At 37.3% G+C, this 72,089-nt stretch overlaps 1 protein-coding gene across 3 annotated transcripts; it reads right to left on the reverse strand.

Annotated features, from left to right (window-relative positions):
- Nucleotides 1–14,096: 14,096 nt before the first annotated feature.
- On the reverse strand, nt 14,097–51,884 carry LOC122042134 (DNA annealing helicase and endonuclease ZRANB3-like). 3 transcript variants are annotated; one of them, XM_042602087.1, is made up of 26 exons: nt 51,446–51,884; nt 50,105–50,461; nt 47,625–47,757; nt 36,078–36,253; nt 35,632–35,705; nt 32,759–32,794; nt 32,540–32,630; nt 32,039–32,098; nt 27,741–27,969; nt 27,269–27,465; nt 26,353–26,454; nt 25,869–25,979; nt 22,872–22,937; nt 22,647–22,745; nt 22,460–22,544; nt 22,318–22,364; nt 22,026–22,202; nt 21,809–21,913; nt 17,642–17,953; nt 16,930–17,114; nt 16,745–16,847; nt 16,465–16,610; nt 15,604–15,683; nt 15,364–15,530; nt 14,707–14,846; nt 14,097–14,384 (listed from the first exon to the last, which is right to left on the reverse strand). In XM_042602087.1, exons 1-25 carry the CDS (start codon nt 51,740–51,742, stop codon nt 14,727–14,729), a joined length of 3,555 nt encoding a protein of 1,184 aa, XP_042458021.1. In that variant the 5' UTR covers nt 51,743–51,884; the 3' UTR covers nt 14,097–14,384; nt 14,707–14,726. The 3 variants fall into 3 exon arrangements, with proteins under 3 accessions (XP_042458021.1, XP_042458022.1, XP_042458023.1); XM_042602088.1 differs by lacking the exon at nt 17,642–17,953; XM_042602089.1 differs by lacking the exons at nt 14,097–14,384; nt 14,707–14,846; nt 15,364–15,530; nt 15,604–15,683 and adding an exon at nt 15,697–16,369.
- Between the last annotated feature and the right edge of the window lie 20,205 nt (nt 51,885–72,089).

A 72,089-nucleotide genomic window follows, 5' to 3' on the forward strand; every position in this document is an offset into this window, starting at 1 on the left:
CCTTTTCCTAGCTACCATGTGTTCTTTTAAATTAAATTTTGGATCGCCTGCGGAACTTAACACGTTTGATCCAAAACTTAATCTATTCGTTCTTTTAGGTTTTGACTTGGGTCTCTTGCGGAACTTAACACGTTCGACCCAAATCGCCTTAAGTTATTAATTCCATTAAATATTAATTTCCATAATTGGTTCCCAGTACTGACGTGGCGAGGCACATGGCCTTCTTGGATATGGGAGCAACCACCACCGACTAGACAAAACCTTTTATAGAAAGCTAATATTTAATTTCCTAAAATAACTTTAGGTTAACCGAAAAGAACAATCAAATCACAAGGAAAAAATAAAACAAAAGAACACAACTTCGAAAAACATATTCGAAATACTAGAACGTAAGCCTCTTGTATTTGGCATTATCTCCAAAAATAACTAGTATGATGCGGAAAGAAAAATTACTAGTTATACCTTTTAAGAGAGATATTTTAATTTTAATTCTCTCCAATAAATTATATCTTCCACATAAGAAAAATTAAAATTCAAATTCTTTTTTATTTTATTATGGCTGGCCCCCTTTAGCTTGGGTTCAAGCTTAGGGCCGGCCACCTCATTAACCATGCTTAGACCGGCCCTAGCTTGATCCAAGCTAGCTTGGCCGACCCCCTTTAGGTGGGTACAGAAGGTGGGTATAGGTGGGTATAGTACTCTATAATTAAGAGGCTATGATAGGGACCGAGAGGAGGAATTGGTTTTGGTCTCCCGATAAAATTAAGCATCCCGTGTTCGCCCCGAACACACAACTTAATTTTATCAATAATAATTCATTCCACTAAAGAACTATTATTGAACTACCGCATCAATCCCAAATTACATTTTTGGGCTCCTTCTTATTATGAGTGTGTTAGTCTCCCTGTGTTTAAGATATCGAATGTCCACTAATTAAGTGAGTTACTGACAACTCATTTAATTAATATCTTAGTCCAAGAGTAGTACCACTCAACCTTATCGTCATGTCGGACTAAGTCCACCTGCAGGGTTTAACATGACAATCCTTATGAGCTCCTCTTGAGGACATTATCAACCTAGTATCTCTAGGACACAGTTTCCTTCTACAATCAACAACACACACTATAAGTGATATCATTTCCCAACTTATCGGGCTTATTGATTCATCGAACTAAATCTCACCCATTGATAAATTAAAGAAATAAATATCAAATATATGTGCTTGTTATTATATTAGGATTAAGAGCACACACTTCCATAATAACTGAGGTCTTTGTTCATTTATAAAGTCAGTATAAAAGAAACGACCTCAAATGGTCCTACTCAATACACTCTAAGTGTACTAGTGTAATTATATAGTTAAGATAAACTAATACCTAATTACACTACGATCTTCCAATGGTTTGTTCCTTTCCATCTTGGTCGTGAGCTACTGTTTATAATTTATAAGGAACCGATAACATGATCTTCTGTGTGTGACACCACACACCATGTTATCTACAATATAAATTAATTGAACAGCTACATTTATCATAAATGTAGACATTTGACCAATGTGATTCTTATTTCTAAATAAATGTTTATACCAAAAGCTAGGCTTTTAGTATACATCCCAATAATCTCCCACTTATACTAAAAGACTAAGCTGCTATATCTGCTGCCATACATCTGATTCCTAACCCTTCAACATGCCCATCAAAAGCTCTTGCCTTAATGACCTCAGTGGAAGGATCTATAGGTCATCACCTGATGCAATCTAGGCGGCAATAACTTCTCCTCGTTTATACGATTTCTCGTATTGGGTGGTACTTGCGCTCTATTGTGTTTACTTGCCTTATAGACTTATGATTTCTTCGAGTTTGTTACTGCACCAACATTATTACAATAAATTGTAATAATCTTTGGACAAGCCAGAAATCATATCTAAGTCTATCTTGAGGTTATTGAGTCATACAACTTTTAATGGCTACCTCAGAGGTTTGCCATATACTAAGCTTATATGGTGGAGTCCAGAAAAAACACCTATGCTTATCACTCTTCCATAGTTATGACTTTACCTCCTAAAATAAACACAAAACCCCCAGGTTGACTTATTATTGTCCCTATCCGATTGGAAATCAAAATCCATGCAACCCACAAGAACCAAATTAACTGCCTTGTAAGCTAGCATATAATCTCTAGTGCCTCTAAGATACTTCAATAAATGCTTTACTGCAATCCACTGTCCTTGTCCAGGGTTACTTTGATATCTGCTAACTATGCCCTTGGCAAAACAAATTTCTGATCTCGTGCATAGCATACATTAGGCTTCCGACAGCCGAAGCATAAAGAACTGCCTTTTTTTCCTTTATCTCCTTTGATGTCTACAGAGACATATCTTTAGATAAAGTTACTCCATCCTGAAAAGGTAAGTAACCTTTCTTGGAGTTTTGCATGCTTAAAACGAGCAAGAATTTTTCTGATATATGAAGCTTGGGATAAGTAAAATATTCTTTTCTTGCGATCACTTATTACTTTGATCTCAAGAATATATAATTTTTCCCAAGTTCTTTATATCGAATTGTTTGGACAACCATACTCTTACTTCTGACAACATTTTGATATTGTTTCCAACTACCAAAAAAAATGTTATCTACGTATAGTACAAGAAATACCACCACGCTTCCATCACACCTTTTGTATACACAAGACTTATCCGGTTACTAAATCCATAGATCTGGATTACTTTGATAAATCGGATGTTCCAAGACCTTGAAGCTTTGCCTCAGTCCATAGACTGATTGAGCTTGCACACAAGATGCTCGTAGCCCTTTGCAATGAACCCTTCTGGTTGCTTTATATGGATGCTTTTTTCAAGACTTCCATTAAGGAATGCTGTCTTGACATCCACTTGCCAAATAGATAAAAGAATCTGGATAGACTTAAGCATGGCTACCAGTGAAAAAGTTTCCTTTTTCATCAAGCCTTGCTTTGAAAGTTACCACCTTCCTGTCTATCCCTCTTTTCCTATTATAGACCTTTTTACACCCAACGGCTTTTACACCATTTGGTGATTCTACAAGCTTCCAGATTTTATTAGAATACATATATTCTAATTCTGTTATTTATTACTCTTTGCCAAGATGCCGCATCTTTATCTTGGAGTGCTTCATCATATGACCAGAGATCAGGTTCATGTCCTCCAGGGATCGAGTCCAAAAACTCTCCCAAAACATGAACCTATTTAGGTTGCCTAACAACCCTCCCACTACGACAAGGCACTTTCTGCAATTGTATATCATTTGTGATACGTGTTGCAGTTTTCTTGGGGTATCTCATCTTGTACAGTTGGTACTAGGTTAGACATGTCCTTTATTATTTCCTTAAGAACAAATTTACTTATGAGCACGTGGTTCATTATATAGTCCTTTTCTAAAAATCGGTCATTGATGCTAAAGACCTTCTGATTTTTAAGACTATAAATCTACTTTCATTTCTCTAGGATAACCCACAAACAAGTGAATTCCTATCCAACTTATCATTGTCTCTCTTCAGCATATGTGCTGGACTACCCGAATCCGAATATGCTTCAAAATAGGCTTACGCCTATTCAGCAATTCTATATGAGTAGAGAGTTCTGACTTTAGAAGGTACTATGTTCACTTCCGTTTCCAGAGTATATCCTTAAAATTAATTTGGTAAAATAACTCATCATCAATCTACTTATTTCCATAAGAGTCCTATACCTTCTTTCTACTACACCATTCTGTAGAGGTGTACCAGGTGCAGTTAGTTTGGATTGAATCCCTACTTCTGATAAGTGACTCCTAAATTCTCCCAAGAAGTACTTGCCACTATGATCTCACCATAGTGTCTTTTTACTTTATCGTTTCTCCATATCAGCCTAGTACTTTTTGAACTAATCAAAGTACTTAGTCTTGCGGTACATTAAGTAAATTTATTTGTATCTTGAATAGTTGTCTAAAAAATAGACGAAATATTCAATACTACCTCTTGTCTGGATAGTCATAGGATCACACAAATCAGAATGAACCAATTTCAACATATCTTTGACTCCATACCCCTTAGACTTGAAAGCTTCTTGGTTATTTTTCCTTCCAAGTAAGACTCACAGGTTGGAAAGATTTCCACTACTAATGAACCCAAAAGTTCATCAGCTACCAATGAATCATACTCAAGTTAATATAACCTAGCCTTAGATGCCAAAGATATAATTGGTTCATTTCCGAAGGTTACTTTCTCTTAAAGTTAGAAGATGTGTTACTAATTTCCATTTGTTGCATCATGAGAGTTATTGGATTTATAAATTGCCAACCAACGTACCAGAACAGATAACTTCCCTCTTTTTCTTAATAACAATTTTATTATTAAAAGAGGCAAAATATCAAGTTCTTTGAATAGTTTAGAAACTGAAAAACTAGTTCTTTCTAAACTTGGTGCGTAAAGACAATCACTCAAAAATCCATGTTTTATTCTTATCAAAAGATAAACATCTCCCACTGCAACAGCTACCATTTTTACAGTAGTTCCCATGTGGACGGTGTTTTCATTTTCATTTAGTTGCCGGGTTTCCTAGAACCCTGCAATGAATTACGGACATGATTGATGGCATCTGTATCTACACTCCAGGTTCTGGTAGATAACACCACTAAACATGATTCAACTAATTAATTAAATACACCTATATTGTTCTTAGTTCTAAGAAGACAGTCTACCTTAATGTCCAATTCCTATTTCCAATCATTACAATTGGGACTACTAAGTCTTTTCTATAGTATGACTACTAGGGATCGACAAACATTTTCAATCCTAAGAATCACAAAAATATTTGGTCAAGATCAACTCCTTAAAATCTCCATGAATTTTGTGTATACAAAATCGAAGAGGAGATTTTATTCCTTAATTTTATTATCTTGTCAACTTTACTTTATGACGAATAAAATTAATAGTTGATCTGTCTTTGATCAAATATTTGGTCAAAAACTTTTTGAATTTAAAATAACATTGATTTCTCAAACAATATTATTTAAATTCACCAACACCTCAAACACCGTAAATTTTGCATGCCACGTTAGTGTAGACGTATACAAATTCAACATTTGTAAAAGGAGGGTTTTAACCCATTAATTTTATTATCTTGTCAACCTAACTTTTTGACAAATAAAATTAATAGTTGGTATCATTTGGTCACACAAATAATAGCAGTGACTCCGATGGGGAGGATACTATTAGATGTGTCTAAGTGTATACCATTACTTGACACTAAGTCCATTAATAAGATTATGCACCTTCCGTTGGGGAAGATCACACGCTCTTAATTAACTTCCTATAGTCATCCAAAAATAGAAGTTTGTTCTAGTGATTCACAAACAAGCTCATCCGTTATGGAGGAAGGCACTCAGAGCCAACGCGCAAGCTTGTTTGCATCACTTACAAACCAGTAATGGAGACCATGGGATTTACTTAAAAATCCCTCTCTCACTTAGTTATTTATAAATGAGGAATTTTAACTATGCTAGCCTACTAAATATGTAAACCAACATGCACACACAGCACAATATAAAAGCAATAAATAGAAAAACTAATTTTCAACTATTATGGCTTTTATCTCTAGTTGTCCTCTGTGTGTTGTCATCCCAAGCTGCTGCCATATTTGACCACCGCCACCGGGTCTAGCTGTCGCATCCATCTTGCTCCTAGTTCCGCTGCGCCTCTGATCCTTAGAAGGTTCCACGCTTTGCAAGATTCGATCCGCGACATAAATAGAATTTTACATTTTTGATCCTATATTCCATAAAAGGAATGTACATGTATCTAGATCAAAAATAAAATCTTAATAAATACAGCTCCTGCTGTATTTTATAATACAATCATGCACACACATATAAATGCCCTTGACATGTCCAAGGGTCCAATCACACACATAATAACTATAAGCCATAATAGTTGGATCCTGCATCCACAAAGTTAGCACATCCTACTATTTTCCTGCCTAAATTATGTATGACATGTGCATAATTAAACTAATACCAAATACACAGAGGCAAAACCCTAGCTCTGATACCAATTGTTGGTTGCTACTCGGAAAACCTAGAGGTTCCACTGTTCAAAAATTTTGTACAAAGGTCTGAACCTTTTCCTAGCTACCATGTGTTCTTTAGAAATTAAATTTTGGATCGCCTGCGGAACTTAACACGTTTGATCCAAAACTTAATCTATTCGTTCTTTTAGGTTTTGACTTGGGTCTCCTGCGGAACTTAACACGTTCGACCCAAATCGCCTTAAGTTATTAATTCCATTAAATATTAATTTCCATAATTGGTTCCCAGTACTGACGTGGTGAGGCACATGGCCTTCTTGGATATGGGAGCAACCACCACCGACTAGACAAAACCTTTTATAGAAAGCTAATATTTAATTTCCTAAAATAACTTTAGGTTAACCGAAAAGAACAATCAAATCACAAGGAAAAAATAAAACAAAAGAACACAACTTCGAAAAACATATTCGAAATACTAGAACGTAAGCCTCTTGTATTTGGCATTATCTCCAAAAATAACTAGTATGATGCGGAAAGAAAAATTACTAGTTATACCTTTTAAGAGAGATATTTTAATTTTAATTCTCTCCAATAAATTATATCTTCCACATAAGAAAAATTAAAATTCAAATTCTTTTTTATTTTATTATGGCTGGCCCCCTTTAGCTTGGGTTCAAGCTTAGGGCCGGCCACCTCATTAACCATGCTTAGACCGGCCCTAGCTTGATCCAAGCTAGCTTGGCCGGCCCCCTTTAGGTGGGTATAGAAGGTGGGTATAGTACTCTATAATTAAGAGGCTACGATAGGGACCGAGAGGAGGAATTGGTTTTGGTCTCCCGATAAAATTAAGCATCCCGTGTTCGCCCCGAACACACAACTTAAGTTTATCAATAATAATTCATTCCACTAAAGAACTATTATTGAACTACCGCATCAATCCCAAATTACATTTTTGGGCTCCTTCTTATTATGAGTGTGTTAGTCTCCCTGTGTTTAAGATATCGAATGTCCACTAATTAAGTGAGTTACTGACAACTCATTTAATTAATATCTTAGTCCAAGAGTAGTACCACTCAACCTTATCGTTATGTCGGACTAAGTCCACCTGCAGGGTTTAACATGACAATCCTTATGAGCTCCTCTTGAGGACATTATCAACCTAGTATCTCTAGGACACAGTTTCCTTCTACAATCAACAACACACACTATAAGTGATATCATTTCCCAACTTATCGGGCTTATTGATTCATCGAACTAAATCTCACCCATTGATAAATTAAAGAAATAAATATCAAATATATGTGCTTGTTATTATATTAGGATTAAGAGCACACACTTCCATAATAACTGAGGTCTTTGTTCATTTATAAAGTCAGTATAAAAGAAACGACCTCAAATGGTCCTACTCAATACACTCTAAGTGTACTAGTGTAATTATATAGTTAAGATAAACTAATACCTAATTACACTACGATCTTCCAATGGTTTGTTCCTTTCCATCTTGGTCGTGAGCTACTGTTTATAATTTATAAGGAACCGATAACATGATCTTCTGTGTGTGACACCACACATCATGTTATCTACAATATAAATTAATTGAACAGCTACATTTATCATAAATGTAGACATTTGACCAATGTGATTCTTATTTCTAAATAAATATTTATACCAAAAGCTAGGCTTTTAGTATACATCCCAACACAATAAGCATCGGGGCGGCCTCCGCATCAGAAGTCCGGGGTTCCGAAGGTTGTGAACCGGCGGCAGCGGCGGGATCAAAAGATAGGCCTTGTGTTAGCTCTTCGTTCAGAGCTTGCAGAACGGCCACCGAAGGTATCTCCTGACTGGCAAAAGAACGGAGGATGGCAGCCACTACAAAAATAAGAGGAAAAAGCACTTCAGTTAGCGAAGAGCGGTATATAAAAAATAACAACTTACCAAAAGGAGCTCTGATTTCCGTGGAAACAGGACTAAGACCAAAAGCGTGCAGAATGCCTTCTAGCATCAGCACAGACAAGCGAACAACAACACCGCTCAGCTTGTCCGCAGCTGTGGAGCAGGCAGGTTCATGAACATGCGAAGGGAAGTCCGAAGCGAGGAGGGAACACCATTGAGAAGGCCTGGTTAAGGGGGCAGGGGGCTTAAGGAAGAAAAAGCGAGATCTCCAACCTTTATTGGAAGAAGGTAAGTCATCAAAAAACTTATGGCCCGGCTTGGCTTGAACGTTGAATACCCCCGCTTCGGCCCGCCGGAAGGAATAAAAGTGATGGAATAGTCTAGCGGTCAAGGGAATTTGATAAATGCGGCACAAGATGATGGTTCCGCAAATAGCTCGGAACACATTGGGGGCAAATTGAGAGACACCAATACCGCAATACTGACTCAACTCGGAGAAAAAAGGATGTAAAGAAAAGCGAAGACCGCCTAAGATTTGATCCCTAAAGACAGTCTTCGGGAGGAGAAGAAGGATGTTCATCTGGCGAGGGAAGACGAAACTCATATGCGACGCCTAGCCCCAAGTTGGATTGCAGTGAAGACAGGTCGTGATGGTCTAAATCAGAGATGTAACATGAATACCAGAAGAGTTCCTTACCATCCATGAGTATGAGGAGTAAGCAAGTGAGGGGGATGAAGACAAGAGGGGTCATAGGACGGGCGCAAGCAGGAAGACGAGGAGTTGCACTGCCAGAAACGGCCGCGAACGAAGGGAGGAGGATAGCTAAGCGTCAAAGTAAGGAAGGCAGACTGCCTTTAGGGTTTATAAAGCTCATTCATTCCTACGAAACATCGAGAGTCGAGCTGAATATCTTTTTGGGTAACGCACCCCAGCGCCGTCTGATAGGAAGTAAGCGCCGAAGGGTGCAAAAAAGGGTCAGAAGCTGGCGTCAGGAGGCGTGTGCAGTAAAGGCGTCGGACAGGTGTCATCGCGAGAAGAAACGCATTAAAGATCGACAAGGCAAGGCAATCATGAAGGGGCGTGGCCTCAAAAAAGAAGCATTCTTCGCGAAAGGCTCAAGGCTAGGCGGGAAGTTTCATAAAGCTGCAGAATCCAGGCAACTCAAAAGGGTCGCAAATAAGACAGGGCAGGTCAGCGGGAGTGATTGCCAGATCAGAAAAGTAGTGAGCAGGCCTGTGGGGGTGTTGCTTGCTCGGACCATCCGGGCGAGTAGCTCTGCATAGACAGCCCCTGATCCGATCAGCTAACCAAGCGCATCGCGAGAACCGCGGGTCATCATAAGCTGCGAGGGCACTGTGGCCCAAGGGTTGAGTAAGGTTTTTACGCTCCCTCCTCTATTTTTAATTCTATACCATACGTGATGCAATTGCAGGAAGAAACGCGACGCGAATGAGTAAGCCCAAAGCTAGCAATAACGACCAGATCAACCAAAGCAATGATGTCGGCGTAGGCGAGACGGATGAAGGCGGAGAAGAGCGATGCATCTATGCCCTCGTCGTTTGGAGTATCATTACTGGTCTCAGACCAGCACCATCGCCACCGGTCTCGGACCGGAGTATCATTACTGGTCTCAGACCAGCACCATCGCCATCGGTCTCGGACCGGAGTATTATTACTGGTCCATCGCCACCGGTCTCGGACCGAGTATTACTACTGGTCTCGGACCAATAAAGACTCTCGCTCACGACCAACGACCTTCCGGTCGGCTCCCATGCGAGAATTAAAGTGAGCCTTGTGCTCACGCCCAATGACCTTTTAGGTCGAGTGCCGAGTCACTCGCCTCAGTTATAAGTGAGCTCTGCTCACGACCAACGACCTTCGGTCGGCTCCCATGCGAGAATTAAAGTGAGCCTTGTGCTCACGCCCAACCACCTTTTAGGTCGGGCCTCAGTGCGAGTTATAAGTGAGCTCTGCTCTCACGACCAACGACCTTTCAGGTCGGCTCCCATGCGAGAATTAAAAGTGAGCCTTGTGCTCACGCCCAACGACCTTTTAGGTCGGTAGTCCCAGACTCTTGCCTCAGTGCGAGTTATAAGTGAGCTCTGCTCTCACGACCAACGACCTTTCAGGTCGACTCCCATGCGAGAATTAAAAGTGAGCCTTGTGCTCACGCCCAACGACCTTTTAGGTCGGTAGTCCTAGACTCTCGCCTCAGTGCGAGTTATAAGTGAGCTCTGCTCTCACGACCAACGACCTTTCAGGTCGGCTCCCATGCGAGAATCAAAATTGAGCTCTGTCCTCACGCCCAACGACCTTTCAGGTCGGCCCCCATGCGGGAATCAAAAATCAACTCCCCTGTGAAAATCATAAGTGAACTCGCCGCCCACACCTAACTACCTTTCAGAGGGATACGCCTCACATTGAGCGGAGCATTTTCAAATAATCAGGTCAACTACATCTGGCTTTATTTTAGCTCCTTTATGCAAATTATAAATATGCAAGGCACGAGATGCGGGAGGCCATCTACCCTACCCCTAAAGCATCAATATTAACTGCGAAATCAGGTTTTGCACATTCATTGCAGTTTTAAATCTCAAGCACTATGTTGGTTTTATTATCCAAAATTCATACATGAAAAGGAATCATGAGGCAACTCTTGGCTCTTACATACGGGCCAGTTTCTAAAAATGCTTGCTAGATGAAATTTGAGCAGGAAAGACTACGCCGGAAAAGGACAAATATACAGGTATAGCAGCACAGTTCAATAAGCAGGCGATACAGCTAAGGCTACAAGAGGGAACGTTTTACGGTGAAGGAGCCACTGAGACAACTATGGCCCGAACTAGTCTTAACTCGGGGAAAGGATTGGTCATGGAGAATGAGCACTGCCGTGTGAAGAAATGCCTGGGGACTCAGGAGCCTCTGGGGCGTTCAAGGCTCAAGACAGCTGCGCGTGTAAGGAGTCGATGACTGTTTGCTGCTGAGCGATCGTGTGTTGCTTATCGTCGAGACACGCACGGAGGAGAGATAGCTCCGCTTCATGCTCTTGCTGCAAGCGTTCCTGAAGACTAAGTTGGCGCTGCAGGCTAGCCTGGCATTCCTCCTTCCTTGCCTTCTCAGCATGCACGCAAGACTTCGCGACACGATACTGGGCTTCCATGGAGCGCAGGGCAGCTAGCTGACGAGCTTGATCCTTGGATACGCGCTACAGTTCACATTCTTTCTCAGCAAGTTGTAAGGTGAGCTGATCTATCCGCGTTTGGAAAGGTGGTTGATCAACCTCCTCAGAAAAAGGAGAATGCATCGCGTGGGGAAGAAGCTGGTGTAACGCGGGTTAGCAAAAGAAGGTAGCAAGGCGTGAAAGAGGAAGGATAGAATAAAGAAGTGACTGTGGGGCTCTTTATAAAGAGGATGGGGGGCCAAGTCAAAGCAACTACGTGGACACGGTACCCCAAGCGACTGGCGAAGCAATTAAGGAGGCATGGTATCCCAGGCGACACGACACAAAGGTTGATGCGTGAGGCGGGAATCAGAGCGCGCAGGGATATGCTGAGGTAGAGACACAGAGATAGGCTGAGGTCACAGAGATATGCTGAGATCTTAGAGATGTGCTGAGGTCTAGTCAGTCAGACTGTCGTCCTCCTTCGACTAGACTTGTGAGGGAGGCATGTGATACGGTTGGCAATGGAGGGGCCCAAGAGGAAAGGGTGAAAAAGGTCAAGGCCATGTAGCGGTCAAAAGTCAAGAGGATGTGGCGGTCAATAGTCAGGGTGATTCGGCAGTCAAGGGTCGAGCTGACTAGGCAGGCAGAGGCAAGCATGTGGGGTAGTCAGAGGTCAGGCAGACTTGTCGAGCAAGGGGGCAAAGTAGTTGAAAGACAAGGGGAGACGACAGGCGGAACACCGGGCACAGGTCGGGATCGGCTGAGCTGGTTAGGGGCAGCTCGGTCTGCAGGTCTGCAATTCAAAGGCCCGGGAGTGCAAGTCACAAATCACAGGTCGGACGCGGCAGAGCTGTATAGAGACGGCTTGGTCTGCAGGTCTGCAACTCAAAGGCCCGGGAGTGCAAGTCACAAATCATAGGTCGGACGCGGCAGAGCTGTATAGAGACGGCTTGGTCTGCAGGTCTGCAATTCAAAGGCCCGGGAGTGCAAGTCACAAATCACAGTTCGGACGCGGCAGAGCTGTATAGAGACGGCTTGGTCTGCAGGTCTGCGATTCGAAGGTCCGGAGGTGAAAGTCACGAGGGGTCTACAGGACTGCGATTCGAAGGTCCGGAAGCGCAAGTCATGAGTACAGATCGGGATCGGCAGAGCTGTTCAGAGATGGCTCGATCTACAGGCCTGAGGGCGAGGGACAGGAAGTACAAAGCGCAGGGTACGGACCGGGATTGGCAAAGCTGTTCAGAGTCAGCCCGACTGGTAGGTGATGCTTAGAGGTTGGATCTGAGCGGAGGATGCGAGGCAGATGCGGACCACAATAGATCGGATGAGCCAGGCCGTGCGGAAGGCGGGGAATCACAATTGTCCGCCATGGGGTAATAACTACATACCAGCGATATGTGCGAAGGCGGAGGTTTCTAAAGGAGAAGATGCTTTCACAACCAATAGCAGCCTAACAGATGGCCTTCATTACAAGACAAAAACCCATGTGTAAAGGCGGAGGTTTCGAAAACAAGAAGATGCTTTCACGATCAATAGCAGCACGACAGGTGTCCGGGACTACACGACAAAGCCTAGCGTCTAACGCTTTCGGACAGGATGGCAGGTTCTAGAAGCGAGGGGGGCATAAAAAGGAGGGGCTTCTTCGTACGCGGGTACGCGCTCTCTCGTCACTTTCTTTCCACAACTTTTCACTTGCAGTCGTTCCTTTTCCTTCTTTTTGCATTTTCTGGGGAAAAAGTACCTGACTTGAGCGTCGGAGGGCCTGATCCGGGGACTTTTTCCCTGGGTTTCGGTCTCTAACGTGAGAAGGAGGATTGTCTGAGTGTGCGCAGGGTCCTGCAGCAGCATCAGCCACCCGTGGGAGCCGGATCACCTACGACTTTCCGTCAACAACTAAGCCACCACGACCAGCCTCCGCCCGACTCAGCCTTCGGACGGGATCACATACTATAATAATTTCAGTTTCATAACTACTACAATGAAGATTCAACCTTATTTATTTACCATTCAAGTTGTAACAGTTATAAAACTATGACATGCTCACTTGACATTCAACATTTGTAACAACTACAACTTCACGGCTAAAATGATACATCCTATCAATAGGAGTTTGAGGACAACAATGGGTGGTGCATCCTTTTAGGTAAAAAATCTAACAGAAATGTCAATTATTTATTCCAAAATTTTTACCCAAAATGAAAAATGAAAAGGTATTTTGATGACTGGTATAAAGATCATTTACCTTCAAAATCTGATCCTCTCAAATGGGTCTAGTGACTAGCGCATGAAATATTATCATCATAAGATCTGAAATTCGAATCTCGGTTAATTACTATTCCAAAGACTAGTAACCATTCCTCCGTATTAACTCTGGGACAGATTAACGGGAACGCTGGGAGCGAGCGTATTTACCTTTTGTCATCATTTACCTTCAAAATCTGTCCCCAAGGTATAACCGAACAAGTCGCCATAGGGTAGATTTGAAAAAATGAACAAGATCGATGCTCATGGTTAGTGAATGACGTTTTTACAAAATATACCTTCAATATTAATATGATGAAATCTGGGGAAAAAAACGAATAACAATAACAACCATAACAAACAAATTTCTACAGAAAATTTTCAGTAGCAAAAATACATTTGTCGACTGTTATATTTTGGAGCCTTGCGTTTGTCATTGACCAGCATAGCGTCCCATAAATTCCGGACCCTTGTGCATGCGAGCCCCTCATGATTCATGCATGTGTTTGCACTGCAATGTATTAAGTGAGCATCAATGGCAATAGACAGATGCACCCTATTAATTTTCCATATCCATTAATGACCGAGCACAAATTTGCAGCTGTAAATTTTCTATTACATGAATTTCTGGAGCAAAAAAAGCAGAGTTTATGTAGCACACTGCCATAATTTTTTATTCTTCATATAGGGTTAGACAAGTATCACATTAAGTAGAAAAAATTATGGGGAGAAACCAATTCGAGAGCACTTTCAGGTACAATTAATTCATACGACTTTTTGCTAAATACTGTGCTTTTCAGTAAAATGATCGGGCCCGCTCAAGTTTAAGTTATCCATCTCTCTTGGCGAAATACAAGTGCTGCAGAGTTTGATTGCTTATTATTCTATAGGCAAAAATGGAAAATTAAAATTTTATCTTCTTCTTGGTCTTCTCCGAGGTCTTCGTAATTGAAGGACACTATGTGAGCACAAAAGCTATAGATGCCAGAACAAATGCTCATCGAAGGCATCACAAAATCAATCTGTATCCTCTGCAAGAGTACCTGAAACATAATGCAAAGGTTGAAGTCGAACAATTCTAAACATTTTAAGATTCAAGTACCTACACCTTTTTCATTGTTTACATAATTTGTATAGCAGGATGAATGAGATTTCCTATATGATTATCTTGATGTGAATCAATAAGCACAGCTGCAAGATCAAACAAGAAAAATAAAACAATGGAACTGATCTGTGAGACTGTGATGACTTCGAATCAAACAGAAGGGAAGTTCTTTTCACTAGGACGTGTTTTGAGCTCCAAAATTGTTGTTACTCGGAATCAGTCAAAAACATAGATTGCTGAAAAAATGGTAGATTAGTTACCAGATGTGAGATTCAGGCGTTTAGCAGCCTATAGAAGTATCATTTTCAAGGTTCCCAGAAATGCCGTCATCGATTGAATAAACACTACCAGGTACCTTGATAAACAGTCTCTCTTCAGCATCTTGTGTTTTGCCATCTTCCTAAAATAAAAATAAGGCAAACGAGTAAATTATGCTACCAAATAATGTGATAATTGACTTGAAAATGTTAGCCAAAAGAAAAATCTATAATATTGCAAGGAAAATATTATCCATTACAGGGTAGAACAAGATGATAATGGACTGACTTCCTCAAAAAAAGATAATAATGGACTGAATGTTATAGAGACTGGTCAAGCTAACCAATTAATAAAATTAGAAAATGCACAATGCGGGTATGTTAACCAACTTGTAGTTAACAGCAAATGGGTGTTTGTAAATCATCATGATTACCTAACTTAAATTACCTACACAACAAGTCTGTTAATTTTCTTTAAAAAAACAATTGTAACATATCCATCAAAATGAAACGACCAATTGGACGCTCTAGAAGATACAGGTTCCAGGAACTGAAATTAAATAAATCCATTACCTTTTAGTAAAATCTTATATTTAAGAAAATCAAAGACAGAATAGATCGATCAAGCTTAGCCAAATCAAATACAATAATAAAACATACGTCATAACCGGATGTCAAAAATTTAGCAGTTTCCAGTTGCTTCATGATGATTTTTAGTTGTTCTTTAGCCATCTTCCTAACCATTCGACGTTCAAGCTGCTGAGCTTTGGTGACCTCTAAATGACAAGCCACACACAAAGTCCTCATATTTTCAAGCTGACACTCACCTGCCAATAATTTCCACCCATTATTTTTGCTCTCTGATATATAGGAGCAGCACAAAAAATATTTAAATCCTACCGCCTCCCTTGAATACTGGAATTATGTGGTCTGCATGCCAGGCATTTCCTTCCTTTGGGTCATGGACAAGCTTATCAAGCCTGGAATGATAATGTACAGAAGATTCTCAAAATCAAAACAAACTCGCCAATCTTTAAAAAGGGAAATATAGTTTGAGATTTTAGTGTATGTGAAGAATTTACATCTTAGATTCCCTAACCATGTTTTCTTCATTTCTACTCAAGATTTACATTTAGAGAAAAAGAACAAATATGCCAGGAAAATAAAGTGATATTATTTATACTGTTTAACCATGTAACAGACAGTCCCATGCGAAAGGTGAATATATCCACTGCCACGCTGCATAGTTTTGATGACCACTGCAACAGCCAAGGCATCCTTGACACCGCCATGAGCTTCAGCTAGGCGACCCATGGTGAGGTTAGGCTATCTGTTCTTTCTTTCTCCTCCGATCCCATTTCTACTTTGGTTAGTGTCTTTCACTACTGTGCATTACCATTGTTGGCACAACACTAAAACATCTTGTTCCAACTGAGAACGAAAACCTTAGATAGCTCATACTCTAATTAAGATGAAACAAGCATCCAACACTCACTTGAGAAAAATTTATCTTATATAAAATCAATTAAGCAAATGTTATTTAAGGCTTGGAGCTATGCTAAATGCACAACTACTTGTTGCTAGATGTCCCTTGAGTTTTCTTCCATGGTACCTACTTCATCTATATCTGCTATAGGAAGACAATCAAATGGTTGGCCAACGCAAACTGCGAAAATCAAATGCTATATGCTAAACAATGAGCTAAAACTGATTGCAGAAGTAATTGAAGTAGCTGAAGATGTCTTCTAATAGAGGGCATACAGCTTCTTTTTCTGAGCCAACTTTGGAGCAACCCTCTCGATGTATTCCTTTCGGTAAGCTTTGGATAAAGGTCTTATACATCTGACTAGATTGTGACAATCTAGCTTGCAATTAGTGCATACCCCTTGTTCAATTCTGAAAAGTGCCTGGAAAAACATGAATTTCAGTAAAACTTTTCCAAGATGTAAAAATTAACATCGGCAGTAAATGTGTGCCACATAAGCGGCACTAGCACCTATTCCCTAAATATAGCTTATTCTAAGTAGCTCTTGCCACCAACCTCTCTGAGGGCTCTTTGGCTAGTTCTTATGCGGTACTCATGAAAGCAGCTCAGGTTACAAAATAGGTCCTCAAAATATTGAGGTGCTTTTGCGAACTTTTCACTGGATCCAAATAACCAGTTAACACCTGATAACACCATCACTAATTTCACTTTTTAAAAAAACACAGCAAACTTGACCTTACTTGCAAGGTTGTTGGCAGAGTTTACACAGAGGAACATCATCGGTAGTCCATGCCTGAGTGTATTCTCTTTCCTTGGCAGCCCCGCGTTGCAATATAATCTTCTTCCAAGCAGAGTTCTCAGGTAAAGGGCGGCAAATATCACTTAAAGGAGTAACCCGTCTCGTACTTCCACCTCGCAGCAATCCCTGCACAAAATTATTACACATATCCAAGGCAAGAAAGGAAGGACGGTCACCGAAGCTCAGTAATCACACTACCCATATTTACATCAGTGCCAAATCCATTACTTAGTGATAGAAAAATAATCCTATTAGCATACATTGTTAACCACAATACTGTGATAGAAATTTAAAGCGACAAAATGGAAGGCAACACAAACAATTATTTCACAGTTGAAGATAATGAACTTTAGGTGAGCAATATGAAACTATATCATTAAAACATAGTTTGTGCAGGGATTTATGTGTAGTTGAGTGCCTGGAGAACACCGTTGTCACTTGTGCAGACTGGTTTAAAAGAAGCAACCACCCTCAATATATTCATTCAGTGGATATGATGCTTTTTCAGTGATAACATTTCATGTTATAATGATAGCTATGCCTGTTAATTTAAAACAAAAAAATTATGTTCCCATGCTAGACCAAGAGTTCTCTAATATGGTAAGTAAAAGGAGATGGCTTATTCTTCTACATAGCAAAAAATAATTGCATACCCCGGAACTATGGTTGATACCCTCCTTTAAGTAGCAGAGTTCAGCAATAAGGGGAAGTTGTAAAGGTTTTCCAAAAAGTTTATTCCGCTCAATTGGCCTTAAATTGTTCCACTCTTCAAAAAAAAATTTGAAGACATTCCAGTATGCAGGATTTCTGATCAAGTTTTCTGGAGTGGCTTCACATTTATCACCAGAAGAAGCCATAATAGAGTTCAGTTCCTCCAGACGGAAATTCTCAAAAAGTGGTTCTGGCCGTGAGTGTTTTCCTGGAATGCAAGTGTACAAGTGAACTCGCCCAGTATATTGGCTCACCTATGGAAGGCAAGCACATAGCAGATAAGAAAAATCAAAACCATATATATAGATCAATGGTTGAATAAACACAATTACTCAAGCAATCACAATCATTTGATTTTGATTAGCAACTGCTCTATGCCATCTTTCTTCTACTTTCACATTGTGAATGTCTGCCTTGTTTTTCTCTTTCAAATTAGTTACTACCAGCAAAAAACAACCATCCTGATCAAATTTGATGGATTTTTACAATTAATTTGAGCCAATTTTCATTTTACAAGTGAAAAAATAAAACAAAATTGGAACTGCTCGAGAAGAGACCCATCTCAATCAAGCATAACATACAATAGCTAACTCAGCTGGGATCACAATTTATACTCCTTCCAAGTTTTACTTCTTTTCTGCTTGTCACTTTATGCAACGTCATAGGAATAATTTACATCTTTTCTGCTTGTCACTTTCAAAGAAGATTCCTCCGTTATTTGATTTTGGTCAAACAATCAAATTTATATAATATTTTAAAATAATAATACCAGGAAACAGATTGATTGAAAGAAGTAAATTGTTGGCATTAAAGAGCAAGCTTAAATGAATCCATACCCTTTTTGGGTTCTAGAAATGAATCCATAGGTTTAATTCATATTACATATTGTTTTGGAAAATTGAGTGAGGTCAATTGACCCTAGTCATCTTACATTGGTTATGTCCCTGATCTTATGTTATTTCTATGAAAATAATGCATGTATCAAATGCCAATGAATTCACATGCACTTCAAAATTTGGACAATGACATTAGCAGTTGCTAGGTCTTGTAGTAAACACGCTAGATATGAAGCCTTTCTGCCAAAGGTTAGAGTTCAAATTAGCATAATGTATCGGAAGGACATTAACTGTGTAGCTCCGGCTCTGAACAAAAAATTAATTCACATCATAAGTAGTGTAGGGGCACCTCATGGTTAGACCAAGAAAAATAAAGGCAATGGCATCATCTTACATGTGAGAATGTTTCCAACATTTATGTGTCGATAATCCAAATTTCTAACCAGATTTTTTCCTTTAATTTCTTGAAGTGAACCTAATATATGTATGAAAAATTTTTCCTTTCATATCTTGAAGTGAACCTTATAAAAGTATCCATTCCGATAATTAGTCACACGTAGCACTAACTATATTGTTCCAATGTGCCTTTAAGTTACTGATAATCAATCCCATCATTTTCTCATAGATCTAAAAATAAGCCTACCCAACATACTTTTAATATGTTCATCTGAACTCTAAGAAAATAAGACAACTGTCACGCCCTTGATTTGGAGCAAAATCCCATTTTGTTTAGTACCATAAAGCAGACAAGAACTAGAACAATATACCTACACGTAATATCCAATGGTGTAACGCTATACCTTAACTAGAATCATTACCTACAAGATGGGTGGATTGAAACTATAATGAGTTACTCTTATTGTCATTCAAGGTTGTCAATTCAGATGGGTTGGGTGGGTTCGGATCGGGTTCGAAGCAAGAATATTATAAAAAATTCCCAATCCGAACCTGATCCAAACTCAGATAATCTGACCAACCCAAATAACCCATCTGACCCGAAAAAAAACTTTTTTTTTTTGTTAGTTACCTATAATTCTTGACTTTTATCTCAATATTTCATCATTGTTACACTAACTATTTATGTACATAAAACATCTTAAATTTCAAAATAAAATTTAATTTAACCTCAAAAAAAATCCCTAAACCCAGACCTAAACCAACCCGAACCCGAAAACCCCCACCCGAACTCGAAATTTTTAGGGTCAACTCGAGTCGGGTTGACGGGTCGGGTCCATTTTTGATACCCTTAAAAGTAGCAATCCTTGCTAGGGCATTAGTCCCAGGCTAGAATGATGTTTGTATTAGTGTTATGCCAATGTGCGTACAAGTCTTTGATAATGGCAGAGATCAGGAAGCAGAACTATAAACGGAGTGGTAAAAGGAGGTATCAAGAGAAGTACTAGAGGAGACAATTGGAGGTGGAAGCCTGCTGTTGTTGATTATAAAGGCGAGGAGGATGTAGTTAAGTTTAAAAAGTTACGCTGACAAAAAGTGGGTTTAGAGTATTAATGTTTTAGTTCATAAGAAAATGGGCTATGTCTCAAATCGGCATTATAAACTCAGTGTTTTGCAAAGATGACAGAAGAGAACGGAGGGGCATTTCAAGCAACTGGAAATGGGCACAGCTGGAGGCAAGTGACAACAAGCTTCAGCATGGTTGAGGTCGGTTTCATCTGTGCTGTTCTTGTTTCAATTTCAGCCCACAAGTAGAACGAAACATCTCAATCCATAGATCTCTAAAATATATGGAATAAAGAAGTTCCAAATATCAACTTCAACCTCCAGATTGATTATAATATAAATCCATGGCAAATCTAGCATTCAAAACCTGTTGACTGATTAAAAAGGACAGCCCGATGCACAAAGCTCCCGCCATGCGGAGTCCCGAGGAAGGATCCATTGTACGCAACCTTACCCTGCTTTTTGCAAGAGGTTGTTCCAGGATTCGAACCCGTGACCTTTTGGTCACATGGCAACAACTTTTACCATTGCGCCAAGGCTCCCCTTCAAAGGGCAGCCCGGTGCACGAAGCTCCCTCCATGCGGGGTCCCGGGGAAGGACAAGTTCAGGTGATATAACTAGAAAAACTGTTCAATTTTAACTTGAGTCGCGTAACACAATGCTTCCTTGAAAACAAACTGATTCACTATTTTATTGCTACAGCTAAACATTTAGCATTGCACCAATGGCATCTTTAAAAATGATGACCATGGTACCAAGACACAGTAAGACAGGTTTATAGAATAGAAATTGTCAGACATAGATTGTGTTATCCACAGTGCGATCTCAAGGGCCATAGCAGTCAGGATTCAGGCGCTTTCCACTAGAATATCTTCAAAATTCTTAAAATGTCCTTGAATACATTTTATGTTTCTTTCCCTTCCTCTTCTAGTTTTCCATCCAAGCAAACCAAATGCTTGTACAGCAAAAGATAATTTTCATTATCACTGCATGTAGCAATTATGACAAGAAGATGCAGATTTGATCATGTCACTAAAGCAGGTAAGGAAATTTGATTAAGATTCAATTTGGATGATTGCAGAATAGGTTACAGTAAAGTGTAAAGACATTAAAATTCTTATATGTATATATAAACAGAGAGATTAGACTAGGGGTTCTCTATAGAATTTCTAATGTGTCTCAATGTGGGGCATCCTTCCGAGCAATCAAAAAGGGTACACATTGATATTGAATCTTTATCAGAAGAGTAACATGATTGATTCTGTATCTAATCAAGTCTGCATAAATGGCATGATGAAAATTTGCATCCTGATCAGATACTTCTCGATCATAACCACTATATGAAATGGTAAGGGGAGTTGTCTTTTAATATATAAGCATTGGTATGCTTGGATGGAAACCAGAAGAGGGAGGATTTGTTTCTTTCCCTACTCTCCTTTTCTCCCACCTAGTCATCCACCCAAAAAAAGCAAAGCCTTAGGACCAGTTTAGCTGGAATGGAAGAAATGAGAAGAGGGAAATACTTTTTTAAAAAAATATATATTTATGTGAATCTTTTTGCTACTTTCTTTTCTTTCCCGCATATCCTCCAGCCAAGTAAACAGGAACTTAATTTCGTCTAATAATTTTTTTCTCTCAAGTTAACTGATTCATGATACAGGAAAATTTGCATCTAACTAGTGTCAAGAGCCAAGCTATAAATAAATAAATATAATGTAAGCTTGCACAATTATTGAACAACCCATAGAACAGAGCAACATATTAAGAATATTCAAATTCAACTTGTAAATTTTAAAGAATCAGAGTCCGTACGTCAAATCGCAGCCACTCTACTTTAATGTTGAAAGTTTCATCAGCTATTAATTCCTGAGAAACACCACCATCCATGTCATTCTGCATTCCAACAAGTTTCTTCTCCTGTTGCATATCCAAGGCAAAATTCATTTCCATAAACCCAAAGCTCTTTCTTCCTAATAATAAGTGTTTAGCATCTAAATTGAGTGAAATTAGATTATGATGTCATTTATACCTTATCACAACTATTCTCCAGCAAATCAAACTCTATATCACCTTTGCATATTTCACTTGAATTGCCTTCAAAACCACTGTTATATTTTTCTCTGTGTCTACCTTCAATATTGTGAATGTCATGTTTTCCAAGATTTAAAGAATGATTTTCCAACTCTACATCGTGAGTATTGGCTATCTAAAGAAAGAGATTCATAAAATGAAATTATAGCTCATAGTGGGAAAAAATCAGCAGCATGGAACATGCTAAAATAAGACCTAGTATTCCACCACCATATGGTGTGTAGGTATACCTGTTCATGAAGAGCGCTATTTTCATGTCCATGTACATTATGCACAACTGCAATTTAGTCAGATTAAACTGAAGGAGTGCTTTAAAAATAAAAATAAGATTATCAAATAACCAGATCTCCATTTCAATTGTGAAACTAGTACCTAATCTTCCATTTGGGTCACCAGTAGGAATGGCCTTCGAAACAATTGAAGAATCTTTACATCCCAGTTGAAGAACTGAGCCAACCTGTCAAATCAATTGAATTCACATAGATGGTCACCGAGGCAAATTGGTATTGGACCCTGTTCAAACTAAACACTGCTAAGTGAGAAGAAGAAAATATATAACCTCTATCTCTTTTATGGCATATTTTTTTCCATTTGCCATTGTTGAGCAACCAAATAAACTTCTGTTAAGTCGCAGCCAACGTGATTCATCAGCTGTGCCCTGTTGCATATTAAATCTATCAGCTATCAAAGAATGTTTAGGTAGCAAATGAAACAAGAATGCTGACGTCCTTAAGGAGAAGTGACTCTGAAGGGATCCTTTTTGTGGGGGAAAACAAGGGTACACCTTTGCACAGAAGATATATATGTTGACTGCATTCTTTTGTCCTTGCCTATGAGCTCTATCTTCAGCCTAGAAGAGAAATCATGATTAGATATATCTAGCAATAAACGCAATACAGGAGATCTGCACAAGTAGGTTACTACTATAACAATACAATTGGAAAACTAATCACATAGGGAAGCAAAGTGCAATAGTTAGATAAAAGAATAATTGATTGAGTTCTATCATAATAGCGTAGGCTTTAATATTGCAATCATATTTGACACATTTATTACTTACAAATTTCATTGTTGACACTATTAGTTACAAGAGGCGAGGTTTGAAATCTAGAGCTAAGCTCTTGCTCTGAGTTGGAAAGTTGCTCTAAAGTTGAGAGAGGCATCATTGAAGTCTAGCAAACTATGAGAAGGGAGAGGAGATACATCACAAAAGTCTCGTCTTTGAAACCATCACCACCTTGCTAAGAAGCCCTTACTGCAAAGTTGCGATACCCTCACCATGAAGTCATTGTCGTTGGGATGTTGATATCACTAGATGTCACACAAAAGCATTCGCAGCCTTATAAAAGTATCGTGGCATTGCCGAAATATTTGCATGCCTTCAAAGAAGGCTCCAATGTACTATGGCCACTATGGAAGACTGACGGAAGGATTTCATGTGTTTCGGACTGTTTTAGCTATGTCAATTGGTGCATAACGAAATTCCAAACATGCAGACCAAAGAAAACTTTACAATGTAATAAAATTGATTTAATTAATATGAATATTACAAGTGATATTACACTATATATGGCTCAATAGATGGATAATATTTATGCAGCATTCCAAATAGGTGGAACAAACACGGATGATACAGTTAATGATGACGATGAATACCTTGCAAGCATGGTCATGTCACTCAATTGTTGATCTATATTGCTTTGCTAAAAGAATGAAACGATAACATTGTATTTATTATAGTTACAGGCATAAATGCGACAAATTTTCCAGGTAGATTGACCTCAGATGGAGCCTGAAATTTGTGGCATTTTTATGTTGCATTTCCATACTAATTCCCTTCAACTTTAACTCTGGGTTGATTGGAGAGTGGCAAACTGATGCCACTGAAGGGTGTCAAGACACAAGTAACCTTTCAGAAGTGACTCATTACCAATGTCACAGTTGCCTGCATCCATTTCCAATTTATCTCTTCTGGTTGGGAACTCCAGCTACATTGACATTTTATGGACTGTTACATTGATCAAACTTTGCTAATGCTACACCTCTGTTTTTGCCTCTTGCAAAGCAAGGTAAAACTGCGTACAATAGACCCTTCCCCGGGACCCGCGTTGGTAGGAGCTTTATGCATTGAGCTACTCTTTTTTTCCATTGGTGCAATGTTGAGCATTTATGCATCACTAAAATATCTAGCCACTGTTGGGTTATCAAGTGAATTGACCAAGGATGTGGGGCCCTTTCTAAATACTGAAAACATATCAAATTTGGGCATGACAAGTAATACATTGGACAAGGTAAATACCTCAGGCAAACCAATTCTTAAGCTTATTGAATAATAAATTAAATTTATAATGAATAACTGTCTAAACCACAGATCTAATATCATGCCAAGTGAGATGCCACATTCCACTCTTGCATTGAGACACTTGCACAGGCCAAAACATGGTACACTTGGGGCATTCAATGTAGGCTTCCGGTGGCTATTTTAGTGATAATTTTGATGGCCACAGCTCCACTGAGTTCCAGGTGGGTTTCACCCCCTTTCTCTCCTTTTGCAAGCTAGGATTTCACCATGAGCCGCTCCATCAGATACATCTCTTCATATGAGTAAGCTCCACTGTCTCTAAATTTTCCCTCTCTGAGCTTAGGAGTCATTCTTCCTTGCCTATTTCTTCTCCATTCAATTCTTCTGCCTCAAGATTAGTGCCAATGACACCACAGCCTCATCTTGTTTCTGCATGGTCTCAAAACCCGATCACAAAGACAAACTTCAAACCTTCTCTAAGTAAAATCAACTTTTTTGTTTGGTCCTTGACTACCAAAGTTAGATTCAAATCAAATAGCAGCATTATCTTCAAAACTTTTGACATTTATTGGAGATAATTTCTATTAATTTTTCAATCATTTCTGACATAAATACTCAGCTCTGACATTGGGTAAATAATATTGTTTCAGAAGTTTTCTCAGCATGAGTGAAACAAATTGTCAGTATCATTCTGAGGCCACTTGTAGAGTTGTAAATAAACCAAGCGTTCGTGAACAAGTTTGGTGTTCGACTTGATAAGAGCTTGTTTATGTTTGTTCAATATACACAAGATTAATTAAACAGACAAGCTTGAACAACTTGTTAAACTAAACAAACAAGCTTGAACACATGTGTTCAGCTCGTTAACATTCGTGAACAATATTCACGAACCATATTCATTAATAAAACTTTTTTCAATATGCTAAATAAAAAATAAAATAAAATAAACAAATAAGTTTAAATTATCAAGCTCAATAATCAATCAAACAACTAAAAATTTCAAGCAATCAAACAACCTTGAATTGAGAGCTCGATAACATCTAAACGAACCAAACTCGAATCAAGCTTGAATTGAGAGCTTGATAACATCTAAATGAACCAAGCTCAAGTCAAGCTTCAAACAAGCTCAAGCTCATAAAAAATAAACCAAGCCAAACTTGAACAATCATTTCAAAAGCTTGGTTCATTTTAAGGTCGGCTCAGCTCAGCTTGGTTACCTTATCAAACAAGCTTGAACACCCCGAAGCTCGGCTCGGCTCGGCTCATTTACAACCCTAGCCACTTGTGTCACATTAAATTTTCACTAATTCGGAAGTGATACAGGCATTAAATACTCAATTTTTAATCAAGTTGAGGAAAAAAGAGAATATATAAAATGCATAATACAGTAAAAAATAACGTCTTTTTCAAAGCAAAAAAACAAATGAATTATAATATAAGACAAACACCAGATTGCCACTGTTAAAAAACTAAACTAGCCTGTATCATTTCTGCTGAAGTTTCCGGCAGCTCTAAGAAGATGACATTTTGAGCTGATGAAAGATTTAATCCACAGCTCCCAACAGTTATTCCAATTATTGCAATCATAACCTAATATTCACACAGCAAACAAGTAGAAATAATAAACATATAGCCGTTAGAAATTAAAAAAACAACAATAACAACAACCCAGCATTATCCCACTAGATGAGATCAGTTAAATAAAAAATAATAATAAAAAAAGATAAGAACAATAAAATCTAAAAGCAAAAAATACATAGTGTACCATGACAGGAACAAATATACAAGTATTTGTCCTAATTGGACCATCTATTGTAAATCATTTGTTTGTGCCACATTGCAAGATAAAAATTGCAAAACCTAATGGCATATAAAATCACTGTCAAAAAATAAAAAATACAAACAGCATTTTACCAAATCACACTCAAGTGCCAAAACAATCGAGATTCGAATAGAAACATACCTCGTCTGAGAAACAAAAAGTATCAATAGCATGTTTCCTCTCTCTACCGAGTGTGTTGCCATCAAGACGAACAAATTTAATGCCTTTCTCAGATATAAATGCCTAAGATATAGTAAAGAAATATACAGTAAATAGCATTCAATATGAAGGGTAATTGTATTTAAACAACATTACGTGCTTATATAGAAAGGAAATGAAAATTTGAAAAGGATATACAATCAAGAAGACTATAGAGATAAATATCATGATTTGTACAAATAGAAAAGAAGACTGAACTAAAACAAGAAACAAAATCTCATTAAGTGACAAGATTATTAAAGAAACATGTGACTGAAGAAAAAAAAAACATGATTAAAAATACCCTGAGCTGATTACCAGATCAGATATTGACGCTTGGCCAGACTGAAATTTGTCAAAAAATAGTCGTCCTATGGGACCTGTACTATTTATTATCCACCAATGGGATACAAGGATAGATATTCTTTTAAAAAGCAAGTAAAAGGACAATACAAATGCAAACACTAAAGAACGCCCAGTTTTTAAATAAGGAAAGGTCACATTCACAAACAACAGAAGGGAGCAATATATTAACATCACAAATTTTAATTCTTCAGAAGAAATAATCGCCTATCAAACACAGTTTCTTCCAAATTCTTGAAGAGTATAAACATGCAGAAACATACAAACTTTCATTAATTATTCATAAAAATGCATATCATGTTTCCTATGATATTTACATATGGCAATCATAGTTTGACTATAATGTTTGATGGATCATGGATGCAGAGAAAATAATTGCACAAGTATTCATCAGAGTGTCTGAATCCAAGTCGTTGCTTTGCCTCGGAGGTAGATTAACCATTCCTCCAAACAGTTGCTCAAGTAAAAGAGTGAATTAAGAATAAAGAAAACTCACCTGTATTCCATCTAGAACCATTAAATGATGAGCAAATATTATAGTTTTCTGAGAGCGTCGTTCCGTCTCCAAATTATCCACATCTTCTGATTCTCCAAAAGTGAAATGGTTGGAGAACCACTCACGAAACCCAGATAACTTTGCAATGCCAATTACTTGACGGGAAAGGTGTTTTTGACTTTTTTTGCACTGACTACCTAAAAGAAAAAGAAGAAATGATATACTAATAGCAACATACAAATTAATTCATGAGACCAAAACTTCCAAGAAAGAAAAAATGCATGCTAACAGCAAATTAGGATCTTAATCATCATCTAATATCATTAACAAACAATCTTCATATAAAGAGTATTGATGCTGAGTGCTAACAAGCCAAATTTATCAAACTTCAAATATTTAAGCATGCAGTTAGATGGTGGTTAAAAGAGAGATACAAGCAAAAGCAAAGAAATTAATGAGTATAATAGTTTACCTGAACACGGATAATGTTTCTCTGATTTCTGATCTCCATCATATGTATCATCATCCAAGCAACAGTCTTTAGAAGATTCCTCTCTTAGTTCTCCATCCATGGAAATTGTGCCACTAGTCCTACATGTTGCTTTTGCTAAAAGAGTATCAGCTGCCTTCAGCACCATCCATATAATTTGGCGACGTTTAGGAGGCAATTGAGACAATACATGTTCCTTCAAACGTCTCACCTAAATAACATGAGAAAAATACTTCAGAAACTACAAGTTATGATTAGTGAAAACAAGTTCGAGTGTTCTATGTTAAGATTTAAGAAAGTGGAAAACTACAATAGTTTGTTATGTACTGAATTTTTTCTTATTAAATTTTTACATCTTAAATTATTACTAAAAAAATTAGATGTCTAATTAAGCTCAGGTAAACTAATATTTTGGCTTTTGGAGACAAGTCAAAGTGGGTTTAGGAGGTGTTCATTAAGTAAACTTGGTGATTTAAGGTCGAGTGGATTAAAACTCAAGCTTCATTTGGACTCATTTCAGCCAGTTTAGAGCTAAACCAAGTTTATACTTGGGATACTCTAGTTGTTTGTTCGTATTGACTGGGTTAGTGGAGTTGAGAGGTAAGGATTATTCACAACCCTCCCTCTCTCTACATAATCTCCTCTCTCAATCCTTCTCCTCTCTTCCTCTTCATGCAACATTGCCACCGAACCCCTCCCTCACCACGTGCATGCTTTGCCGCCCCAACCCTGCTTCGTGAGCACATGATGCCAACTAGAGCCACCTGCAAGCATCTCCCCTCTTCTCCAGCAACCTTTCTCTCTCCCTCAATCTCTTCGTCTTGCCCTCACAATTATACTCAATCTCCCACTGCTGCTGATGTCCAGACGAAATAACAAGTGGTTACCTTCTTCTCCTTTAATAAGGCAAAATCCTATCATAGGTGTTTCCCCTTTCCTAATCCTTCTTCTCCCTCATTCATTTCCTTCATCTCCCTCTTTCATTTCCTTCACTCTGATGGTCCCTATCCAAGCAGAATGACATGACCCCATCAATCACATGGTCAGTTTTCTCTAACAAGCAATAGTGCCACCTTCCTCTCTAGCTCTTCCCCACTCCATTGTGAGTCATCTTCTCTAATAGTGATTATGTTAGTTATGGGCATTTAACAATGATCAACCTCCTGTGAGCTCTTTTAGTTGATTTGTTTGATTTAAATCCCATTGTATCTCCCTTTTGGTTTAGATTGGTGTTGAGCACATATCAATTTGTTTGGAATTTGTGATTGAAGATTAATGGGAATTAATTGAGCCTAGGCAAGGGGTTTGGCATTTCTTGTTTTATGATTTTATTTGGTCATAAAAATTTGAATAATTTAACCTTCTTTTGGTTGTGGTCAGTTTAGAGTACTCCGACTTCATTCATCATTGTACCCTTTTTTAGTTGCATCCCTTTTTTAGAAAAGTAAAATTTTTATATAGCACTGACAAAGCATACAATAAGCGGATTTTAGTAGCAGCTCATGATTGATGTTTGATTAGAAGACACTCCTAAGGACCGGAATACATGAATTTGCACATTCCTGAAAATCTTCTCAAGATCTCATTGTCCCTCGTCAAAAAAAAAAAAAAAGGGCAGCCCGGTGCACGAAGCTCCCGCCATGCGGGATCCCGAGAAAGGATCCATTTGTACGCAGCCTTACCCAACTTTTTACAAGAGGCTGTTTCCAGATTGTCCCTCATCAAAGAAACTACTATTTCTTGCACTCCACACATAGTAGACCAAAAAGGACAAGGCAAGATGTCAGGCCTTTGTCAACATTCGACTCCCACGATAGTATTTTTTAGTTGCATCCTTGGTCAAGGGAGTTGTAATAAAAAAATTTGGTCTTATTTGGATCTATTTGAGTATTTATGTAAGTATATCTTATTTAGGAAAGAAAATTAATGATTGTCTATTTGTAGTGAGAATTGGATTTTTAATTTGGATTATTTTGTGGTAATTGGATCAAGATTGGATCTATTGGTTTTGAGTTTTAATTAATTCCCACATTATATGTTATTATAGTATTTAATTCTATTTTAAGTCTCTCTAAGTTATTATACTTGTATATGTAAACTCACTCAAGGGGAGCACATTGACTTAAAGATCCTTAGATCTTATTTGATGTATATTTGAAGTGACAATCTATTCTTGAACTTGCTTTTATAATTCCATTTGTATGAGTTAGAAGTGCAAAAAAATTATACATGTTCTATAACTATTTTCACAAGGAGATTAACACGACACTAAACTAACAAAATAGCAAAATAGGTTCTAAAAGAACTAGACTATTAGTGGTTAAATAAATGTAATTCTTTTCTTGTTATATTATTATGTGGGTGATCTTGTGGGGAATGACAAAGGGGTTATTTTCAAAAGATAATATTTATTAAGGTTTAAAATTTCGACCCGTGCCGAGGTTTTAGTCCCAGACCGGAACAATACAGTTTCGGTATCATATCATGTCGTGCTGATACGGTTTTGGTATTTTTTTTATTTATATATAGTAATCATTAGATAAATATATTTATTGTGTATAATGTAAAAATAAGTTATATATTGAATTTATATAAGTTCTCTATTATTAAACAACTTAATATTGTTAGAAAAACAATTAAATATAGTTTCTGTAAAAAAAATGATCTATCAATAATTCAAATTAAAATTAATACATCATAACATGTTATTTTGCTAATACTAAAAGGAGAAATATTGGTTCTGGTAACATTTAGCTTAAGTAATCTCTATAGTTCTTCAATGCTCAGATTAAATAATCATAATTATATAAATTAATACAAAGATACTATTCTATATATAATAATTATATAATTATTTATTTATTTATTTAAATAATATATATTTAAAATGATTAAAATATATGAAAATATCAATTAAATATTAAAATAGTAAAAAAAAATATTAGAATATAAATTTAATTTATTAGAATTTTTATAAAAAAATTTAGAATTTTTTAAAATTTTAAAATAAAATATAAAACAATAAAAACAATTTCAGATTATCATTTAATAAAATTTATTAATTTTTTAAAATTTTAAATATAATTTTATATTTTATTGAGATAATTTAATTAAAGTTTATGAAAGTCTCTTCAAAATATCATACTTAAGGAAATATTTGAATTATTTAAATTACAAGTGACACACACCCGGGACCGCGCGCCCGTAATGTGCGCCCGAGACACCTCCGACACCCCGCACCTCTCCGGTGGCGCCGGAGGCATCCAGCGGCGCCAGAGGCATCACTAGACGCTTCCAGCTCCACCAGAAGCGTCACATCACAATGCCTCCGGCACTTGCCACACTTCAGACACCCCACAACGCCTCCGGCGGCACCGAAGGCGTCCGACGACTCATTCGAGACACCTGCTATTCACACGCGCTCGAAACGGCAACATGTGAAACGGCAACATGTAGAGTACCGGTTTCGGTTCCCCAGCGGAACAGTAAAAATTGTCCATGTCGGGCAGCACGGAACGGTATTTCAATCCATGATATTTATACCCTCAATTACTCCTCATTTAATACATTTCTTTTAAAGTGTTTTAACCTCCATGTTGTATGTTGATATTTATGTTGATACTTCTATCTCTCTCTTATACTATAAATTGTTATCTTAATAGCAACACTTATATTAGCGCATGCGATTTAGGCTAGTCCCTCGAGTTAACCTAATGATATAGCTAAATGATACGTGGACCCAAAGTGAAATACTTGTTGTATGAAGACTCAAAGTGAAAGACAAGTTATAAATGCTAAAAATAAATTCTGAAAAAATGGAAAATTTGAACCTAGTTCTAACTTCAATGTGTTAATATAGTCATGAAACACTTGAAGTAAAGACATCCACATCATCTAACAAATTGTGACTCAGAACTTATTTTGCTTCAACCAACGTGTGAAATGTCATTTCAAGCAATGGTTTGTCCCCCACTAGAAATTCAGTGGTTAGGACTTGTGCTTCAACCAAGTGATGCAATGTCATTACACCCTCAATTATGTGTTTTAAGTGATGCAATGTTGCCTGCTACACTTAAATCAACAGGAGCCTTAATCTTAACAAGTTTCTGCAAAAAATTGAAGCAGGAGAATAAATGCAGGCACCATAATTTACAACCTCAGAATATTATGTGAAGTTATATGCATCAGCTGATGATGTTGTTTACTATTATTATCCAGACAAGAAGCATCTAATGTAGATTATAAGATGACCACATAAAATAGATTGGTCAAGAACAAACCATAACAGTCTGCCTGAGCAATATATTAAGCTCCCCCAATCTGATGCCCTTTGAGAAGTCCTGTACGAATTTTTTGTGCGGAATAATATCATAATCACCAAAACATGAAAACATACAGTCTGGAGTCTTCATTAAAAAATTTCAAATAGAACCACTGTAAAGGTTCAGGATAGAAAAGTTTAAAGGATAGTAAATTTAGCAGCTACAAAATAGTTCTGAATAATGCAATAATTTTGCACTGACTCATGGTAATGACTACAAGGGAATCTTGTCCAAACTTGTTTGACATAATCATACTAGTACTTCTCCACAAGTTAGTGAAAAGATCTGCTTATTGTTCATTAGAGTAAATTTAACAATAACTTTTTGAGATTAGATCTTTTACTTACACATTGACACATACTTAGAACGCCCATACTACTAACATTTACAATTTAGATAACCATAAGTTTCAAGAAAACACAGAATTACAGATATGACAGCAGTAAATATGTGAGGTACCTTAAAAAAGGTCCCTTGAGAGCCTTGAACAAGTTTGACAGAACAATAGTTCTTTGCAAACTCATATTTATCCTTACCAAGCAACCCAGGCCTGAACCTCAATAATAAGAGAAACAAATTACAACAAATATAAAATAACACCTTCCAAAAACATATGGTTGCTTTGTGCAACGGAAAAAGACAGAATAAGGCAGAAACACTATCAAAAAGATTGTGTACCATAACATATTAATCTGATGGTAAATGTCGTAGGGTCTATGATCACCTAGCAAAAACCAAGAGTAAGAAAGATTGGACAGAAAAGATAGAAAAAAAAACAGATCAATGCAAAGTAGTTTACCAACATAGTTTCCAATACAGAATAGAAGGAAAAAAGTAAGGTACCAAAGCAAATTCTTGTGGTTTGCAATAGACATTGCTTGCAAAGGCATGAATAAAAAATCATGAGTAAATATAACATCCTATTACATGTATCTAGCACAAGAATCTAGGAGAAACTTGCATCAGAAGTTACCAGGAATTAGCTACTCCTTTATACTATAAGAAGTTACACTTAGTGTTTGGAAAGATTTCAACCAACTCAAGTAACTAAATATATATTAAAAAGATGAAGATTAAAAAAAATATTCTTGAATATTTTCAAGATGTCCTAAACTTTTAGGAAATTATCCTACCACTCCTACTCCTATTTATCCAAGTTGTGTAGCCACAAATGATTGATAGATAACAACATATATGAATGAGAAACCTCATGACAATTTCACTTCTACCATAACAATAATGACCAAGTCTTTATTCCACTAAGTGGGGTCAACTATATTGATCCTCCTATATCATTGGGCTCGATCACCTAATATAATTAAATGAATTTTATCTTATTTTATTGTTACTAGCTAAGTCTTCTTTGGCCTTTTTCTTCCTCGATTAATGTTTGTATTTGGCATGTTTTCACATCGTGGGATATTTATTAGTCAGCTAAATACATATTCATTCCATCTTAAATATGTATCTCGGGGTTTTTCCTCATTAGGCACAACCCCAACTTTCTCATTGATGTTCTCATTCCTTATCTTGTCCATTCTCATATGTCTGCACATCCACCTTAGCGTCCTCATTTATGCAACTCTCATCTTTTGCTCGTGTACTCGCTTCATAATCCAACATTCAACTCCATATAATATAGAAGGTTTAATTGTTGTTTTGTAAAACTTCTCAGTAAGCTTTAAAGGTATCTTAAGATCACAAAAACACCTGACGCCCTCCTCATTTCAACCTCCTTCATTTCAATCATTTTGCTTATATCCTATATAAAACATCAATTAAAGGTACCTAAAGCTTTCAATTACATGTAACAACAATTTCACTTCTGAATTATTACCAAATAGGGCAGCTTAAGATTTGAAGTTAATTTGGTTCTGTCAATTGTTTCAAATGAATCAAATAGGACTTTTTTTTTCAAGTACATAAGAGAGTCACAAATACATTGGCATATTTTAAAAATTCCTGCTTGGATCAGATATAGGGCTACAAAGGAGGATTTTAAAAGGAACCACATATAACCCAGATATGGCATGTGATCAGCACTTGAAGTTAAAGAACCTTATTTGTTCATTTAAGCCAATTTAGACAAACTCAAATTGAGTTAAAATCTTGTGTTGCTCTATTTGATAGCTACTGTCTTGTGTGAGTGAGAAGCAGATTTTGCAAACGATAAACACTTTAGATATTAATTATCCGCATATTTTCCATATATATATGTGTGTGTGAAAAAAAAAAATAATAATCCTAGTTAGCCTCATTGACTATCCCTGGGGTGACCGGGCCGACCTCAAGGAAGTTTCCCACCAACCACCAAGGTAAATCGGGAAGTGTACACGGCGGCTAACTTAGAAGCCCGGTATCCTTTAATTGCCCCCCCCCCCCCCCCCCCCCCCCCCCCATTTGGAGGAAAAATTCCCTATGACTATGGTGTCATGGTAGGACATCTACGTTATCACTCAGGCACCCACTGTTCGAACCCAGCTACGGCATATTTATAGAATTTTTTCCTCCAAATGGGGGGCGCAACCAAAGGGATGCTAGGCTTCTGGATTGGCCGCCGTGTACACCTCCCGATTTACCCTGATGGCCGATAGGAAACTTCCATGGGGTCGGGCCGGTCACCCCCGGATAGTCAATGAGGTTAATTGGGATTATCATTGTGTGTGGATGTATGTGAGAGAGAGATTTATTTAGTATTAATTAATATAGTTTTTTATGTTTCTTGTGTTTCGGATTGCATGCACAATTTTTCTACATAGAAAGTATGAATTGGATGTCATACAAATATACTTTATTCTATGTATGTTGGTCATTTTTATCTATATAAATACATTTTAAAAAATCAATATCAACCATATATGCCCTGGCATACATATGAGTTATATGGTGAGTCAATTGCATGCTACCTACATAAGTTTTTTGAAACCTTGAAACATAAAAGGCCCACGTGACCACTTTATAAAGCCATGATTCCACCCTTGGTTATCAATCCCTTCCACGACCATACATACATCCTTTAATAATTATTCCTTTTGATCAAAACCCACATGAATCTAGAAAAAAGTTATAATAATTTGTATCTGAACTATCCTACTGATATCCCTAGAGGAACTTAAACCCTCTAGAATCAGAATGAACAAATGAAAACAGTTTGAACTGTTCTTCACTATCTTTTCTTTTCCTAAGTCACTTACCTCTCCCTGAGTCTTTCTTCATAGTAAATTTTCTTTTATTTAACCCTCTTAAGTGCCTACAAAGATTCTCATACAAAAACATGTCCTAATAAATTCACCAATTTTCTCATTTGAATTTCTTTTTCATATTCTTTTGAACAAAATCCACTGACTATTGATATTTGGAAATTTCTCAGTAGTGAGAAAAGAAAAGGGTTTTGAACAATAAGTATCTTAAGTTTGTCCCATACAATATTAAAAATTAATAGGTCAACGAGTTATATAACTCCACTTGGAAGATTAGCAATCAAAAGACAATTATGATTTAATTAAGACCATGATAAAAAAAAAAAAGCTCAATCTTTACTCAGATATAACCTTGACAAAGAAGGTGTCCCTGAAAGTAGAATAATTCGCTTGGTCTTTCTTGCCAATTCAAGCACAGATTTTGTCTGTTGTAACAGAAAAGAAAGCAAATTTAAAGTAATAATGTGAACCAAATCTCCACCAAAGCAGGGTGTAAATCTTACACAGTACAGATATTAGTAACTAGTAATATGACACATTAATAAATGCTGATCCAAGATGAATAAAAAATAGAAAAAATATGCATCAAGAATGTAAAACCCAAAATAGATAACACATTGTAACCACAACCTTTTTGTTTAATTAACACTGAAGAGCATATAGATAAAACTTTTATTTGTGACCTTCCATATTAAGAATCTAAGTTACTCTATGGCAGATCTTCAGAACTAAGGAAATATTAATTAAGAGTTAAGACGGAAAAGAAAGGACAGCCGAGTTGATTCAAAAGAGCATACCTCTTCTGACTCAAATTGTTTCTTGGTGCAGCGTATATTATGTGATTCATCAACAATTATAACTGACCAGTTTCTTTCTAACATAGCCTTACGCAGCCGACTCAACATCGTATATGATATAACCACCACCTTTGGATGTCTTTCCAAATAATCAAGATTATCTTGATGACCAAATACTGGGAAAAAAAATAAACAAATAAGCATCTCAAAATGTTCACAAGCATAATAAGAAGATAAATTTTGTCTGCCCAAAACAAGACAAGATGAAAGATAATCAATATCAAAGCATATACGAAATTGATCACACTTTTAGAGCATTTGATTATCCGTCAGGTTATCATGCCCAAACCCATCCTCAAATGAAGTATCATGGAAAAATAACTTCCTATCTAGTGCAAGGTAACTAGCTCATGTTGGTGCAATCGACCTCCAAGATTTTGATGTTTGTTTGACAATATGTTTAACAAAGTCTAGTACGATCAAGATTGACCGGATGACTAGCAAGGGTGAGAAATCTTCTGAGTGACTAGTCCTAGCTAGGGCTAACTGCTAAGCAAGAGAAAGTCCTAACAGGAGGTTAGGAGGTTAGGAGGTTAGGCAAAGGGTGAGAAGTCTATCGAGTGACTAGTCTAGGCAAGCGAAAGTGACTAGATGACTAGTAAGAGTGAGTAGTCTACCAAGTGACTAGAAAATCCAAACAAGTCAAGGGTGACTAGATGCTTGGCAATAAGAAAACACTAAAGGGAGGTAACCCTTGGTAATGAGAAGTCCTGGAAGAGTGAACTCTAAACAAGGGAAATCCATAAGGAGAACCCCAAGTAATGAGAAGTCTTGGAGAAATGAACTCTAAGGGAAAACCCTAGAGGAGGTAACTCTAGGTAATGAGTCTTGGACGAATGAACTCTAAGCAAGTGTGACCGAAAGGTTTCCAGTCGACCGAACCAATGGATTTTAGTAAACCTAAGTATAGTTTTACTAATACTATTTTGCATTACTATTATTGCTAATATGCTAATTTAGCGTTGCAGGAAAAGCCTTAGTGAATCAAGACGATCAGAGTAAATGAAATCCAAACTGTTGGTCCAAGTAGGTCGGCTAGAAGGGGTGAATCTGAAAAGAAGTTTAAAAATTTCTCTTGCTTTTTATGCAGAGCAAGGACACAATATTAATTAAAATAAACAATTAATATAATAGCAATAACTTAAAAAGTAAGAAGACTCAGAAATTTACTTGGTTACAACCTAGGTGATTATTAATCCAAGACAGTTGAAAAACTCTACTAAAAAGACTCCTTCGTGAAGGCGGAGTAGCCTCTTGACTTTGAACACTCGGGAATTAATTAAAAATGAATACAAGAGTTGTTATTTAATTCCTACCTCCAAGGGATTTTTTATAATCTCCTAGGAGAATGTTACCATTGGTTGACGTGGCTCGGAGGTGCCACTAAAGGAATCTAGGCCGCTCCCGGTATGGATAAAACTTTATTCGAAGTACAACGGTCGGCCAACGACTCTGCTCGATAGGAGGCGCCTTCACGCCGGGACCGAAGGCGCCTTTGCGCCTGTGCTCAAGGCGCTTTCGCGCCTATGCTCAAATCGCCTTTGCGTGGTCCATCCGAGGCACCTCCACACAGCTGAGGCGCCTCAGGTCTTGATGACTCCAAAAGTCAACATTAGGTTGACTTTTTCTTACTTCCTTTATGTGGATGATACTCCAGTCATTCGGAGTTAAGCTCATCTGAACCCAACTTCGATCTTCTCCTCGAGCAGGCTTCCTCCCTGCTTTTCGTCCCTCGAAAGCGCCGCGCGCATCCTTCTCGTCCGCCAGTGTACTCTTCCGCAGCTCCTCAACCCTCGGATGTATCGAGCCCATCGACTCGCTTCCTGTGTCATCCTTCTCGTTAGGTGCGTCTTCCGCTTTACTTGTTGTGTTCCTAAGTCCCTACACACTTAAATAATACAAGGCATAAAAAAACACAAAGTCTAACATAACCCGGTTGATCATGTCAAAACCAATCCGGGTACTTACACAAACAAGTCTGGAAAACCAGATGTTTGGCGGGTAAGTTTAAGTAAGCTAAGTAGTGTGGTGAGATCGTGTCACCGTCAAAACAAACCTTAGGCGATGTTCCGACTAAAGAAACCAACGGAGGTTTCTAAGTCGAGATCAAAACAGTCTAACTATCTATATTACTCATACATACTATTATCCAACTTTGTTTTGCAAACTACTATTATTATTCTAATTGTGCTAACTCTGTTTTAGAGAAAACAAGTTTGGGTTGACCGAGGGTTCGGTCGACTAAACATAAGGTTCTATCGACCTATCCGGATAGCTTGAAAGGATAAGATCGAAGTCCGACAAATGTGAAAAAGAGGTTCCGTCGACTGATAAGAATTATCAGTCGACGACTGATAAAACATGGTAATTGAAGAAGATTTGATAAAATCGCACGGGAAAGGAAACTCTGGTTCCGTCGACGGATAAAAATTTTCAATCGACCGAACAACATGATTTACGGAATCAATGAGATCATATCAGAGCAAACAAGGAAGGGTGCGGCGATACAGATAAAAGGTTACGAATCCGTCGATCGAACGGTCTTTTAGTCGATCGAACGAAGCCTATAAAAGAAAACCTCGAGGTTCGAGGCAAATCATCAATTCTCTGTTTGAATCATTTTTCTCCTGCTGCTCTGTTTGTACAAGTCTTGCTGCTCTGACGCCGAGAGGCTTTCCAACAACGACACTTCATCTTCTATTTCTTGTTGTCGGTATATTTGTTTTTACTTGAATTTATTTAAAGGATTTAGTAGTGTTGTTACTATCCTCCTCTTACATTGTACGAGTTTGCTTCTTCTACAAAAGGTTTCAGAGAGAAGAGCTATAGTAGATTGCCAATTGAAGCGATCAAAGATCATGGACCTTGGAATAGTAGTCATTGGACTACGAACCAAGTAAAATTAAACTCTGTTCTTATTCGCTTTACATTATTCAACTGCTACTTTGATTCGGTTTTACGAAAAGACGAAACAAAAAAGAAAAGGTTCTAAAAGAACGAGATTCACCCCCTCCCCCTCTCTCGACTCTTTCAATCCTACAACTCGGACTTTATTTCGATCCTACAGCTCAGACTTTATTTTGAATTTCAAACCTAGTACCGGAAGAAGTCAAAACGTCATCAAAATTCATGACTTAAGTGACACAGATAAAGAAGGTTCATGTTGTAGACATAGACTATGTCAATCAAAGAGAACATGTAATTCAGCAACATTGTAACTCTAAGTACTCAGAGTGCACAAGGCAGTGTCACAATTTAGAGAGTAATTCTACTGTCTGGAAGACCATGGAATCTGATTCAGAAGCAGAGCTGCTAATAATGCAACTAAACTAAATAGCTTCCTCCACCATTAAGAACTTGCAACAAAAGCAGATTTAACAGACGGATAAATATCTGGTCAAAGTCAAGTAGGATCGTCATATTGTACATATGATGTTCTTTGCCCTAACATTAAACTCAGTCAATCAGAAAAGTATGAGAGCTGTGGAAGTCAAAATAAGTAACCCAAAATTTAGCAAAAAGTAACTTTTCTATTGGGCAAACATCCCAGTTAATAGCTAGACATATAAAATAAATTTAAAAAGGAGACTCAAGAATAACAATTCAATAATTTATGGTTTCAGAAGATCCATCAGCTCAACAAGAACAGTGAAAGTACAAATCCGCAGCACATTAATGAACACACTAATGATAGAGATGTGTAAGATAAATAAAGAATGAACGATCTGTTGAATGCCAACATCAGACTCAAATTGGAGGAATTCAAATAACCAGAAAATACTGACAGAAGGATCACTAGTTTTGCAGAGAAGACTAGTAATTAAAGCATCATCCTAGAGAAGAAAAGAGCCTCTTGCATGGAAACAGAACACGGAGTGTTTTATTAGTTATTTCAAGTGTGCAAGGGGTAATAGAACTGGGAGGTATGATCAGTTAATTATCAACTCCATCCAGAAACTCTTTTATAGTAGAACAATACACCTCAATGAATATAGAAAAACATTATAACCATTAGTATATTGACTATGAATTATAAAACATAAAAGATTATATTTGTAACAAAAAAAAAAGGTATTAGGCTTAATAGAGTATAGTCAGAATATATGGAATTTAAGTTTAGCAATATTAAATGTAATGAAACAATTGTTAAAATAAAAAATGACGAGACCTTTAAGTAATTACGATCATTTTTGAAAAACGATGGATGGATTGAGGGAGTTGTCTTACATAGAATATAAACAGGATTGTTGAAATAAAGAAGAAAGTCGAGTGTTTTATGTGATCGTAAAATACCTCTAAAACTTAAAGGAAATTTTTACAAAACGGTAATTAGACCTGCTATGTTATATAGCGCTGAATATTAGGCTATGACTCGAGCGCATGGGCAAAAGATAAAAGTCGCAAAGATGAGGATATTAAGGTGAATGTATGGACATATGAGGATGGACAGAAATAAGAGCATTAAAATGAAAGTCAGAGTTGCATCTATTGAGAGAAAAAAATGCGTTTAAGATAGTACAGAACAGGTACTTAGATAGTCAATAAATACTTTAGTTAGGCGATGTGAAACTATAACAAATACGTAAACGAGGAAGACCAAAAAAGACTTAGTCAGCAACAATAAAACAAGATAAAATTTAGTAAAGTATAGATGATGAAATAGTAAGGGATAAAGTTCAATGGCGTAGAAGGATCCATATAGTTGACCCTGTTGGTGCAACCTTAGGTCAAGGTTGACCTGGTTGACCAGACTCGAGTTGACTTGACTCGAGTTATGTTTTGATGTTTGACGAGTTATGACGATGTTTGACGTGAACAGAAAAGTTGTATCTTGATGTTTGACAAGGATACAAGCTTGGGAGATTGTGGGTGCAACTCGTGGTCAAGGTTGACCTGGTTGACCCGAGGTGAGTTGACCGGAAAGTCCAGGGAGCTTGGCACGGAGAAAGTCCAAGTATGGAGACTTGGCACGAGAAGTCCAAGTATGGAAGCTCAGCATGGGAAGACGGAGAGGGCTCGATAGCTCGCCTCCTGACGGGTCGAGAGGGCTCTAGCTTGTTCTTCGGACCGGATGTGGAAAGTCCCGTGAGTGAAGCCGGTGAAAATCCTGAAGCTAGGTGAAAGTGGAAGTCCCGTGAGTGAAGCTAGTTGGAAAGTCCAGTGAGTGAAGCCAGGAAGTCCCGGTGAGAAGAGAGAAATCCCGTGAGTGAAGCGGTAAAACCCTAGTAAGTGAAGCTAGTGAAAGTCCCGTGAGTGAAGCCGGAGGGAAAATCCGGATGGATCAAGGGTGATCGGACATCCGGTGTTGGGAAGTCCAAGTAGATCGAGGAGAATCGCACGTTGGCAAAGGGCCAGTGGGTCAAAGGGATCGACCGAACACTTGGTGGAGAATCTAGCAGGTCGAGGAGTGACCAGACGCTAGGAATGATGAACCAACAAGTCAAGGTTGACCGGATGTTGGTGTAGCGAGGTTTAGGGTCGGAGTTTGGATCGGCCGGGACCGATCCAGCGATACATCGATAGCCGACGGCCACCGCACCGATCAAGAACCATCCAGAGTTTCATCAGAGTTATCCGATCGTCCGAGACCGATCGACAACCATCGAGGCGCAGAAGTTCGGAGAGAAGCCCGATCGCTACGGGACTCGATCGAGATTCGATCGGCCCATGGACCGATCGAGACCAAGTGGTTAGGAATGGATCGGTCCGCATCGATCCACATTGAGCCCGATCGGTCCACGCATCGATCCAGCTACTGCCGCGACGCAGCCATATTTCTTCCGTGTTTCTTCGCTTTCTTCGCAGTAAGGAAGGCTGCTGCTGCGAGCCTCCTACTTCTTCTACTTCTTCTTCCTCGATCAAGCTTCCGCCTGCTCGAGGTTCGAGCTTTGAGCTCGCCTCCGCTTCGCGTGAGCTTCCGCCGATCACCGCATTGGGTTGTCGCCCATCGCCTCCCACGATGAGGAGACAAGCCAGTATCGCATTCATATTGTTGTTCAGATTTGCTTCTTGCTTTCCTTGTACTCCTTTCTTGTTGTTACAAGTATCAGGCGAGGTTTCTCCACCCACAAGGAGCATTTATTAGCCTCCGGGACTCATCCACCGACGGATTGATAGTCGTCCACCTTACGACACGCCGAGGAGTAGGAGTTTATCTCCAACCTCGTTACATCGGTTGTTTGAGGTTTGTCTTCTTTCCTTCGCTTCGTGTTTATTTTCCGCTAACACGCTGTGTAAACGCACGATGGGGGCTTATTCACACCCTCTCTAGCCTCCGTACGAAGGATCCTAACAAGTGGTATCAGAGCAAGGTTGCTCTTCGTCGGATTAACACCCGGAGGAGCACAAGCTAGAGAATGGATCGACTCGGAGAAGACATCACGTTTCCACCCTTCTACGAGTGCTGCGACTTCGCGTATTGGAAGGTAAGAATGAGGTATTTTCTTATGACTAACCTTGAAAATTGGAGTTGTGTTCAATTAGGTTTCAAGCCTCCGATGGACAAGAAAGGAGAAACCCTAGAGAACAAGGAGTGGACCAAGGAGCAAATCCACCAATCAACCATCAATGATGAGGTAACAAAAATCATTGAATTTTCTTTATCTAATGATATTTTGTGTAAGATAGGAGGATACAATAATGCCAAGGAGTTGTGGAACAACTTGGCCAAACTCCATGAGGAGAACCCCACTTCAAGCCATGAAGAGGAGCCTAGTGAGCCAAGTAGCTCACATCGTGGAGGTGAGGAATTAGAAGTTGAGGGCTACTCAGCATCTAAAGAAGAAGAGGAGGTGAGTTCTTCTTCAAGATCGGAGCACGAAGAAGAAGCTTTTACCTCCGGGAGGGATGAAGAAGAGAGCATCCATCCATCCTCAACCCTAGGTAACTCAAACACTTTAAGTTCAAGTAAATTGCATATAATGTGTTTTGAGTGTAGGGAATTTGGACATTACAAGAGTAAATGTCCAAAGAAGACTAAGAAGACTCCACCGGCGCCAAAGATCAAGGAAGTCGGAGTCCCAAAACGCAAGGGCAAGGAACACGTGGTGTGCTTCCAATGCAAGCAACGGGGACACTATAGGAGTCAATGTCCAAGGGGGAGGCAATCTCACAAGGACAAAAGACCAAGCACGTGTAAAGGGGGAGCGAAGGCAAACCCTAAGGTATCCTCTAAGGTTCATTCTTGCACTTCTAATAAGATACATGCTAGTAGTCTTATTGCGATTGTCAAGAATGATAAGCATGATAATCATAGAAATCAACATGTGTGCTTAGGTGCTAAACATCTTAGCCTAGATAAGAACAATACTAGGAAGGTCAACCCTAGGATTAACTCATCTAAGGCTAAGGAGAACCTAGGTAGAAACCCCAAGACAACTAGACATATGCCTAGGAACACCTCAAGAAAGAATGATAAATTAAAACTTGAGGTTTTAGAGAAAGAAAATCAAGTCTTGAGGTCAAGACTTAACACTCTAGAAAAGACCCTAAAGAATTTAGAGAAGTCAACTCTAGGGTCTAAGGGTTAAATTTCAAAGCCCAAGGACAAGAAAGGTTTGGGTCACAAACCTAAGTCCCAAATGGTCAAGCCCACCTATCATAATGTTCCATTCGATTATGGAACAAAACCTAGGGCTAGGAAGAACAACACCAAGGTCACAAGGGGAGTCACCCCTAGAGTTGATCTTGATGAGTCCCAAATGATCAAGGCTTTAAAGCCTAAGAGGGTCATTAGGAGGGTTGCTAGGGAAGTCATCCCTAGTGAATATTTAGTGAACCCAATGAGCTCAAATAGGTATTGGGTTCCTAGGAGCGTGATTTCATCACGCTAGATGAGTTAGGGTGTGTCAACCTTACTTGAATAGGTAGTTAACCTAATCATGGCAAAAGGTGGCACTTTAGGAAGTTTCAAGGTGCAATCAAGCCTTGAAAATGAAATTGAAAAATATTCCTAAGGTGAGTCGTCTAGAGTCAATTTAATTGGCACATAGTGATCTAAACATCCTTGATATATGATCTTAGATCTATTACACTTAGGAATATAGAACCTATGGCAAGATGATCAAAATTATCAAAAATGGCAACTAAGGCTAGTTTTAGGTATTTTCTATACCTTTATGTGCTATTTGCCATATATTGTTTGCCATATACCATGTCATGACATTATATTTATTTTATGATCATTTAAAATGTCATGATAATGCTTAGGTTAGTTTAAATGTCATGCTTTATTTAAGTTTCACACTTTATGCCATGACATCATGACATTGGCACATGTTTTTACTTATGAAATCATTATATGCCATGTCATCATCTTGTGCAGTAATGATCAATGAAATTGATTTAAGGATAAAAACACATTTTGATATTGAGATCAAAGTGTAGTTTAGCAAATGCATGAGAACTTAGCCTAAGATGACCTAAACCCATATCTCACATCAAAATTAACTTGGATGTGTTTGATACACTTTAGATGTGTGTGAGATATTAGGATCATGAGTTAGGATCAAGATACATAGTTCTTGTACCTAGATGAGCCTAATTCAAGAGATTGGAGGATCATAGGGAAAACTTGTGTACAAATCATGTACATATAGTCCTACGATTATGGTCCTAAATTAAAGGGTTTAAAATCATTTTAAAATTGATTTGAAAAACCTTGATGAAGCTTTTCTAGTGATAGCATTCATCATTGAGCAAAATGATACAAAGATGAGTTAAACTTTGAATTATTTCAAAAGTTTTTGAACTTTGTATCAAGATTTGAAAATGGAAGTTATTTTCATCTAAAACTATTTTTCCATGATAGTATATGGTATGAGGAATGTATCCTCAAAATTTTACGATTTTTTGAATTTTCTGTAATTTTCTGTGAATTTCTGAATTTCTCCCGGGGAGAAAAATCAGAAATCTCTGATTAAGTCATGGACATAGAGTCCGAAGATGATGGTCCTAAATTAAGAAAGCGAGGATCGATTTGGGAATCGATCGAGGTTCCTGATCGGTCCGGGGACCGATCAGGGTTTTCAGCAGGTGTCTGAAATTTCAGTTTTGGGAGTTGAGTTTCGGTTTCTAAAGGTTTGAAACTCTCAAGACATTGTTGGTGCAATGGTCGGGGAGTTGACCTTTAGGGGAGTCTTACCTAATTGTCAAGGGGAGTTGACTTTTAGGGAGTTTTACTTAAGACTTTTGAGGATTAGTGATAAGGAATTGTCACTAAGTTGAGTGTCGAGTTTAGTATCAAGGGGAAATTAAGGGTTTGAAAAAGGTATGGGACTTTCGTAAGAAACTCGACTGATTCCCTCATGTGTCAAAAGGGGAGAGATGTCCCAAGGGGAGAATGGGAGAATGTTTGGAAAACCTAAGTTAACCTAACTTGTTTATGGGTTTCACAAACATCAAAAGGGGAGATTGTTGGTGCAACCTCAGTCGAGGTTGACTGGTTGACTGACTCGAGTCGACTTGACCGAGTTATGTTTTGACGAGTTATGACGATGTTCGACGTGAATGCAAAAGTTGTATCTTGATGTTTGACAAGGATACAAGCTTGGGATTGTGGGTGCAACTCGTGGTCAAGGTTGACTGGTTGACCCGAGGTGAGTCGACTGACTAAGTCCAAGCAGGAGCTCGCACGGAGAAAGTCCAAGTATGGAGACTGGCACGGAGAAGTCCAAGTATAAGCTGGGAAGACGGAGGGCTCGATAGCTGTTCTCCTGACCGTGGTCGAGAGGGCTCGGTGAGCTTGCTCTGGACCGGATGTGGAAAGTCCGGTGAGTGAAGCGGTGAAAATCCTAGCGAGTGAAGCTAGGTGAAAGTGGAAGTCCGGTGAGTGAAGCCGGGCAAGAGGCAGGTGAAAGTCCCGTGAGTGAAGCCAGACGAAATCTGGTGAGTGAAGCGGTAAAACCCTAGTGTGAAGCTAGGTGAAAGTCCCGTGAGTGAAGCCGGGCGAGGAAAATCCAGATGGATCGGGTGATCGGACATCCGGTGTTGGGAAGTCCAAGTAGATCGAGGAGTGACCGGACTTGACGAAGAGAAAAGCCAAGTGGGTCAAAGGATTGACCGAACACTTGGTGGAAAATTCTAGCAGTCGAGGAGTGACCAGATTGATGACCAACATGTAGAGGTGCGAGCCAGAGAATGAAGGCGAGGTATCTTGGAGTTTCTAGTATGATCGATGTTCTGTGGGAAGCCCGTATCAAGTGTCACTATGAGGGTATGGTTCGAGATGTTGACCGGATGTTGTGTAAGATCCAAATCGATGTTTATCGTTTTGTGGGCGTGTAGAAATTGAAGTGGTTAATCTCAACTTGGGATGGTCTTCTGGTGGCAAATGTGTGGCTAGAGTAGATTGTGCAGCAAATGGAGCAATTAACCTCACTGTTGTATAATTTGACGTTGGTGGCAAATGTGTGGCTTGAGCAGTCCTTGTTACTTTGTAATTTGACGTTGGTGGCACATGTGTATCTTGTGCAAACCATTTCTTGCATGTACATAAAGCTTGTGCAGACCATTTCTTGCTTCTACTTGGAGCTTATGCAGACCGTTTGTTACATGATGGAGCTTTGTTGAGCTCGCCTCCGAAGCTTCGCGTGAGCTTCCAGTCGTCGATCAGCTGCTGCAGTTGGGTTGTGAAGTTGCTGCTTCATCGCCTCCGGTCGACAGAGGAGGCAAGCGAGTGTTGCATTCATATTGTTGTTTGTATTTGCTTCTTGCTTTCCTTGTACTCCTTTCTTGTTGTTACAAGTATTGTGGCGAGGTTTCTCCACCCACAAGGAGCATTTATTAGCCGGTTCTCCGGGGACTCATCCACCGACGGATTGATAGGCTTCGTCCACCTTACGGACACGCCGAGGAGTAGGAGTTTATCTCCGAACCTCGTTACATCGGTTTGTTTGAGGTTTGTCTTCTTTCTCTTTCGTTTCTGTGTTTATTTTCCGCTGCGCTAACACGTTGTGTAGAAACGCGACGATTTGGGATCGGCTATTCACACCCCTTCTCTAGCCTCCGTACGAAGGATCCTAACAGACCCCACCTAGTGGGATAAGGATTACTTATTGTTGTAACAAAAAAAATGATATAACATAACCTTAAAAACTAAGATAAAGGCATATTTACAATAATAAATGCAAATATTTACTAAAACAAAAAATAACATGAATAATATCCAACAATAACATGATAATAGACCACACTAAGATGATATGGTTTAAATTTCATAATTATATCAGTTGAACAAATTAGGGCTGATGTGCAAAGATAAAGAACCAAAAAAAAACTTTGCAAAAATATAGTTCCCGTAATTAACAATATATAACTTTAAACATAAAATAAGAGAGACATTAAACTGGAGGTTTCAACAATTTCATACAGTTTATCAACACAAAATCAAAAGGTAAAACTTAATGCAACCAAACCCTAGCAAACAATTGCTTGATTTAATTGATGAAAGATCATCTAACTTCATAGAATTTGTCCTCTAGAAAGTACCGAGATGTATATCCTTTGGCAGCAATGTTGGAAGCCAATGTTCTATCTCCTCAGCCCAAGAAAATCTCAAGACAGCTGGACAAACAATTAGAATGGGGCCTTCATCATTGAAGCAGCATGCAACAGCAATTGCCTGAAACATATACAAGAAACATATGAATCTATTTAAAAGAGAGAGAATAAAAGAAATGATAACTCACTTTTGTATCACATACAATGGTAATAAATAAGATAAGGTGCCTGTGAAAAAAAACATTACCCATACCAGCACCCATACCCTCATGAAATACATAATCTCCCTATGTATCTTATATCCATCATGAGTACCTATTGGTACACCCATACCAATCCTATAATATCAGATGGATATTGGTACCTGGCTAAATGAGTCACGCGCCCACCAAAACTTGACCTGAATACTAATATGCAAGTATAGACATTTTGTGTGTGTTTATGTGAGAGAGAGACTGAATTTATTTGGTTATCCACTATCCGAGCCCAACTCACCTAAGCTCACATCTATATTATGTACTTATAGTACCACCATGTGTTTAGGGAAGGAAACGGGTCAGATAGTCACATGTACCCACTGAGGCCTATCATGCTTGCATACAATATGTGATGGTAATGACAAAGAATGTCTTGAAATAATCTAGAATTTCACGAAAGACATGTATTGTTTCCAAACATAATCAGAAAGTGTCAAAGAAGACCAGTGAAGCATTGAATGGGCTAAGCTAGCTATAAACTCACACAAAACACTAAAATAAGACAAACTCAAACAGAAATCAAAATAATGATTGAAAGAGAGCAACGTTATATTTTTTCCTTAAACTTGTCGAGTGAATTTAATTTCTCTCCTTTTCCACCACACCTCATCCCCTCTCATAAGTCATAAATTCCTCTTCATGATTATTTGACTGGAATAAACTAAGACCAAGCGGATACTTGTTAGCTGAGATATTTTAAGAATAGTATGGCCCAATCTTAGTCAGGATCAGACAATCCTAACCAAATCAGAAGATAAAGATTTGGTCGGCTTTAATGCTTTAATTTCATAGTTAAAATCAACCAACACAATGCCCTAGTATGCCTAGTCATCAAATATGGAAGGCAGTAAATTGGAGATAAAGCATCCAAAAAAATCGACATGTTTATACCATGCTGGAATCCTCATATAGATGTGAGACACTGAGATATAGGTCATTATATAGAAATGTAGGGCACAGTTTTGATTCTTAACCATTTTCTTTCACTTCTAAGGAAGCACTTGTAACTAAAGCATAAGTCTATTCATTAAAATCAATTAGAATTCAAAATTCCTTTGACAAGGAAGAATGCATGCTGTTTGAAGGATTGTGCATCATATGCAACTTGTGTCAATCAACCTGCTACACATGCTAACGCAGAGACACCATCAGGACATTTGGCAGACATAACTAGTAAAACAGTAACGAAGCTCGCATGCTCATTACACAAGCAAACAATATATGATGGGCCAGAATTATTATCATACTACCTAAATATGGCATGGGCCGCATGGCTGCCAAAGAATTAAAAAAATGAAAGACCACAAGGATCATAATAACTCCAGACACCAGATAGTTGTGAGTAACAATAGTTTCAGTCAGCTAGGAAGATGCAAAAGAAAATAGTTTCACTGTAAGAGGCAATCTATATTGCGCATAAGGGGTATCCGTGATACATGCAAATTATTCTCTTAAGAAGCCTACAGTATAAATTTTTTATTTTATTTTATTTTGCATAAGCATGCAGGCCATCAACATGGATAACCACAAAAATTGGCACTAATTTATTGATTTTGTACTTGATCAAAGTCTAATGAGACAATTGATTTCGGGGTAAATTTTGGCATTGCATCACCTATTTAAAAGCTCAATCCACGCGCATCAAAATAGGACATCTAAAGCAAGTGTTATTATCATGAGCAGAAGATGGCTCATTGCATCACCCATTTAAAAGTTCAATGCATTAAACTACAACATCTAAAGCAATTTCACAAACTTAAGATGGTAAGAATCTAAGAAAAGATTGAAAATGAATGGAACAAGATTAACTATAATGGAGATGAATATTCAACATAAGACTGAAAATGTAACAAAATATTAGTTCCGAGTCCAACTAAGGAATCAACCCTGACAAACACCCTAGTCAGATTTAGGAGTCCAATGAAGAACAAAAGTGAACCATATAGCTGGGTGACAATCAATACTTGTTTTTTTTTCTTGTCATAAACTCAATATAATTTATCAGTTTCAAAACGAACTGTGTTGACCATATAGATCTTAACCAGGCAACATTTTTAACTCCTCTGTCACACCAAAAAACAGTATAGATTCTGGAATGCAGAGATCATAACATCCTCATGGACATCAACACGCCATGCTATCCTAATATCTAAAGTTTCATCTTGAATAGTGTAACTGCATGCTAAGTGAATAAGAACTTGAAGCAACAACCTGTATGGTCTTTCCTAGTCCCATCTCATCTGCGATGAGACACCGCCCACCCCTTTGAAGTGCAAACCGAACTCCTTCAAGTTGAAATGGAAGAAGTGAATCTCTAAGGGTCTTTGGCAGTTTTACAAGAAGCTCATCAACCTGTTCCTCAGAATGATGGCCCTCCATGCAAGGTGTCCACCGTATGCCTACAGATTGTGAGAACTTCTTGACAACCAAACGTGTAGTGTAAGGAATTTCTTGCAATTCAACCACTGCTAACTTCTTTATGCATCTTGACACTAAATCATAATCTAAAAGCTTGAAGACGGAAATCATGCGACCACTCTGGCTCAGCGTTGGTTGAAATGGAACAACCTAAAAAGAAACATAAGTACCATCAAAAGGAATATACATTTTGGAAACAATTGACAGAAGAAAAAAAAGGTTCTAATGCCATATTAGAAGTGAATTCTTGTTTCTCAATAACTCCATTTCTCATGGGATTTTAATTTTAAATTAAATTTATGTTTTTTTTCCTAAAGACACTACATATGGAATAACCAATGCAGGGATGTACTGCATGCACAAATGAGAGCACTCTCAACAAGAACCGCAGAAAAGTGATTGATGTATCTTTTATGTTTATAGTATCAAAGGCTTAAATAAAGGACAATTGTGATGTGAATTTGGCATTTGACAGCAAAAGAATGAATTTTCTCCTCACAGAGCATTTATTCTTACTTTTGTCAAAATGGATTTCGACTTGGAGAACTTATAGGCATTTATAATTGTGAATTCTCCTTACATAGTATTTGGTCTTGTTTTGTTGAAGAAGTTTGGACTTGGAAAGCTTGCCTATTTGTTTTCCTTGGCTTCACCATCTCAGCATATTCAACTTCAACAATACAACTTAGACAAAATGAAGACAACTCAGAGCTCATTGCATCTATATATTAGAATTTCAACATATCTCAATCTTCCTAAATCTGGTTTGCAGGACTGTTGGCCCCTCTTACATTGTCCTTAGCTCATTACTAACTAATTTGTTGGCCAGGTTTTCCTCCTTCCTTCCTTCTCTCATAACTTTCCATTGATTTCTTCTTACATTCTCCTATTAAATCTCTACAGATTATTAGGTTGCACTTAGCTTATCCAATTTTCTGGCAGTTGATTTCTTATCCATGCATTTTAATCATTTCAAACAATTGAAATTTGAAATTCGTTGGAAACATGGAGTCTGGCTATATAGTCACAGTCGCAATCAAATTCCATTTAATACATACATCTCGGGTAAGACAAGAAACAAGACAAACACAACATAAAAAATAGAAGCAAAATGGAAACTTTTATGGGGCAGACCGATAACACGCAGTTTTCAATGATCCGGAGGCACTCAGCCTCCCCTGGGAACGAAGAACCCTGAATAGGCTCCGGGGCGGCGGAGAACTCATCGGCAGAGCATATTTCGAGGACGACCCTGAACGGGGAAACCGGCGGGGCCCGAGGTTCCACCGGCTTGGGGCATGGTATGCTGGGGCACCTAGATAACTTCCAGGGCCTGGAATCCGCTAGCTCCGCCGCACGCTTCCTCTTCTCGAGGGCAGCCAGCCGGTTCGCCTCAGCCCTCCTTCTCTGCTCCTCGGTGACCTCCATCATTGAGCCCTCGGTACGGAAGTCGAGACCAAGAAGCCACGGAGGAAACAGAAACGGATCGAAACGAGGAAGTTGTGCACCGTCGATTAGGGTTTTGAAGAGCACGGGACGGTAGTGAGTCAGGAACCCAAGAGGAACGAAGAGAGAGGAGGCGGGGCGTCATTTGAAAAGATGGGTCCAGCGGAGATTTCGTTCTCATGGGTAGCACGTGGAAGGCGTCGGTTTCTCTACGCGAATATTCTCAGCATCAAATTTAAATTATATTGATATCCTACGCGACCACCGCTGTCCACGTATGCGCGACTATCTGTGTAGCACCGCTCCATCATTATTTTTCTTAAATTTTTATGAAAAATAATATGCAAAAAAAAAAAATCTCACTAAAATATTTAAAAATAAATATATAAAATAATAGAACTCACGAAAAATAAAATGATAAATCATAAATTTAAACATTTTATTGAAATTGTTCTTTGAACATATCATAGCTCATTTTTTATTATAACAGCGCCTCATAATGAACCTCGTCTATTTTCGTCTCGTTTTTCTCTCTTAAAAATCTAAATATTTCAAATCATTTATCTCCCCTTTCTCTCTTAATAACTCAAATATTTTTAAATCCTCCTCCTTCTAGCTCCCTCGCACCGCCCTTCACCGTCTTCAACGATCAACTCTCTTAATGTCGACTTGTCTCATCTATATGTCGTTGTTTATTTACATGTACATATCTATATTCATTATACTATCTATTTTTAACTCTATGCTCCCGTCTCATCTTAGAGTTTAGGGTTTAGTATATTGTAGCAACTACGGTTCCGTAGTTAGAGCATCCACAGTGGTTAAACCTCACTGTGAGCTCCTTCGTTGCCACGTCTGCGCCACATCAAAAGTTAAAAACCTCACACCTCTTTCCACTATCAAAAAACTTCTCAACAACTCCTTCATGGGTCCCACACTTTTCATTATATATAATTCTCATTTATCCTTCCTATTTTACATTATACACCATTAAATTTTTATAAAATTTAAATTTACCACTTGCTAACATGAAATAACATTAATAATTTAAAAAAAACATAAATATTACATTGCATCAAATGAAAAGACATACATTATAATAATATATAAAAATAAACGTAAAATCATCTACATCAGGTCATGTCTCTGTTTAATTTTTTCCACCATTTTCTCATGTAAATAAAGTTATCCTGGTGTCATCTCACTAGTATCCTTCATAAGAATTTCATAATCCTTATGAAAGATCTCGGCTTCCCGCAGAGCCATTTTTTGCATTTGATATTCTTTAATATCTTGTCATTCTTTGTCGATGTTATGTTCCATTGTGTCGCCCTCTCTGGCTTTAGATTTGCCCTTCCTCTTCGCTGCCTTTTGCCCTATCGGACGAATGCGGACTTCAGAGTCATCTAAATCAACACTTGTATCTGGATTTGATGTTGAAGTGTTTCCTCCTGACTCGGATGTACTTACCTTCTTGTTAGAGTAATGAGCAACTGATTGTGGAGTATATTTCTCGTAGTCTTTGAGAACCCTCCACACATGCATATACTTAAAATCCTTGTTATTGTTGTTGGCTTTCCACATATTCAGTGCATTCTCCAACACATTTTCGTCACTCCAACCGCTTTGCCGATGAGTATAAATATTATTATAAGTTGCAGAAAATTCATTTGCCATCGGTGCAAACCTATAATAATGTGATTTCAGACGCTGATAACTTCTCGTCATAGATCCAGTGGGGCGATGTTTGTTGTAGTAATCACCAATACGTTTCCAAAAAGCTTGATCCTTCTGGTCATTACCAATGATTGCATCAGTGCTTATAGTTGCCCATGACTTCGCAAGGACCACATCTTCATTGGGAGACCAGAATCTTCTTTTCGATTCATTTTCCTCCAGCTCAACTTCACGCTCTTCTTATGATGAGTGTGGTGGCACTTGAGTTGCTGGAACAGATGATGGCGTTAGAGATTCTTTGTCGCTGATAGATGGATCAATAGTCGCGCTTCTAGATTCATTCGAAAGTATGACAGGTGGTTGATTAGGAGAAACCCCGTAAGGATAAGACATCCCAAGTTGGCTACCCATTGCTGACCAGTCTTGGGATGAATATATACCAAATGGAGCTGAGGCGGTGTTACTTTGATTCCACGGCTGAAAAAAATTTTGAGAACTTTGGGAATTTGGAAATTTTGGAGAATATTGTGGAACATATGAAATATTTTGAAATTTTGGAGGATATTGTGATTGAGAGAAAAAATGAGGATATTGGATATTTGGAGGAATGCGAGTATTTTGAGAAGATGTATTTCCTTCCGTATTTGAAGAATTCAAAAGATTCGTAAAGGAAGTATTGAGATTTTCATCCATCTCGAATACAAATAGGGAATGAAAGGAAGAATTGAGTTGAGAGCAAAGATAGCAATGGAATGAATGAAATAGATCTCATATTTATAGATTTTTTATATATTAAAAAAATTAAATTATAACCGTTGAACAACGGCTAAAAATTAGCCGTTGCTCAACGGCTGTGCTCACTGAAATGAGAAGCAGGTACCAGACTTTTTGATTTTTTTTTTAAATTATTAAAAAAATTAAAAAAATTAAAAGACGAAGAAGCGGCTTTGCAGCGGCAGAGCCGCTTCTTCGTTTTAATTAAAAAACCTCCCTCCACTATGGGAGGGAGGTTTTTCACTCAGTCCACGTCATAGTGGGAGCTCGGAAAGAGCTCCCACTGTGGTTGCTCGGAAAGAGCTCCCGCTGTGGTTGCTCTTACTATAACGTTCTTGTTCTGAGAACTATTATAGCAACTACGATTTGATAGCTTTTACAATATGGAAACCCTAAAATAAGAATGTTGTAACATTTATAATTTGGTAACTACTACAATGTTCTTATCACACCACGTTCAGCAACTACAATTTGATAGCTACTATAATATGATGCGATCAATATGTTCTAATCAAAACTAGATGAATTATCATTTTATTGTTTAAAACTAACATTGTAATATGTCATTTTACATAATTAAATAGCATCTAGTGCATCAATGTCCCATAGAACCTCTACTTCTCGTGCATACCGCAAGAAAATACAATGGAAAAGCAACATCTCCTAGTTTAAGTCGTTCATAAAAGCACTAGAACCAAATGATCGATAGTTGAAGTTGCTAAGTAGAAGCTCATTTACATGAGAGCTAGTGTACAAAATATATTTGACAATTGTGACAATGATGCTAAATGTTTCATCTTACAAACTAAGAAGATTAGATTTATACGAAAAGATGTTGCACTAATTCTAGGACTTCCAAATCATGACAATGAAATTCCTTTGCATTTGAATGTTAGCTTCACCCCACTCTACCTTCAACATTTTATAAATCAGGAGTGTTCAAAGAAGGAAGTAGAGAACAAGCTAATCAACGTCAACAAACAACCAGAACCATCTCTTGAATCCGATACATTGTTTTGTCAAGTTGTTATTTTATATTTTTTTTTATATTCCTTTTATTTACTACTACTAGTAGTATATATACACTACCGGTAAAATTACTACTTGATTGTGTAGATGACTTTAAAAATATAGATAGATATAATTTGTGTAAGACTGTATATGACTACATGACCTCACAAATGAAGGTCATAAGTGTGATGGTCTTTCAAAAGTCTAATCCATAGGGGCTCGAGGGAAATCTGTTAGTGCAGTGGGACCGGCAAGAGGGGTGAATTACCTACAAGAAAAATAAACCCTTTTCTCCTTCTTTTAACTTAGATTAGTAGTAAAAGTTAATTAATAAAAATAATAATTGACATAAAGAAATAACAACTTAAAAGAGTAGGTAAAAGGTCAAGATTTACTTGGTTATAACCTAGATGGTTGTTAATCCAAGGCAGATGAAAGCTCACTAAAATTCTTCTTCATTGAAGGTGGAGAAGCTTTTTACTTACGTTAGAAGCTTTTTACTTACGTTAACAGTTCAGAAATAACTATAAAAGTTAATACAGAAGTTGTTGCTCAGTTCCACTTTTCTTCCTAGGTCCAGGGGTCTTTTTATAGCCCCTAGAAAATCTTATACAAGGCTGCAAGGCGCCTTCAGCGAGACAAGTGAAGATAAGATTTTATCTTCGCTGACGGTTAAATTTTACCCAGCCTAAGGGACCTTCAAAAGGTTGAATGTGTCTTCCATTGGCGCTTGAAGGCGTCTTCCCACAGAAAGGCACGGAGGTGCCTCCGACCAGATTGAGGGCGCCTCCAACAGCTCCACAACTCCCCATTGGCTCTTCCGTTGCTTCGATCACCTTGGTGATTTCGTCCATCGGAATTAGGCTCACCTAGACCCATCTTCCAACCCTCTCCTCGAGCAGGCTTCCTCCCCGACTTCTTGTTCCTCGAATGTCGGGCACGTCCTTCTCGTCCACAGGTGCACTCTTCCGTAGCACCTCGTCCCCTCATATGGACTGAGCCCATCGACTCTCTCCTGTGTCGTCCTTCTCGCTAACTGTGTCTTCCGCTCAACTTCTGTGTTCCTAAGCTCCTGCAAACTTAGACACAACGATTAAATACAACAGAACATAACTGAACTTGGTTAACTACATCAAAACTACCCTGGGGTTCTAACAAAATCAAACTCCAATACTAGGATTTGCATACCTACTTGATGTAAGTTGTTAAATTTTACTATAACTTAATTGATTCAAAATTTATAACCATACTTCTTGTATTACAAGTTTAGATGTGTGAACATGTTAGAATCATATAGCCACATAAGAATTTTGTCCTTCCAAGAATATGTCAATGGAACTGGACAATCTCATGTGTATCTACAATAAAGATGATGATTGCTCAACTACCTTTACAAAAAATAATAGCAACTTTGGTTCCATCAGATTTAGAGGAATATATGCAATTAATTGATTTCCTAGTAGAGTGAAAGAGTAAATTGATGATCAAATTGCATAGCACTTTGGCATTATTGAAGTTTTTGCTAAGCAAGTAGAGGATGTTGAGGAGCATGTAGCAGAGGATGTTCAGGAGCAACCTGCAGAGAATGTTCAGGAGCAACCTGCAGAGAATGTCAATGTTGTAAAGTAAAAGATGATCAACTTGTTGATATGCAAACTTTGGTTGCTGAGTTGAACAAGGATATTGAATAGAATGATACAAAAAGAATGGAACTATCTGCATTACTAGATAGGAATGCCAATAATGCTGAAATTAGCATTGGTGAAAAGGACATAATCATAACTGAACAAGCAAATAAAATTGTAAAGCTCCAAAACAAGTTATAGAGCAAGGTATCAGAAGAGGCAGAAGCAACCCCTACCCCAGATAAAAAGGGTCATAGAACCTAATCCGCCAACACATAGAAGAAGGAAGACATGTGCTAGAGAAAGTATTAGACTACTACCAACTCTTAAATTTCCTTCAGCTATCAAGAGAAAGAGAACTAATAAAAAATAAATAACCTAGGGGAAGATAAAGATAAGGAGAATTTTCAAAATGGCATTGTAGAATCCCTTGTCCCATCAAACACAGCTGTCATAATTTCATCAAATCAACAAACGAGGCTTGTTGAGATTTAGAAGTTCAAAACTAAAATATTGAAGGTAGGGTTGATTGTAGTTAATTTTTGTTATTATTAATCCTCAATGATATGTTTGTGTATGTATTTGTTCAGTGAGCGAAGACATATTTTAAGAAGAATAAAGATGACATAGTAACAAATACATTATTGAAGCTCAACCAATTAAAATGAGTTGGTTGGTAGCGTAGTTATATAAGTATGTAAAACAATGTTAATTTTGTTGAAGTCTCGTATAGTGTATAAAACAAGAATAATACTATTTTTATCCTTTTCATGTTGTACTGACAATAATAAATTTGAATATCAAATTTCACCATCAACTTGAAAAAATATTTAAATATAATTTTTCACAGTTGCTATAAATGTTGAAGTTATGAATATTATTCGATACTATTAACAACTTATAAATTATTCTTATGTTTTTATTGGTTCATATAGAACTACGACGCTTCCAGTATGGTCCAACTCTATTTTCTCATTAGATATGGAAGATTTAATGATAGTCTTTGATTAGACTCAGTACACCCTTGGCGAATGCATACTGCATATTTTACAATTATATTAAATGAAGTCAAAATCTTTAACACACCATACTACCCATCCATATTTTGTGGGGTTGATTTTGCTGTAAGTATTTGACTACCTGAACTAATCTTATTTATTTTTTCTTGTATTTAGTCTCCTAAAAATGGATTTTGTTTACATAGGCAATGTTGAGATGATAGATGGTGACGCATTACAACAAACTATTTAAACAGATGAATATAAGGTCATTATATATATCTTCTATCATCTTAATAACAAAGATGATCATTAGTAATGGTCATAGATATGGAAGAATGCTTATTTATACATTATAACTCTCTCGGTGATATAGAAAAATACACTTTTATGTTTGAGACTCCTGTAAGTATTAAGTTATATATTGATGCATTAGTAAAGGGAGCTCATCAAGTACGAGTCAAAGCCAGGAACAACAACTGACATGAAGGTTAAAGTCAAGGCGGCTAAAGGAAAGAAACCGCTTGGTCATCAAAATTGGCCGAGCGGGTGGCAACGAGGTGAGTGGGTTTGAAGGGTCCGTTCGGCCCAAAAGCTCATCTTGTACTGGAAAAGTCCATGGTTAGTGAGCTGCTCTAGATATATTTTTCGTCCACAGAGCACGTGGTTGGCTCAGCGTTGGTGCAGCAAAACAGCTCTGAACAACAGCTGGTGTATTTCTTAAGTCATATATTGAAAGATGCAGAGTCTCGCTACACCTGTCCCTAAAAGTTGGCATACGGACTAGTACTCACCGCTTGGAGATTCCTCCATCCTTTCTCTCACATCTCATCGTGGTGCTGACTAACAGTGCACAGGAAAGAGTCTTCTTTAATTCGGAGGCATCCAGATTGCTGATCAAATAGACCATCGAGCTAAGTGAGTTTGACATACAGTATCAACCCCAAATGATAATCAAGGCCTGAGCCTTAGCTGATTTTGACACTGAGGTACAAAACGTAGAGTCGGGAATGACTTAGAAAATATATGTCGACGGCTCATCCACTCGGCAAGGCAATGGAATAGGCATCCTATTAATATCATTGTGTGAGGATAAGATGCAGTTGTCCATACGACTGAACTATCGGGCCACAAATAATAAGGCAGAATATGAGGCTTTGATAGCTGGCCTACAAGTAACTCGGCATATGGGAGCCACAAGAGTCCTCATCCATTTTGATTCTCAACTGGCAACTCAGCAACTATTGAGAACGTTCGAGATAAATAACACCCGGCTCAAGCTGTATGCCGAAGCTTTTAAGAAATTGAAGATAAATTTCCAAGAAGTAAATATACAGAAGGTCCTCTAGTCGAACAACCAGTATGCTGACTGTTAGATTTTGAGGGATGTTCTAAGGAAATCACCTTACGGTTTTTACTTACTATAGATTCACTATTTGAGTGCATATTATATGTTTGATTGTCTTAAACTCATTTACAGAATGTCCACAATATAATTCATAGCATGAAAGAAATTGTGATTGGATCACAATTAGTGATTATCTCTACATGTGTAATTATGAACTATTAGAATTTCCCTAGTCGTCGAATTGATATATTCGGACATCATCAATTCTGTAAGACTAGCATGAGTTTTATACTCCTTGGTTCACCAAGTAGCTGTTTTCTCACTAGCTGGAGATATTGGGATGTTGAGAATTAAACGTAGATACTAGTTATGGTAACTAGTTCATTGGAGTGACTCACTATAAGACTTCATATGATTATCTATATATATGGATATATCTGTGAAGCTCTCACTGCAGTTCGAGTTCAAGATTCCTTCGACTTGAGGTATACAAGTCATCTTTATTATGGAGACTTATACTTTGACATCTTAAGCAAGCACCTCATTGAGGTGTGGACCTAGGATGATTGGGTATAAGTCGAAATATTCAAAAAAAATTGGATAGCCCATAGAGGATTCACCGCTCCTTGTGAGGAGACATATACCCTATAGCCACTCGTTAGGATTATTACTCAAAGTCTTTAGTCAAAGCATCACATGTTAAGAATACGAGACTCTTGTACACATGTACAAATAATTTAAATCCGTAGAACGAGGAAGTATTGCTTGGGCTAGGTGTGATGTAGTCAGTCTAGTAGGGACGGACACAGACCATGTCCTGAACTAAGTGGGTATAAGACGAATGAAAGGAACAAGGCACAACTCACTATAGCTGCTGAAGGGTTTAGAATTAGTTCTAAGATCAACTATGATTTTCTGGCTAATTAGGGATCATGATGTACTATTAGGTGTCACTCATGATTATTCTATAATAAGTAGTTAATTATGGATAACCCATAGAGGATTCACCGCTACTTGCGAGGAGACATATCTTATGGCCACTCGTTAGGATTATTACTCAAAGTCTTTGACCAAAGCATCACATATTAAGAATATGAGACTCTTGTATACATGTACAAGTAATTTAAATCCGTAGAACGAGGAAGTATTGTTTGGGCTAGGTGTGATGTAGTTAGTCTAGTAGGGACAGACACAGACCATGCCCTGAACCAAGTGGGTATAAGACGAGTGAAAGGAACAAGGCACAACTTACTGTAGCTGCTGAAGGGTTTAAAATTTGTTCTAAGATCAACTATGATTTTCTGAATAATTGGGGATCATGATATACTATTAGGTATCACTCATGATCATTCTATAATTAAGTAGTTAATTATAGATAGTCAAGATAAATTGGGAACCTATTAGGTCACACGCACTAACGAGTCTCTAAAAGATGTAAAACAAGTTAAAGAATAGGATTCTTAGATCAAGAGATAAATGTTTGGTTGGACCATGCATAAGATAAATATGGAAATATTTGTCATGATAGAAGCGTGGATGGGCTACCTCTCTTATGGTAGAGTTAAACCATATTTGGTTTAATAATGAATTAGTCATGAACCAACTTGGTTTAGTTGTGAACCAAACCAACGGGTTAATGGGCTAATTTTTAGTTAAGGGCTAATAGGTTGGATTTGGGCTTTCTAATCCAACTCATTAAAGAGGATTATATATAGATGTAATTGGGAGAGAATTAGATACAAGTTTCATTTTTTGGTTGATTGACTTTTGGAAACACAATCCTCCTCTCCCTCTCCTCTCTCTCCCTCTGTTGACGTAAGCACCATAAGGGAGAAAAACTCTCCCTTGTGTGATTCTCTTCTTGTTCCTCTTGATCCCTCTTCTTCACTCGCGGCTAATAACTTTCGAAGGAGAGGTTGTACTCAAGGAGTTTAAGGAGCTTGGCGTGGATACGAATAGAGGTAAGGTTCAATAACGTCGTTATGGTTGATGTATTTCTCGTTACAGGTCATCCGTAAGGTATACCTAGCGTAAATTTACTTTCCATAAAATTTTAATTATGCGATCATGTTTGACATGTTATATTCTTGTATGTGTGTGGTGTGTCTGATGTAATAATTAGGAATTATTATTATTTTATTTTCTACTACACATGTTTACGAATTATGTTCTAGTACATACCCATGTCGGGCATATCCCAACAGTCGAGCAGCGACTATAAACCTAGGAATCGATGAAAATAACAGTTGAGCGGCTGTTATAAACCCGAGAGTCGACAAAATCACTAGTCGAGCGGCGGCTATAAACCCTAATGTTGCCATTTGGGAAGAATCGAAGTCAAGCGATGACTTTAAACCCGAGCACAGTGTGATTTGGGAGTCGAGCAGTGACTATAAAACCTTGAGTCTTGATAATCAACCAGTCGAGTGGAGATTATAAACTCTAGATAACTAATATTCAATAGTCGAGCGGCGATTATAAACCTCGTTTCAATAATCGGGCGATGGCCATAAAACCTAGCAAGCGTCATCGAGACTTTCGAATAAAAATGCAAGTGTCAAACACTCCTAACCCGACTGGGCAAATCATAAGTGGGCGGAGAGGAATCTTCGCATGAGAGAGTGGGAGATACTCGACCTGACCGAGCCAAGCGCCCGTTCTTATTTCTATAACGGGATGTCGCTCGGCCACGACTCATGGGATTCAAACTATTGCATGGGGTAACTAGGTTAAATAGAACATGTTGAATCATTGAGTGGGGACGCATGGATTAGTACTTAGTAGTTTCAAGGATGAAACACTATATGGAGTCGAACGTGAGGACATTGATTCACACTTGGAAGACTTCGAGGATAAAGTACTCAACGAGCTAGGCGGAAGAGCATTAATTCATAGTTAGAAATTTTTACAAAAAACTAGAGGAAGTACAAAAAGCTGACAAGAAACATGAGAAGAAAAACTACTTTAGATCGGCAACAACATCCTCGGGGAGCGAGGCCATGAGCTCATCCTTTCAAACGGATGAAATGGAGATATCGACAGACAAGTGGCCGCACTCCTTCAGCTACTAGATGATGTCGGCTATGCCTAGATCGAAGAGTCATAGGATCCGATTAGAGAAGAGCTAATTAAAGCTCTCCGAGCGAAGATACTTAACTCAGAAGTCCTCGAGCCGAGCGGGCTCATCCTCTTGAAACTTAGCCAGTTGGGCCTTGGACACGTCTAGCTCAGACTTTAGATACTTCAACTCGGCATCCTGATTAGTGATTTTCTATTGTTCCACCGATCAGCTAGATTGTTCTTGCACCAGAGCTGTCTCAGTTTCCTTGAGCTTCTTGTCCAAGGCCCGAGCCTTGAGGTTTTTGTTCTCTAGGTCCTATATTGTGCAGAGTTTCCGGGTGTTCGCTAATTTAACCTTGGAGTTAAAATCTTTGGCTTGCTTGTTGAGCCGCTCAAGTTGTTGAGCCTACTCCTGGTTCTTTTTGTTCTCTGCTGATAACGCCCACTCGGAGCCCACCAACTATTCGGATGACTTTTCTAAATACTCCTTTAGCTGAGCGACCTCAGCAGTGAGCACTTCGACAGCAGCTCGGGATGCACTTACTCTGTCGATTGGGGCCCGTAACTGCTTATTTTCGTGCTTGAGGAAGGCCAACCTCTGACACATCGTCAAACTCTCCATCCAAAATTGTAAAAAGTATGAGTTAGAATGGCGCAACAAAGGAGAATAATGACTCTTGGAGAACGTACTATGGTGGAGTTCTAAGCGAAGCCATCAGCCAGCGCTCCGGGCAGAATAGTTATCACCCTGCTTTGGGCATTTGTCCAGGTCTGAGCCAGAGGACCCTAAATGTGGATCGTATGCTCGGGCGATTGGGGCGTGTCAACTTTGGGGGAGCATCGGGCGCAAGTGGGCAGGCGGATCAAGACTGAGATGTGTCTACGGCCAACTAGATCGGAGGGCTCTGAAGTCGCCTAGCTCTTGGACTTGGACTTCAAGGGGTGGATGGTGGAGGCTGAGATCCCTAGATCGGTTGGCGATGGAAAGAAGGAAACCGGATGTGCTAAAAGGGTGTCAGTCGGTAGCTCGAGCATTTATGGAGTCCGGTTAGATGAAGCCGGCGTGGGCAAAACTGTCGCCCTCTCGGGGATGGCAGAAGAAGATCTTTCACCCCGCTCGGATGGGGGTCGGGAAGTAGGTACTTCCATGGGCACAAGTGTTGAGACTCCCGAACGGGAGTCCCCTTTGAGTGTAATCTCTTTCTCCCTTGGTATTGAAGTTGTGGCTCGCCAAAACCTGCCGAGTCAGTCGGAAGTGACTTAGATGGTATGACCACTGGGATCATGGTGGGCCACTCGGAAGGAAGCTCCCTTGTGGTAGTAGTCACACTGCTCCTTGCCACTCGGCTCACATTGTCGATATGATTGACGGAGCTATCGACTGGCACAAGTCCACGATTTGCCAACTCGATCGCATCGCAGGTATTAATCTCAACCTCGAAGAGCTTGCTTTCATCACTCAACAGGGACTTCAGCATGACTTCGGCTACAAAATCAAAAGTGAAATTAGTTAGATTATAAGGCGACATAAGAAGAAATAATTTACCTAATGAGCCAAGCAGCCGTGAGCGAAAGGGACTTAGTCCAAAAATATATAAAACGCCTTCATGCAGCAGCTTATGTATGTGGTACTTCTGACCGGTAAGATGACCAACCACCTAAGGTAGGTTGGCTCCTAATTATACTTGTGTAAAGAGGGAGGCTTCATCAACTCCATTTGCTAGGCGGTCGAGAATCATGGCCGCTTGGAAAGGCAAATAAAAAAATAATGCTCCTTCCAATATTTGTTGGAGTAAGACATTTTATCAAAAAATACAAAGCCCACTCAGGCATGTATCTGAAAGGTTCCCGCCTCAGATAACTTAGAATCGTAAAAATAATGAAAAATGCGAGGGACAAGTGGGATGCCGTACAGGCGAAATAAGATTACTGTTGGTGTGGTTAGCACTAACGGTCTAACTCAGGTTTTGATTAATGACAAATCAGGTTAAGTTAGGTTTGTCGTGATCTAACACTCTGATCGAGTGTGCAAGCTAAGTCCAGACAGGTCGACGGGCTGACCGGATGTCTGGCACGAAGTCCAAGCAGGTCGACGGGCTTACCGGACGCTTGGCGAGAAGTCCAGCTAGGTCGACGAGCTGACCGGATAGCTGGCGAGAAGTCCAAGCGGGTCGACGGGCTGACCGAACGCTTGGCGAGAAGTCCAGATGGGTCGAAGGGCTGACCGGACGTCTGGCAGGTGAGTAAAGGTAAGTCACTAGAAGGGAGTGACTGTGAGGACGCGTTCCAGGGAAGGGAACATTAGGCGTCGATTCGGCTTAGATCCATTTCGGATATCTAAGTCGAGATTGTGACTAGATTCCGGTTTCAAAAAGACAGAATCTAAGTCATACTCTTTTTTGCTAAACTATAAACCGAACTAACACTCTGTTTTGTAGGTTATAGTTTATATATTTGTCTCGGACTAACCTTATTTTGCAGGAAAGGTGCTCCCTGGAAAAAGGTGGTCCGGGCGCCTGGGAGGCAAAGTTTATCCAAACGCGTCATCGTCACGTGGAGCTCACTGGTTGGACTTGCCACGTCCCACCAGGGCGCCCGGAAGGGATCCGGGGCGCCCCGAGGTTCATATAAAAGAAGGGACAGGGGTGGAGCTTCAACAACAACTCTGAATTGACGATCTGCTCTTCTGTGCTCCTACGACGCCGCAAAGCTCCGACAACGCGCTCTTTTCTTTTTGATTTTTTCCTCTGTCGGTACTGCTTTATTTTTCATTAGCAAATGTGCTTTCAATTGTAAAACGATTATTCGAATTGTTAGTGAATTGCCCAACGAAAGCACTCTCGTGTGCGGGCCTTGGAGTAGGAGTCGCCAAAGGCTCCGAACCAAGTAAAATTGGTTATTGTGTTAGCATTGTTTTAATTTCGTCTTTTCTGCTGCGTTTATTCTTGTCGAAATTTTTATAATCGCTATTCACCCCCCCTCTAGTGAAACTTCACGATCCAACAAGTGGTATCAGAGCAAGTACCGCTCTGATTTGGTGCAACCACCAATCAGGCATAGGGGGTATTTTTTAAATAAAAATTTAGATATCGTTGATCTTTAAAATAAAACCTTACGTCTTTCGTTTTTTCCCTCCAAAACTATTTTTGAAAAATACATCGTCATCTTTTCACCATTGCTTAGTATTGACAAAATATTAAATTTTCAAAATTTTGAAATAATATTTTTTATTAATATTTTATTATTTTTCTCGAAATTAGTGCAATACTATATTTCTTTCTTCCCGCACTGCTAATCCAAGACCAAGTCTTGGCACCACTTTTTAGTTTTCCATCTTCAGCATTCAATGACTCTTTTAAAAGGACGGAATCCCCACGAACCACCACCATACGATCAAGATTTCAACTACTGGAAGCGATTAATGGAATGCTTCTTAGGAAGCTTAGATTTCGATTATGTGCTAATATTGAGAAAACCCTCTCAGGACTCGGAACTGAACAAAAATGTAAGTAAAATTTTTTGTAGTGTTTTACTTAACAATGTTTTATGCAGACTAGAAAAGTGCAAGAATGCGTGTGAGCTTTGGACCCAGTTAATCAAGCTTCACGAGAAGCCGTTGGAGTCAGATAATCAAGTCAAAAGCGAATCCGAACTCAAGGCAGATCCAACGGAGAAACCTGTTGAATTAGGGGTTGCGCTCAAGGTTAGTAATATTTACCAAAATACCCTTGCTAGTAGTAGCTTAAAATATGTGCATGTTAATTTGGATATGTCTGAAAATATATGTGAAAATAGCGTACATGACAATACTTGCAAAAATACCTCTAGGATATTTTCTGATAAAACAAATATAATTAATTCAGAAAATACAGAAAATCTGAAAATAATTAATAAATCTAAAAATTCGAATTTAAACCTAAACAAATTTGATAATTCAAATAAAAAAATTAAATATTAAAGATAAAACTTATCTAATAAATTCCACTAATTATATCAACTTAAAAGGTAAAGAAAATATAAGGATAAACTCAAATAGTCTGATAAAATCAAAACGGAATTTAACAAACTTAAAATTAAATGTTAAAGGTAGCATATTAAACAAAAAATAATCTAGAAAATTCAAAATTAACAATTAATAACAAGCTAAAAGATAGACCTTTAAAGAAATATAATTCAAATTTAAAAAATTAATAAAAACTTAAACTTTAAAAATAAGCTATTAAAGAAAGATAATTCAATTAACCTAATAAAATTGAAATTGAATGAAAATTTAAATATTAAATACACTCTTTTAAAGAAAGATAATTTGACAAATTTAATTAATTCAAAATTAAAAACTTAAATTAAAAATTATAAATTAAATATTAAAACTTAACTAAAACCAACTCTAATTACAAAAATCTTAAAAGGAAAGCCAATAAGTCAGGGGGAGGCTCCAGAATAACTGGCACCTCCGAAACTAACCTACCCGAAAGGGTAACCCAAACAAATCTACCCGGCAGAGTACTTAGAATTAATTAGAAAAGAGTTCAAGTTTAACTTGAAAAATGGTACTGGTGAAGTTTTGGATGATAGTACGTTAGGGAAGCTTAGTCTATGCATATCTAGGAAAATATGGCTTCGACCTGGTGCATTTCGCTAAGTGGAACTAGCCGAAGCTACCCCTTACGGATCCTAACCAGTTAGACCAAGATTTTGTATTAATTTCAGTGGATAGGATTATTTGGAAAACCTCGAAAGCATGGTTACTCTAATGATGTCCAGGTGACTCACAATAGCCCAGAAGTTTATCCAAAGAATGTCTATTTGTTGAGCCCAAAGCTAAACCTGAATCTAACACAAAATTAAATCAAACCCTATAATTAAATCAAATTCATCTCACAAAAATATAGGATTCTCTGATTGAAAATTTAGATCAGGTGAGATGACTAAGGATCAAAATTAAAATTTTGAATTCAAATAAAATTTAAATTTAAGATTAAAATTAAAATTAAATTTAAAATTAAATCACGAAATTTAAAAACTTTGTTTTCAACATAAAAATTATTCTAAAAATTATTTTAAAAATTATTCTAAAAATTATTTAAAAATTATTTTAACTTAAAAATTATTTTAACATAAAAATCATTTTAACCTAAAAATTATTTTAAAAATCATTTTAACATAAAAATTATTTTGAATTTAAAATTATTTTAAAAATTATTCTAACTTAAAACTTATTTTAAAAATTATTATAAAAACTTTTAAAAATCATTTAAAAAAAATTATTTTAAAAATTATTTAAAAAACCTTTAAAAATCATTTAAAAATCTTTTAAAAAATCATTTTAAAAATTATTTTAAAAATTATGTTAAAAACTTTTTAAAATCATTTTAAAAACTTTTATAAATCATTATTTTAAAAATTATTTTACAAGCTTTTAAAAATCATTTAAAAAATTTTATTTTAAAAATTATTTTAAAAACCTTTAAAAATCATTTTACAAATTATTTTGAAAACTTTTAAAAAATCATTTTAAAAACTATTTTAAAAATTATGTTAAAAACTTTTAAAAACTATTTTAAAAATTATTTGAAAAACTTTTATAAATCATTATTTTAAAAATCATTTTAAAAACTTTTAAAAATCATTTTAAAAATTATCTTAAAAATTATTTTAAAAACTTTTAAAAATTATTTTAAAAATTATTTTTTTTAAAAAAAAACTTTTAAAAATCATTTTAAAAACTATTTTAAAAATTATTTTAAAAATCCTTTTAAAAATTAATTTAAAAATCCTTTTAAAAACTATTTTAAAAATTACTTTAAAAATCCTTTTAAAAATTAATTTAAAAATCCTTTTAAAACTCTTTTAAAAATTCTTTAAAAATTATTTTAAAAACTCTTTTAAAAATCAGTTTAAAAAATTCTTTCTAAAATTATTTTAAAAACTCTTTTAAAATCATTTTAAAAATTCTTTCTAAAATTCTTTTAAAAATTATTTTAAAAATCAATTTAAATTATTTCTAAAATTATTTTAAAAACTCTTTTAAAAATCATTCTAAAAATTATATCAAAAATTATTTTAAAAATTATTTTAAAAACTCTTTTAAAAATCATTGTAAAAATTCTTTCAGAAATTCTTTAAAAAAATATTTCAAAAATTATTTTAAAAACTCTTTTATAAATTCTTTTAAAATCTCTTTTAAAAATCATTTTAAATTCTTTCTAAAATTATTTTAAAAACTCTTTTAAAAATCATTTTAAAAATTCTTTTAAAAATTATTTTGAAAACTCTTTTAAAAATAATTTTAAAAATTCTTTCTAAAATTATCTTAAAAATTATTTTAAAAACTTTTATAAACCATTTTAAAATTTTTTTAAAAACTTTTAAAACTCATTTTAAAAATCATTTTAAAAATTAATTTAAAAACTTTGAAAAATCATTTTTAAAAAAAACTATTTTAAAAATTCTTTAAAAACTATTTTGAAACTTCTTTAAAATCTATTTTAAAAATTCTTTAAAAATTATTTTAAAAATTACTTTGAAAATTATTTTAAAATGCTTTTGTTTAAAAAAAACTATTTTAAAAATTTTTAAAAAATTATTTTAAAAATTATGTAAATAATAATAATAATAATAATAATAATAATAATAAATTATTTCTATAGATTATTTTCACTTTAAAAAGTATTATTTAGACTTGAAACTTATTTTTAATCTTAAACATCATTTTAATCTTAAAATTATTTTTTAATTTAACTTAACTGAAAATTAAATTTTAAATTAAAACTTAATATTGAAATTACAATTAAAATTAAAAATTTTAACTTAAACTTAAAATTAAACTTAAAGTTAAATTAACCACTAATATTAATTTAAATCTAAAATCAAAACTGAATGAATGATAATACTAATATGTTAATTGCCGTGAAACATATTATAAAAATCATTTTAAATTTCTTTTAAACACTGTTTTAGAAATCCCATTAGAAATCTCTTAAAAAATTAAATAAATAATAATAATAATAATAATAATAATAATAATAAAATCTATTAAATTCATTTAAAACTTAGACTTCTATATTAAAATTTAAAATCCATTAACTTAAACTCTAAACCTAATTATGTATAACTTAATTGTTTAAGTCTCACTTTAGTTAAAAACTAAAATTGACTTGAATTAAACCTCACTTAACTGTGTTTAATAACTTTATGATAAACTAAATTAATCCTACTTAAAAGGAAGTAAAAATAATAATAATAATAATTATAACTAACACTTTCATTGACCAACTCAATCAATTAATACTAAATTTAAATTATTTCACTAAGTATTAAATTATTAAATCAAGTAAAAATTAATCAATAAATTATTGATAATGGTTAACTGTTACTGAATTAATAAAATCTTATCTTATTTAACCTTAAACTAAAGTTAAGCGCCTGAATCTAAAATTAATTATTGATTAATCAAACTCAAATAAACAATTATACCAAGGACACAGAGATAATTATGTGTTACTAAATCCCTTAGAACACTTTGGTAGAAAAATGTTTTAGGACTTTAAAATTTAACACACCCAAACCTTAGCATTATATTAAGGGGGATAATTAAATAAGTAAGATTAATTAAGGGAGAGTAATAAATTAAAGGAACATCAAATTCAGGGGGAGGTTTATTTTTTTAATCTCCTTAAGTGTCATTTTTTAAAAATCTCTTTAGAAAATTCTACCTCAATTTATTTGAAAAAAAAATACTTTGAAAATCTTATATTAAATATTCTTAGCAAATATTTTCAAAAGCTTTATTTTAAATGTCAGGTTAAGGGGGAGGATTAAATCAACCCATTTTCATACTTAGTACCTGATCCTTGGAAATCTAATAAACTATATTTCTAAAAACTAGCTTTTACAAAACTAAGGGTTTAAATTGGATCTTATAAACTAAGATTTTGAAAATTGAAAACTCAGTTTTAATTAGTTTTGAAAAGTAAATATTTTTTAAACTCAGTTTTGTAAACTTAGTTTGACAAGTGTTTCAAAATTAAAACTTATGTTTGGAAATTTTCTTGATAATTCTAGTTTTGAAAACTTAACCTTAAAATTTTGATTTTGAAAACTTATGTTTGAAAAATACTTCAAATTTGAAACATATTTTGGAAAATTTAAAACTTGATCCTAAAATTTGAAACGTATACACTTATACTGGAGACTTAGTTTTTTTTTTTTTTTTTCAAATTTCTGATTAGAAAAGTCTCTTTGAGTTTGCAAAGTCATTTTTGAAAATTTGATTAATTTTGCAAAAATGATCTTTAAAAATTAGCTATTTTTTTTAAAACTTAGCTATTTTCTAAAAACTAAAGCCAATCAAATCTTCAAAAGTTTAAACTCCCCCAAGTTAATTTGACATCATTCTTTAAATTGTAACTTGGTCTGTATTCTGTATTTTTTAGTGTTTAATTTATGTCCTTGTTTGATGAATGCCAAAAGGGGAGGGATAGGTGGTTAAGTTAGAGAAACAAAATGTTAAAGTTAAAAGCTAACTTAAAACCACATGCTAGAACAAAATATCAAAGTTAAAAACTAACTTAAACCTCATGCTGGTCTTTTTTCTAGCATATTTTTCACTAACTTAACCAGATTGTCATTCCATCAAAAAGGGGGAGATTGTTGGTGCGATTAGCACTAACGATCTAACTCAGGTTTTGATTAATGACAAATCAGATTAAGTTAAGTTTGTCGTGATCTAACATTCTGATCGAGTGTGCAGGCTAAGTCCAGACAGGTCGACGGGCTGACCAGATGTCTGGCACGAAGTCCAAGCGGGTCAACGGGCTGACCGGATGCTTGGCAACAAGTCCAGCTAGGTCGACGGGCTAACCGGATAGCTGGCGAGAAGTCCAAGCGGGTCGACGGGCTGACCGGACGTCTGACAGGTGAGTAAAGGTAAGTCACTAGAAGGGAGTGACTGTGAGGACGTGTTCCTGGGAAGGGAACATTAGGCGTCGATCCGGCTTAGATCCATTTCGGATATCTAAGTCGAGATCGTGACTAGATTCCGGCTTCGAAAAGACGGAATCTAAGTCATACTCTTTTTTGCTAAACTATAAACCGAACTAACACTCTGTTTTGCAGGTTATAGTTTATATATTTACCTCGGACTAACCTTGTTTTGCAGGAAAGGTTGAGCTCGGAGGTCCGGGCACCCGGGAGGCAAAGTTTATCCAAACGCATCATCGCCACGTGGAGCTCACTGGTTGGACCTGTCACATTCCACCAGGGCACCCGGAAGGGATCCGGGGCGCCCCGAGCTTCATATAAATGAAGCAGGGGTGGAGCTTCAACAACAACTCTGAATTGACGATCTGCTCTTCTGTGCTCCTACGACGCCGCAAAGCTCCGACAACGCGCTCTTTTCTTTTTGATTTCTTCCTCTGTCGGTACTGCTTTATTTTTCATTAGCAACTGTACTTTCAATTGTAAAACGATTATTCGAATTGTTAGTGAATTGCCCAACGAAAGCACCCTCGTGTGCGGGTCTTGGAGTAGGAGTCGCCAAAGGCTCCGAACCAAGTAAAATAGTTATTGTGTTAGCATTGTTTTAATTTCGTCTTTTCCGCTGCGCTTACTCTTGTCGAAATTTTTATAATCGCTATTCACCCCCCCTCTAGCGAAACTTCACGATCCAACAATTACCACCACACACAGAAGCCTGAAGGAGTTCAGCACTAACTGGGGTAAAGGAATATGAAAGTATTTGTAGACTTTAGAGAAGAAGGGGTAGATCGGGAAGCGCGGATCGGCTAAACATTGGTCTTTGAAAAAACTAAGGCAGTCGTCTGATGGTGTATGTGGGC

Source organism: Zingiber officinale, chromosome 2A (assembly GCF_018446385.1).
Source record: "Zingiber officinale cultivar Zhangliang chromosome 2A, Zo_v1.1, whole genome shotgun sequence".
NCBI classification, from domain to species: domain Eukaryota; kingdom Viridiplantae; phylum Streptophyta; class Magnoliopsida; order Zingiberales; family Zingiberaceae; genus Zingiber; species Zingiber officinale.

Bases quoted from the DNA above. Each gene is read 5' to 3' on its own strand.
- LOC122042134 (XM_042602087.1), bottom strand. From the start codon at position 51,742: ATGATGGAGGTCACCGAGGAGCAGAGAAGGAGGGCTGAGGCGAACCGG. The intron at 35,706-36,077 runs GTATGCTCTTTT...CTGTTACAACAG, and splicing joins AACAATTTGAGTCAGAAGAG to ACAAAATCTGTGCTTGAATT. The intron at 22,545-22,646 runs GTTATATATTTT...TTGATTTGACAG, and splicing joins ATGCCATAAAAGAGATAGAG to GTTGGCTCAGTTCTTCAACT.